At 37.4% G+C, this 72,089-nt stretch overlaps 1 protein-coding gene across 1 annotated transcript; it reads left to right on the top strand.

Annotated features, from left to right (window-relative positions):
* The first annotated feature begins 45,777 nt into the window (after positions 1–45,777).
* Positions 45,778–55,331, top strand: LOC139143151 (endoglucanase E-4-like). Its single transcript, XM_070713287.1, has 10 exons — positions 45,778–46,076; positions 47,205–47,381; positions 48,433–48,616; positions 48,915–49,083; positions 49,616–49,712; positions 50,144–50,303; positions 52,505–52,649; positions 53,492–53,657; positions 54,445–54,629; positions 55,105–55,331. The coding sequence occupies exons 4-10, from the start codon at positions 48,963–48,965 to the stop codon at positions 55,137–55,139; spliced, it is 909 nt and encodes a 302-aa protein (XP_070569388.1). The 5' UTR covers positions 45,778–46,076; positions 47,205–47,381; positions 48,433–48,616; positions 48,915–48,962; the 3' UTR covers positions 55,140–55,331.
* Positions 55,332–72,089: the final 16,758 nt, after the last annotated feature.

Below are 72,089 nucleotides of genomic sequence, written 5' to 3'. Positions count from 1 at the left end.
GCTTCGTTTGCAGTTTACTATGAGACCGACCGGTATCGTAGATTTAGCTCGCAAAATAATAAAATAGATAAAGCATGCAAAAAATAAAATTATACCTACTGTATCACTGACTATCTGAGACTCATCTTCTACTCCTGCTAACGAGCCCGACCGTGACAACATGTATTTTCGACCGTTTTTCGGTGAGTCGTCGATGGTTCCTGCTTGAATTTGAACTTTTGACCTCCAACGTATTCAATGCGTTGTACGCGCGATCGAGCAAACATCGTAGAACCGTCGACGGCTCACGGGAAAATGGTCGAAAATACGTGTTCTTATCTTCAAGAAAGTTAGCAGGGCACAGAATGAGTCTCAGATAGTCAATGATAAAGATGATACAAGTTTATTCATTCAAAGGCTAATATAGTTCATTATTTTGCAAGCTAAATCTACGACACCGGTCGTGTATCGTTGTAAACTGCCAACGAAGCTTATGCGTTGGCTCGCAGCGGGACTATGGCGATGACCTCAATGACCCGATCGCGTTCGATACACGCCACAAGTACCGCTGCGATATCACAGCTAGGTATGTTGTTGTAATCAGCCATTTCGGATCATATAATGAAACAATTTAATGTGCACAAGAATGCAGCCATAGTATTTTATCTTCGTATCACGTTTGAACAAAATCAGTCCATCGAGGGACAGTGACCTATGTTTATGTTTCAAAGACATAAAAAAATCACACCAAAATTGAAATCAAATGGCTGTCTCTTGACCATATGGATCATAGCACAAAATTAGTAGACATGCATATGGTAATGTATGCCATAGTACTTTATCTTTGTACCAAGTCTCAACAACATTGGTTAAGGAATATTTGCATATGATTAAGAGATATTGGAAAAAATTTACAATCTGGCAGCCATATTGGAACATGTCACGAAGTAAATTGACATGTATGCCATAGTGCTTGATCTTTGTGCCAAGTTTGGACAAAATGGGTGTAATGACCTTTGAATTATGCTTCAAAGACATGCAAAATTCCAACAAAATGGCAGTTCTGCAGCCATATTGGATCCTATCGCAAGGTTAATTGATACATGCATATGCATGCCATAGTACGTGCTTTGCCTTTGTGACAAGTTTGAACAAAATCGGTTCAAGGATGTTTGAGTTACGGTTCAAAGACATGAAAAAATCGCAAAAAAATGGCCACCTGTCAGCCATATTGGATCATTTCACAAAATAAATTGGTGTTCATATGAAGGGCATACTGTTTTGCTTTTGTGCCAAATTTGAACAGAATCGGTTCAAGAATGTCTGAGTTATGGTCCATAGACATGAAAAATCGCAACAAAATGGCCGCCTCACGCCCATATTGGATCGTATCGCAATATAATTTGACATGCATGTGTAGGCCATAGTGTTATGCCTTTGTGCCAAGTTTGAACAGAATCAGTTCGAGGATGTTTGAGTTATGGTTCAAAGACATGAAAAATCGCAAACAAAATGGCCGCCTCGCGGCCATATTGGATCGTATCGCAAACTAATTTGACATGCACATGTAGGCCATAGTGTTATGCCTTTGTGCCAAGTTTGAACAGAATCTGTTCAAGGATGTCTGAGTTATGGTCCAAAGACATGAAAAATTGCAACAAAATGGCCGCCTCGCGCCCATATTGGATTATATCGCAAAATTATTTGACATGGATATGAAAGCCATAGTGTTATGCCTTTGTGCCAAGTTTGAACATAATCTGCTCAAGGATGTCTGAGTTATGGTCCAAAGACATGAAAAATCGCAACAAAATGGCCGCCTTGCGGCCAAATTCGATCGTATCACAAAATAAATCGACGTGCATCTGTAGGTCATAGTGCTATGCCTTTGTGCCAAGTTTGAACGAAATTGGTTCAGCAGTGTCTGAGAAACTGTTGATGACGGACGGACGGACGGACGGACGGACGGCGGACGGAACCCAATCTATAAGTCCCCGCCGGACTTCGTCCGGGGGGACTAACAACTATGATTGAAAATACAAACCTGTCTCTGCCTAGATTTGTCTGAAGTGATGTAACTTCCTGTGGATCACTAACTGTGTCATTTTGTGAGGGACGTCTGACCCAAAGACATGGACCTGAAGTCACACTTCTCCTCATTCCATCTTGTAAATAGTCCATTATTTCAAACAATGTTGCCACGACATGTCTACAATAACCATCAACTCTGAAATATAATAGTGTTTACATTTTATTGTTATTAGGCTATAGACAAGTAACATTTTACAAAATATGAGGTGCTGGTATTCCAAAATTCTGGACGGTGCCTATCAAATAATCTTACTCAAACAACAATCAAAGAATGATGACAAAGACGTCAATCCTAACTGTTATGTTGATGGTAGTGCAAGAAAGAGAGAGCCAGAGAAAGTTGTGATGTAGTGATTTTTGTATGTGATATATATACCGGTATACTGAGAATATAGAAACTTGTAGTTGTCACTCTACAGGCTGTTTCATGCGATGAGCCGATGAGCAGTCATCAGGAATAATATATATATATATATATAATATATATATATATATATTTATATATATATATATATATATATATATATATATATATATATATATAAATGAGTAGTGTCACTACTTTCATGTGAGTGAACTGTCTTTACAAAAAGCTTTTTTTCATTTTTGGTACACTGACACCTTGCCCAAAACATTCCCCCCCCCCCCCCTCAGAAAGGGCTCGAAAATTTGACCTCCAAAATCAGTATATACGCTGCCACCCCAACCACCTTGGTAATTACATCCAGACCCTTGCTTAGAACACAGACCCTCGAGGGTCTATGCTTGGAATTGAAATTTAAACGAAGAAAAGCCTTGGTCATTGTTTGTGAAATTAATCCAATCAGCTACTTCGATCCAGGGAAAATACGTGATGATGATAAATAGACATTGTTATCATATCAGTACATTCGGCAACTGATGCGTCAAAGAAATCTTGGCCACACAACAGAGCAACAGTATATGTTTATGGTATACAATGTTATCAAATTTTCACGCTAAAATTGTCAAATAACAAACGGCAGGCGGAACTCCCGATATCAGGTCAGCATCAAGGTGAATGACCTCAAATGTAAACATTCACGGAAACTACCGGCATACAAGGACGGGATATGACTGTAGTAGTGATGACGGGCAAAACTCGAATAATCAATATGGTAACCGGAGAAGTCGGCCAGTTGCGAACTCGGCCAGCGCCGGTGCCGACCAACTCGGCCAGTGGGAAGAAGTCGGCCACTCGCAACAAAGCAATATGCATGATATGATTGCATACGCATTCTCTTCACAGTTGAATATGCCGAACAATTTTAACTTTTTACTACCATAGTTTTTGTTATTTTGTCGGTTAAATACTATTACGAACATTCAGAAAACAACTCGAAGTAGAAGAGCTCCCACGTCCACCCTGCGAACATGTACGATCTGCCTCAGTGTTTCTGCAGATCGCGCGCGTACCGTATTAAAGTTCAGGCAAACATTATGCCATTTCTTCAGTAAAATTCATGGCTTGATGACTCTTAACTAATTTGCTTCACCATCTCCTATGACTTTTTAACGAACTTCAAGTGTAACTATGACGAAGGCTGCAAAACTAAACTCGCTACCACGATCGCGATACACCGCCATCTTAATTTTACCCAATGTGTGTATATCATACGTGCGTTGAACTGTGATCTGTGAAGTTTGCAAACATTACGCTCATCTTATGAATGACATTTAGATCGCTTTCGCATATAACTTTAGTGAGACTTAAAAAAAGAAACACTATTATGGAGCATATATTCTAATTGGGTGCATACTGTACTGGCCGAGTTCGCCCACTGGCCGACTTCTCCAACTGGCCGAGTTCGTAACTGGCCGAGTTCTCCAACTGGCCGAGCTCGCAACTGGCCGACTTCTCTTGTATTCATCAATATACTCACCCTCCTCTACAACAGCAATATGCAGAGAATATTGAGCCTTGCGCTGCATTTGTAAAGATGATCCATAGTTTGTAATATGGCAAGTTTGTTGTTGGGTCTCGGTCTCTCGTACGTGGCTTAACTTTACTTTTCACCGCATAGAATTCACGATTGGGATATTCGATCGCTTCTAGGGAGACGACGTAACCGTCTTGAAAAAGGCAGTAACCATCCAACTTAAAATAGTCACGCAAAGTGGAATGATCATATAATGAACTAGTGATTAAATAATTATAAATGTCAAAAATGGAAATTGGTGCAACTTTGCTAAGTTTGCATCTCCCGATAATAAAGCTGGGTTCATTAACCGGGTAGTATCGTCGCCTTCGTCGGCTTCGATTTTCAACTTCGAGGAAATAATCTCATCGCGATCTTCAGTAAGCCCGTCTGGGTCTATTTCTAAACCGAGCTCTTCAGCTGCTTTGCACAAATCGAGCAGCTCTGCCCTCCGGGCAAAAGCTGTGTTAACACATCTGTCCTCAAAATTTCTGCAGCTGATGTACACTGGTGAAGCGAGTACCACTTCCAAGGCCCGCCATATTTTACGGTATATCGTCTGCTTGTTCTGTGGACAGCTGCTTAGCAACTGACGCACATTGCTTTGTTTGTACCGTGGTCACGTGTTTAAATTACGTCATACATTTATTCCGGAGTAGAACCATTACTCGCGTCAATCATTTACGTCCATGGTGAGAAGTATTCTTGACCGCGGACATCCGGGAACTTGCGGATTTTTACGTCATTTTTGCGTCACACTGCCGTGAGAACAAATATTGAAGTGTGGATTTTTCAACATTTACAACAGTATTCAAAGTTTCAACATTATGTCAATGATAAACACTAAGTTCTGTACTTTGTCACATAATTTCTGCATTGTTCACTGTCCTTTATAGACTGAAAGATTCAGTCGCGTGCGGGCGCTCCGGCGCATTGCGACCTACGACCCTTTTGTGGTAAAGGGACGTAGGTCGCTGTGCGCCGGAGCGCCCGCACGCGACGGAATCTTTCAGTCTATGTCCTGTACAGTCAAATCCCATTTCACCTCACTCGCGTGCGTGAGGTGAAAGTGACGTCACTCCGCGGTCAAGAATTGGCTGTATGATACGGCCGGCCGCGCCGTACGGCTGGCATCACGAAAGTTTATAATTTCAAAGGCGCGCCACTATTGGCGCGCACGCCCAAGAAATCCGCGACAAAACAGAACAATACGCGAGAATGTCGCGGAATCGCGGCCTGGTGAGAACGCTGAAGGTATCAATATATGTCTGTCTGTCCCTGTCTGTCTGTCTGTCTCTGTATCTGTCTCTGGTCAACCACCACTTAGTGGTGCGGCATAGCAAACCCATTGTGCATTTTGTGATAAAAGCACCAAACTTGGCTCAGATGTGTCTTAATATGTGCTGAACAAATTCAGATACCGAGCCACTGAAAATCTACCAAAGCGTTGCCATGGCAACCATTTTTTCAAAATGGCTGCCAGACAGGTATTTCTCACCTAGTAAATGTCAACTGCAGCAGAAGTTGTTGGGTAACTTTAGGTTGGATATTTTCAATAAGAAACTGTGAAAAGAGTTATTTGAAAATTCTTTTAAATTTTCTTCACCACCTGACTTGTTAAACGGGTAAATACAGACAAAAAACACAATTCTTATGCATAAAATGCACGGTATTAGATCCTATAAAAGGATGACGCTATGTCAGCAGTCAAGAAATATTAGGCCGTGGGCTAGAGGGGTCTACTTGCACCCCAGGATAACAAACCTGTCTGTGCAGAAGCCTTGGGATCCCTAGAATACGAAACAGAATTTTGACAGAAAAAATATAGGGATGCAATAACTGTTATGGTCGACTTTTGAACGGTACCGCAAAATAACCATTTTGCTACCCACGTGCATTTTTCTTGTAGTACTTGTAAGTCATCTGCTAAGTGTTTTTTTTCAACAGAACCTGACTTTTCGGATATCATTAGAAGGAAATGTATTCCTCTTTAAAACGACATATTTCAATATGCAATATATCTTCCATAACTTTTATAAAATATGACCAAAACTTACCCTGTACCCCAAACTTTATATTGCAAATTACTGTCACTGCTTATCTCAAATTCTACCAATTTTTACCTAAACATATACAAAGGGCAATTCTCTGTATAAAATCTGATTTATTTGCTATAAGGACCTGTCACAAATACGAAATAGACTTTTTGGCAATGCCTTGTGTGAAATCTGTTTTATTTGCTACAAGGCCATGTCACAAATATGAAATAGACTTTTAACTGAAACAATATTGGGACGCAACAGCTGTCACAGTCATGTTGTTGAAGGGTACCGCAAAATCACGATTTGAGACCCAAGAACATTTTTGTTAAACCTGTCTTTGTTTAAGTCATATGCCGAGCCTAACTTATACATAACCTGGTTGTGGGGTATCATTAGTAAAGCGATTTATTTTTCTTTAAGGTGACCTTTTGTACTATACAAATATCCTTTACAGTTTTCATGAAGTAGGACCAAGACTTACCTAATACCCCAAAAGAATACATTGCAAATTACGGCTTATCTTACGTTCTACCATTTGTTTTTGCTCCACACAATACAGAAGGCAATATAATGCTTATATGAAATCCGTTTTGTTTGTAACAGACATATGTCAAAATATGAAGTGAACTTAATATGATTTAGTCGCCACTGGGATCATATTTCTAGGGGTACACAGATACGGCAAATTTCCTGAAACATATAAATTTTTATCAAACACGTCTTTATGAAAGAAGTCAGCCAAAATCATAGTCACGGATGATCTCAAAATATTATCAGCATCGTATATTAAATTATTTTGTTTCAAGTTTGTTCTGTAAAATTTGACCTGAAAAATTCTCATATGGAACTCTAATTTAATATTTTTGGCAGAGCAAGTTTCGAAAACTAATTATGGTATGTGTTCTACTCGCTGTAATGGAGATGAAAAAAGAAAGGCATTATACTGAATTATACAACCAACTGAATGACAAGCAAGGTGCGGAATTGAGCCTTTAAAGGTTTTGTTTTCTAAACTGTATCAATGAGCACAGCTAATTCAACATTTTTAGCTGATCCAATAATCGTTTCTAAACATTATACATTACATCAAAATTACCTGGGCGTTCCTGAAGAAAAACTTGTATAGATATATCAGAAAGCTGGACTTTCTTCATTAACAAAATATTATGGAATAGATATACCTGATATTTAGCTGCTCTAATTATCGTTTCTAAATTCATAAATTAACGTAAGTATCTAAAGATATGTCATATAGCGTGGCTTTCTTCATTAACAAAAATAGGGATATGTCCAATATTTAGCTGCTCTAATGATAATTTCTAAACTTCATAAATAAGCAGAAATTAAGCTAGCCTTCTTAAAGGGATATAGTCGTCGGAACTGCGCCTGTGCGAGTTTCTTGTTTACAAACAATGTATTTCGTGCACGATATCTAGATGCACCTCATCATCATAGCTGCAACATTAAATTATACGATGATAGATTATGACAGACACGTTTTAACTGTCATCAATCACCATTGTGCCTTGGATACATTGTTGCCATGGGTCGTATGGTCCCATACGACCTTTGAGCGCAGTTCCGACGACAATATCCCTTTAAGTACTTTATGGCATTCTTCAGTAAAAATATTTAAGGATATATCTGATATTGAACCGATCTAATTATCGTTTCTAATCTTTACGAATTGATCAAAGGATGTTCTATAGTTTAAAAGCATGTATCTGATACTTGATCGATCTCATTATTGCTTATACACTCAGTATACTTTATAATGTAGTTCAGATTTAGCTGGGCTAACATGTTCAAAACTTTCAAAATTTGGTAATAGCTTTTCTGTAATTGTGTGTTACTGAATGTGCAAATGATTTATTGTGAATACTGAACTGCGTAAAATCTCTAAGGTTTATGTTTCAATCTTAATTGGAGTGTCACTGTTTGTATAGGAAGGTTCCCATTTGATCAGATAATTGGCCAGCCAACACTACCTTGCTTAGGTCTTGGGTGTATGTGTCAAATGGATAACAAGAAAATGATTTAATTGAATTATTTAGGATTGTCGTTTAAACTTGTTGTCTTAGCCTATGTAAACACCATGGAAAGGAATAAAATACTCGCCAGCTGACTAGCCATGCAAAAGCAAGCAGAGATCCGGGGAGTGCCAAGCACGGATATGACGGACAAAAGTGTAGGATTTTAGCTTTGCTTTCCCTACCTTTCATGTTTGTTAAAACAAAAGAAAGTGGAGTAATACAATTTAATTTATGGTGCCACGTTTTTGCATTTCAACAACAAATTATGTACGACCAAGAAATTAGTACCAAAATATACCATGTTCAAAATATTATAGGCATGAATCCATATATCTATTTATGCAATAGACCATTGACATTGAAATAACTCTAAAACAAATATCTAATTCATGAAATAGATATCAAATTACACAATATCAGTTTCATGTGAAATGAATTATGAAAAGTAATGTATAAAATATAGTAAATTAGCCGGAAAATAATATAAAAACATGATCGTGTTCTCCACGTGGTCAAATTTTAAACGGCCGCACTTATGTACTAATTGTAGTTACATGATAAATCTCTAACATTGACAATTATGGGGATTTTCAAGAGATTTCCGCCCAAAATGTTATTGTTTTTAACGTTAAACCTCGAAGGTTTGTTATACAGTAAATATCAGTGTGCTTTTTGGTGTGTAGGCCTACGCGTGAATGTAGATGAACAAGAGTGAGAGATTGGGTTAAATTCCCCGCACAATTTTCCATGTCAGGCCTTGTGATTTAACACCCTGCAAAACTTGTCAATGGCTAACTTATAAAAATTAGAAAAGATAATTAGTCAATGTCAAAATATTGCACATATTCAACATTTCTACTCAAGAACACTCCATCCATTGGAAGAACATGGAACACGCTGTTTTTACACTCGGACACATCATACCCTCCCCATCACAGCCATGGGCCAATCTAGGCCTAAAACCTGGTGAGTGTCGCACGTACCAGCTACAACTCTAAAAATGCTAAAAACTGGTGCATCAACGATTACAAATAAGAATAAAATAAAAAGAAACTCTGAACAGTACCTTCTGATAGTCTAACTACACAGAACAGTTGACAGCTGATCATCGTATAAAACATTCAATTTGACAATTTTGAATCTTCCACTTTTGCCTCGTTGCAACCATATTGTTAATAATTTTATTAAGAGAACCCGTTTTTCTGATAAAATGAAATTATAAAACAATAAAAAATGCAAATAGTAATCTTAATATGCATTTATAATGGTAACACATACACTATTCACCACAGAATCATCCGTAAGAGCAGCAATTACAGGATTTTACAGATATTGATGGTCGTCATATTTAAAAATGGCCGCCACATCAGAACGAGGCTCTACCTGTGAGGGATCGGTATCCAAATTGATTTTAAAACAAAAAAAATATGCAAATGGTAATCTTAAAAGGCATTTATGATGGAAATACGTCCTTATTCACCACAGAATCATCTGTACAGCAGCAACTATGGGATTTTAAAGTGACTGATGGTCGCCATATTTAAAAAATGGCCGCCACACCAGAACGAGGCTCAACCTGTGGTGGCTCGGTATCCAAACTGATTCATATTATGATAATCTACATTCCTACCAAATTTCATGCTTTTATCACAAAATGCACAATTGTTATGAAAATTTTGGTTATGCCGCACACACTACACTCACTATTACGGCATGACTTCTCAGTTTTCTTACACTCCTCTCAAGGCAAAAGAAATTGTTTGCGTTGTTTGTGCCATCCCAAGGGAGCATAAAAGATATATGATTACTTTGAGTAATGCACTGCACTAAATAATAACTTACCAATACTGCTAGAAAAGTATGGAAGGGTGCTTTATCATGATACTGGTTATATTTGCCGATTTTGCCAATCACAATTACTTAACTTAAATGACAAAGATGACACTGCTTTAAAAATTGCAAAGAGATTGCATAATACAAGAACCCCAATTCAAATGACAACTCCAGAATATCAGGTGGCATATAATATATACTATAACATGCCTCTTCACAGTTAATACTATATGAAATTTATGGTTACATGGGAAAAAAATTGAAATTATTGCAAATATGTGCAAGTCTGAAATGCTTGCAGAAGCTTTTACCAGTACTCCTGCTTTGCACAAAATGGCCACTTATATTTGTCACAATGCAGGAAGAAGCTATCGCAAAGACGTCTATGGGGAACAGAAAACATGAATTGTAAGTTATTTGATAAGGAAGAACTGCTGCACTGATCTGGTAAGTTTTGAGTGGATGGCTGTATTAGAGGAAGTCTTCGACAAGTTTCCAGAACTGATGCAGTTAATTGGCACTCAGGGAGTCTGTTTGAAAGAAGGGATTCAGTACCAAACCAGAGGCTGTACAGGATATTGTGCCAAAACTTGGCATGGTGTATGCTATCCTACACTGCAAGAGTCTAATCATCAACTGAGTAGGGTAAAGCATGTACTGTCTCCAGTTCTCCATGGTAACATATGTGACCAGAAGGTGAGTAAAATGTAATTCATTGATCTTTATAACTTTTGAGGGGAAGTAAACGAAGGATGATTTGTAAAATGTCAAGGAGTTGTCACATCACTATGGCAGGTGTGATTGTACAGTATTTTGAATTACTTATTTTCTATTGCCCTAATTTCTTTATAACATGTTTATATTCCAGGGGGACAGCACATGCAGGGAAAAATTGAATGTGTAAAGTATAATATGTTGTTCACTTTACGTTCCTGATAATTTGCTTTTAGGGTACTATCTGTGAGCTTTATAAATTCAAAACAATGCACAAATGCATGCATTTGGTGAATTATAGCTATGGTTTCACTGTTGTTACTACTAGCATTTTCTGGCAGTTCTGTCTTTTTTAAGCTGATTATGTTTTCATGTTTTTGCATAGAAAGATTGCGGGAAATGCAAGGAGGATGGTTGTGGACCCATAGTTAGGTGGATTACTAAACATGTGGTGCTTTGGTGCATGCAGACACTCTAAGGTTCTGTTTGGCCAATGGACACCAGTAATGGTGATGGCTTCTAAGGTTATTGCCAGAGCAGTTAAAGGCCTGTGCCGGTGTCAGATTGTCTCGCAGGGACATCTACTTATTAGGTTACAATTTCAATGGAAACAACAGGCTATGACACTCCATAATCCTCTTATAGAGTAAAACAAACTTGATCCCGGGATCTAGTCTATGGCCTTTAAAGCATAAAGGCCACTAAAGTATGCATCAATCTTAGGAAAATAATGGGATTTCATTTACATTGACAATTTGCTTTATTTCCATGCAAATTAATGGATATATTAACTTGAAGAAATTCCTGGGTGAACACTGTCTTTTAACATACACTCTAGATGTGTAGTGCACTTGTAACTGTAACTGCATTCCAATTATACCTTTCAGTTTGTATATATACCACTCATCATAGGTAAATGTGCTTAACATAAGATCCTTCAAATTAGACTCATGATATACCGTACTATGTACTGGTAGCTTCTTCCCCATCGAAGTTCTGTTTTATTGTTTTACCCCAGCTATGCTAAATGAGTAGGGGCTACAGTATTTGCTCAAAGGTAGTTTTTCTGGCTCAGAATAAACTGAAGTACCAACATATGAAACAGGCTTTATGTTCAGTTGTCACAAATTTGATCAGCCAGTGTGGCAAATTTGTCCTAATGTGCGTAGCCATTCACTGACTCAAGCAGCTATTTTGCCATCTGGCGAGCTATGGCCAGTAGATGGTAAAAATGCACGTTTCACATTGTTGAAGCTATCGTGCTATGGGGAGTTGTATGCCATTGTACATTATAGAACCCAAACGTGTAAGGCAAACGTGCATGACTAAACACTGTAAAAGTCTGCACGTTAGACATTTTAGACACGTTAGGTCCGTACACGTTGGGTTTGCACCATACACGATAGGTTTGCATGATTGGCATGATAGAAATTGGAGTCATGTGGAGAACCTAAAATGACATACACGTTAGACATTTTAGACACGTTAGGTCCGTACACGTTAGGTTTGCACGATACACGATAGGTTTGCACGATTGGCATGATAGAAATTGGAGTCATGTGGAGAACCTAAAATGACATACACGTTAGACATTTTAGACACGTTAGGTCCGTACACGTTAGGTTTGCACGATACACGATAGGTTTACACGATTGGCATGATAGATTTTGACTCATGTGGAGAACCTAAAATGACATGCACGTTAGACATTTTAGACACGTTAGGTCCGTACACGTTAGGTTTGCACGATACACGATAGGTTTGCACGATTGGCATGATAGATTTTGACTCATGATGAAAACCTAAAATGACATGCACGTTAGACATTTTAGACACGTTAGGTCCGTACACGTTAGGTTTGCACGATACACGATAGGTTTGCACGATTGGCATGATAGATTTTGACTCATGATGAAAACCTAAAATGACATGCACGTTAGACATTTTAGACACGTTAGGTCCGTACACGTTAGATTTGCACGATACACGATAGGTTTGCACGATTGGCATGATAGATTTTGACTCATGATGAAAACCTAAAATGACATGCACGTTAGACATTTTAGACACGTTAGGTCCGTACACGTTAGGTTTGCACGATACACGATAGGTTTGCACGATTGGCATGATAGATTTTGACTCATGATGAAAACCTAAAATGACATGCACGTTAGACATTTTAGACACGTTAGGTCCGTACACGTTAGGTCTGCACGATACAAGATAGGTTTGCACGATTGGCATGATAGAGTTAGACCTTACCGTGTTTGTAGGCCATCACGTGAATCTTGAGACATATCATATAACGTGCCGACCTAAGATTTACGGAGCTAACGTGTCTAAAATGTCTAACGTGTATGTCATTTTAGGTTGTCCACGAGTCAAAGTCTATCATGCCAATCGTGCAAACTTATCGTGTATCGTACATATACCTAACGAGTACGGATCTAACGTGTCTAAAATGTCTAACGTGTATGTCATTTTAGGGTCTCCAGATAAGTTGAATGGTACAGTTATGATATACACGTTAGACATTTAGACACGTTAGGTCCGTACACGTTAGGTTTGCACAATACACGATAGTTTGTACGATTGGCATGATAGATTTTGACTCATGATGAAAACCTAAAATGACATGCACGTTAGACATTTTAGACACGTTAGGTCCGTACACGTTAGTTTTGCACGATACACGATAGGTTTGCACGATTGGCATGATAGATTTTGACTCATGATGAAACCTAAAATGACATGCACGTTAGACATTTTAGACACGTTAGGTCCCTACACGTTAGGTCTGCACGATACACGATAGGTTTGCAGGATTGGCATGATAGATTTTGACTCATGATGAAAACCTAAAATGACATACACGTTAGACATTTTAGACACGTTAGGTCCGTACACGTTAGGTCTGCACGATACACGATAGGTTTGCACGATTGGCATGATAGAGTTAGACCTTACCGTGTTTGTAGGCCATCACGTGAATCTTGAGACATATCGTATAACGTGCCGACCTAAGATTTACGGAGCTAACGTGTCTAAAATGTCTAACGTGTATGTCATTTTAGGTTGTCCACGAGTCAAAGTCTATCATGCCAATCGTGCAAACTTATCGTGTATCGTACATATACCTAACGAGTACGTATCTAACGTGTCTAAAATGTCTAACGTGTATGTCATTTTAGGGTCTCCAGATAAGTTGAATGGTACAGTCATGATATACACGTTAGACATTTTAGACACGTTAGGTCCGTACACGTTAGGTTTGCACAATACACGATAGGTTTGCACGATTTGCATGATAGATTTTGACTCATGTTGAGAACCTAAAATGACATACACGTTAGACATTTTAGACACGTTAGGTCCGTACACGTTAGGCGTGCACGATACACGATAGGTTTGCACGATTGGCATGATAGATTTTGACATGATGAAATTTTCTAAAATGACATACACGTTAGATATTTTAGACACGTTAGGTCCGTACAGGTTAGGTCTGCACGATACAAGATAGGTTTGCACGATTGGCATGATAGAGTTAGAGACATATCGTATAACGTGCTGCCCTTACGGAGCTAACGTGTCTAAAATGTCTAACGTGTATGTCATTTTAGGTTGTCCACGAGTCAAAGTCTATCATGCCAATCGTGCAAACTTATCGTGTATCGTACATATACCTAACGAGTACGTATCTAACGTGTCTAAAATGTCTAACGTGTATGTCATTTTAGGGTCTCCAGATAAGTTGAATGGTACAGTCATGATATACAGTTAGACATTTTAGACACGTTAGGTCCGTACACGTTAGTTTGCACCATACACGATAGGTTTGCACGATTGGCATTATAGATTTTGACTCATGATGAAAACCTAAAATGACATACACGTTAGACATTTTAGACACGTTAGGTCCGTACACGTTAGCTAGACTCTCCACAGTCGCTGTGCCTAGTTTTGTGCGCGCCGCGATCGGCCTGCATTCGAAGGCTGTGCAGCTGTGAGCACGCGCTGCCAGACACAGCGACTGTCCGTTCTTGCAAGTATATGAATATTCATAAGGGTAGTGACGTCAAAAGAAACACATATCTAACTGGGCGGAGAGAATATATACTAGTAGCTGGTACACTTATATACGTTGTATGTTTTTATTTTTCATTTTTCATTTTATTTGGCTATGCTACTTTTCATTTTTTTTTGATTAACCGATGTGTGGAGTTCTATAAAGTACCCGGATCAGGCAGAAATCCGACCGGTCGCTTGCAAGAACGTCCAGACCCTGGGATTCGCGTCGCGTCTCTGAAGGGCGCGCGCGTGTTCCAACAGGGAAGAACGCGAATCGCAGGGTCTCTGCCAGACTAACGTTAGGCGTGCACGATACACGATAGGTTTGCACGATTGGCTTTTTTGGTCACGTTAGTTCCGACCTAACATGTCAAACATGCACTACTAAAATGTAAAAATGTCTAAAATGAAAAAATCCCGACTTCTGGCCATGGATGCATCTGGCAAGTGGCAACACAAAATGAGTCATTCTCCGAGGGATTTTATGGGATCTAGTCCACAAATTCATGTTACTTCAGTATTATAAATTCATTGCTCTATTTTTATCTTGATGCCAAAGGTTTTTGACCGGCTTAAAACCACTGGGAGTCTGTCTGTCCTACAATAGCAGCTTGAATCTCCTTCATGTTGTCAGTGGACATTTTGAAGCTAATCTGATTGACTGGGTTAAGAGAAAAGGAGGTATTCAGCTATATGACAAGTTTCTTATTTATCTGTGTGTCTCAGTCTGTTGTAACTAAACAGTCTGTCCATTGCCAAATATAAAGTGACTGTTCAATCAGATGAAACACTTACTTATGATTTGTCACTTACTTAATGATTTGTCACTTAATGATCTGCACAGCTATTACTATTAAATCAATATGATGACATCCATATATATCCAGACACACACTTCTACATTCCCAGGCCACATCAACATATATACTGACAAACCCATTCCCTACACCAGACATGCATTTACCGGTCTATATCATGTTATGAATTTTATAACTGAAGTGGACTTATTTGACATTTGAAAATGACTAAACTCTATGCGTTACGTCTCTTCCATAAACAAATTCTGGCTAAGAGGGTCTTTTACATGTAAAATCTATGGCACCTTAAGGCTTAAATGGGCAAAGTCTTTTTTGGACATATTTTGGTTGTTTTAGTCTCTTTTTAACACTTTCACTGCGTAATTAATTTTTATACATGCTTTCCTGTGCGTAGTTTTCTATGGATATATGGCCTTCTAAATATTGATTTACATGCATGAGCTGTATCTTTGTAATTATAAGAGTATCCGGGACAATTTTTTCAGTGAGTATTGCAATATGACAGAGCATCATAAAAATGAACATAAGGTCATGTGACACACCTAGAAGGTCACGTGATCATGGCGGCCATATTGGATTTTACAAAAAAATTCAAAAAATGTTGTATTTGTTGTTATTTCAATATATAAATGTATTTTTTTTCACTGTAACACTTTAAAAATTACTACGTACGTTTTATGAACTCAAATTCCGTAGGGGGAACACATACTCTAAAACATATTCCACATAAATGAGGTTAATATGCATATTTATTACAAGTTCATCTTCGAACAACAGGTATCATCTGACATTCAAAAGAGATCTATATTGTATATAAGCTTATATACTGGTAGCAAGTCCGATGTGTAATTGTCATTGATAGATTGATGTCGTAAAACATCCACAGGATACCCCATCAACGTTTGTGACGTCGTCACCGACCCATTGTCGCACTTTTCTCTCAGCATGCTCAGCTGGCCTACCTTCCTGTCTTGCTTGCAATCTCTGCCTTTGCTGAACGGTTCGGGAACATATTCAAGTTCGGTATTAGAGTTGTAATTTGGAATTTGACTTCCGCTATCTCCGTCGAGTTCAGTTTCACGATCACTGACAATTCCACAATCACCGTCTAGAAAAACATGCTCAAGGGCTTAGTCGGTGTTAAATTGTGCCCGCGTCGCCATTTTTAAATACCTTCTGACAGAAAAACAACAACTGATCACACGATCCTTACAAATCACGGCCGATAAATGACCGAGTATGGCGGCATTTGTTTACAAATTTGGCGCGCATGCTCATTTAGGTTTGACCTCTACCTCGTACGCTAAGCTAGGCTTGAGGAAATAGTCAACAAACATGATGTAGATCAGACAAAGCCAGCGTATATCGAACGCATATAAACGCGTACGTTCTTGGCGCGTTTACGCGCCTCCCGCAGTCTGGCCGTTGGCGCAGAATGCGCCCTCCCGCGGTGAAAGTGTTAATCTTATGTATTTTAATCTGCTTTCTGCAATATGCCCAATGTCTGTCAGCTCAATGCACACCCTCTACAGGGATGTAATGCATGATTACTTCCATTGTTCAATTTTTGGTATGCACCAAACATTTTACTACAGCAGAATTGAAATTGTAACAATGATGATTGAGCATATTTAAGTGAGCAGAACAATATAAATAACAGAATTAATGTCAAAAATGAGCGACTTTTACCCCTGAAGTTACATTTTAAAATAAAATCAGTTCGATATCTTCAATTTTTTGGATAGGTTTCACCTCTGTGGAGATAACATAACTGGAAACAAGGTACGGACAGGAGAGGACATACCATGTGCCATGCCTTCGATTCAATTGCAATCCTGCAGCCGATAGACTTCAGCCATCTGGAATGCCTACCTGGTGTGATATTAATTTTCATTATAGTATTCACACCTGTTGACAGGTAGAATCAATCTTTATGATACTGACCAATCTCACCAACTCACTGGTCCAGTTGTTACTGTGTGCATTACCACGCTGTTAAACATAATACATGTATATACAATGGGCTATACAATGTAAATTCTCTGCAATGACTCAAAATTTGGTTACGGCATGGCATTTTGGGTGGACAGTCACATATTCCTGGCCGTAATACACAGTAAATCACCTCTTCGAAACCATTCACCATACCCACATGCCATACCAACGTTTTCTTGTCATCTTGACTAGTGAAGAAATGGAAGCCGTCCAGTAGCAGGTTGAAGACTACGGTAGGCAACATCATCAGATACCAAAGTCTACAAGTACCCATGCAGACAGAAGTCAAAATTCGGACAAGGCATCGCAGACCGACAACCAACAGAATCAGGAGAACGTGGATGTATCCGAAAGACTAAAACGGTTAGAGAAGCAGCAGGACGAGTTAATGCATCTGTTTCGGTGCTTGCTTGACAGGTCGTCACAGGAAACTGCCACTCCGATCAGTCAGCAGAAAACAGTGCCCCTTCCATGCCCACCTATGTCTCTGACCGCACCGTCGTCCGTCCCTGAACCACGCCAGTTACAGTATCACCATCAAGTACCCGTTGTCACTCCATCGATGCGGACCTCCATGCAGACCCCACTTAATTGTTTCTCAGCTTTCTACGCTTGTAGCCATCCCTTTTGGAGAGGCGCTTCCTAAAGTTACCGTACGTTTGAATAAGGTTCAGGAGGCACTTTCGGGTGCGTCTTCGATAGGTAACTTTGTGAAGCACCTTGTGTACCTTGTGTACAAACCTGAAGAGTGGATTAACAGAACGGTAAGCGGAAATACTTGTTGAGGGCTGCAGAAGGAGGCATTGAGTCATATGCTATGCTATTAGTTCAATTTGAGGGAATCCATTGCTTGGGTGTGTGGTTGTTCGACTTGTTCTAGCACTCCATTTTTTGAAGGGATTTGTTGACAAGCCAATTACAGGTCCTTTTTCGGAATGTCTTTCTCAGAAGACTAAGGTTGTGCCTCTTCCCCTGTTGTTCAAGAATGAGCAATGCTTTGATCAGGTAGTGGACATCCTCGATATCTATGAAGAGGTCATCCACAATGTTTACCAGCAAGCTGGTCAGTCTATCAACTGTGTGAAGATTCATACAGGTGGAGATCAACTGACAAGAGAGAGATTCAGTGGAGCAAAGAAGCTTCATATTGGTTCAGATAATGCCAGGGACAAGAGCAGATTTGACCACTTATCACCATAACTAAATTTGAGTTTTTCCATTTGATGATGAACTATTTGATGATGTTCTTTCATCAACTGTATAAGGAGCTGTAATGACCAGATTGGGACCACAAAAACTGAAAAATGAGAATTTCACGAACAAATGTTGACAATGATATTCGCAAGGCAATATGCAGACAGAGACTTTGTTATCAGTTTCATTGACTCATACATAATTGAAGCTGTCATATGCAGTACTTTGACATGCCTGATATGTATAGCAGTCCTGCAAAATATCCACCTCCAGTTGCGGATGATGAGGTACAGTAGCCTTGAAAGAGTGGTTCAATACACACTTTACCAGAAATGTTGACAAGTTTGTTGCCCCTAAATTTCAAGACATCTTGAAGAGCCTGCAAAACGAACAAAATGTTCCAGATAAACACCTTGAATTTGGTTAAAACAATATGTTTGTAGAGCAAGTAGCTACTACTTTTCATGCCATTTATATGGGGTTTACACTTGTGAGTTTAATGCCATTTTGTTGCAAATTTTTCAAGTATTTGAACCATAACTCAAACATCCCTGAACTGATTTTGTTCAAACTTTACACAAGGATAGAGCACTATGACATACATATGCATGTCAATTTATTCCGCAATATGTTCCAATATGGCTGGCCAGTGGCCATTTTATTGCAAATTTTTTATGTCGTTGAATCATAATTCAACCATCCTTGAACTGATTTTGTTCAAACTTGGTACAAGAACATTGTACCGATATTATATCATTGCACATATGCATGCCAATTTAATTCTGGATATGGTTAAACATGGCCACCGGTTGGCCATTTTGTAGCTTTTTTTCTTGTCAATATAATTCAAACATCTTTATCCAGTGGTACTGTGTCATCAGCAATGACTTGTTTTATTTGTTTTTTTGATTGCTCAAAAGATTTGTGTGAAGTTTAAGGAATCTGATATGACTTTTGACTTTGATGGAATTTAGCGAACAACACTTCATTCAGAAGTATACAATAGTCTCAACAAATTTCAATTGATTGCATGTGACTTTTAGAGACAAATATTAAAAAAAAATTTACTTTTTCTTAACCTAATTACATTTTTGCTTGGAATACCCCTTTTATAGCAAGTGCTGCAGGTAATACTTGGAGAATCAGAGCATGATAAAATTGTTTTCACATTTTTTTTTACAGAACAGGGTAAAATGGTAAAACTGTCGCCAGCCAATGGAGAGCAAATCCAGCTTATGATTGAGCCAAGAGATATACCCAGAAACACCATAACAACCCTAGTGAACAAGATTTTGTCAAGAACTATGGTCATACTGTTCTAGCATTGGGTCTTCTATACAAAGACTTACTTGATCTAATCAAATTTCCAGACCATAAGCGATCGCGGTATCAGATTGTTGAAAGTTGCAATGCTCTTTTTCAAAGCAAACAATAATCTGTCAAAATATGCATATGAAATTGTCAAATTGCTTGTTCACCAGTTGTGTTCATTGCCAACATGTGTAACTAATGAAGAGTTCTATGGTCTATTTGTGAATACTAGTACCGGTGACTGGGTTCAGTTTCTTCGGCATGGGGGGGGGGGGCGGGGGCGGGGGATTATTTTTGCCGACGTCCAAAAGTGGCTGACCCCCCCCTATTCCAAATTTTGAAAACAGGGTGACCCCCCCTATTCCAAATTTCTAAAACAGGGTGACCCCCCCCCGGGCGCGACAAAGGTAAAACAAAAGATGGACATAAATTTTATATATTATATATATATATATATATATATATATATATATATATATATATATATATATATATATATATATATATATATTTTTTTATATTTTACATATATTTTATATTTTAAATAGTCATTCTATGTTTAGTGAAATTGTTGACATGTCAGTTGTAAGATAGGAATTTCAAAGTGTCAATCTTAAAGTTTAAATACAGTACATTTTGAATGAGCTGTATTTTGAATGAGCTGTGAATGTATTTCACACTTTCTCTGCTTAACCAGATGTCCTGAACTGTTGTACAGAAATGGATGTCAATCATTAATATCAAAGAGGAAAAAGCAGTGAATCAAAACTTTGATAGGTGTTAAGACTTGCCAACCATCCAATTAATCTACTGAGGAGTCATAGAGAGCTTTTTAGCCAAATCTGATGTGTACAGTGTCTGAGAGGACCTTTTGTTGTGTAACATTGAAACCATAAAAGCACAGCTAATAATGACAAAAACTGCCTTTTTTAACTGTTATTTTGTTCATAAAAAAGCATCTTTCTACAGAAAACCTATGAAACAAAGGAAAATAATTGCATCAATGAGAAGGAAAGATATCTTGTCATTTTTCTATCTCTAAAATAAGTCACTGTATCAAATATATATTGTGAAATATTTGTGCATGTTGCTTTCTCATACTGAATTCTCACAGAGAGAACAGAAAAGTATCAGGAATTTGTCATCCTTTTCATATGAAATGCAGATTTCATAATGGTACACTTTCACTTAGCAAACATCAAGATATCTCTGAAAGTATGGCGCCCGAAGGGCGCGCCAAAAAATATGAAACATCCTGATATCTCTGATATATATGCCTTGTATATTAAAGTCATGCACCTGAAGGGCATGCTGAAAGATGTATGATATATTAAAGTAATGAGCTTGAAGAGCACGCTGAAAAATATTGAACATACAGATATCTCTGATGTATGTATGCTTGATATGTTAAAGTTGGGCGTGCTGAAAAATATGACTGATTATTAAAGTTATGCGCCAGAAGGGCGCGCCGAAAAATACGACTGAATGATGAATTTTGTGGCTGACACTAGCATTTTAGGCAATGATGAGCCTGTGTCAAAATTCAAAAACACACTGACCCCCCCTATTGGGCATTTCAAAAACATGGTGACCCCCTATCACCAAAGTCAAAAACAGGGTGACCCCCCCCCCCCCCCCATGATCCATCCCCCCCCCCCCCCCCCCCCCCCCCGGCTGAAGAAACTGACCAGTCCCTGTAACAGGAAAGATGGACAGTCACATTGCAGCTGATGAATGCATGGAATGGATGGATGGATGGTTAATGCACTCAAAAAACATGTAAAACATTATGTTTTCTGATAAAACAGAAAAAGAACAAGAACACAGGCTCTTGCTGGCATCCAAGATGTAGCTAGTCAATTTGACAAAATATCAGATGAAATAAAACGCTGTCGCCACCACACAGTTGCTTCTTCACACAGTGATGAATAAACCATTATACAAGATCTCTGATCTTTGAGATCATTTGAGTTTGAAGACGGACAAGCACATGCTTCATTTCCTCACATCCATTGTTCATTGCTTGAAACTGAAAGTTACAGACACCAGGTCATGGATAGAGTACAAGCAATATTAATTTGCAATGGATCCGGGGAACTAATAGTGCTGTTTGACATGGCTTGATTGCAATATTTATGGTATATTCTGCAGGTTCACCACACACCATACCTAATTGGCTCCTATGCGTCAGACCAGTAATTCATTACCCACAAATATAGTATCATACATTTTTGGCAATTTTTAGCTGCCATATGGCCATACATGTATGTGCCAATGGAAGCTATTCTTATAGGTTGGAAAAATTGTCATCTACTTGATCATACTTATCATAGTACATGGAAAATGTTTTTTTGTAGTTCGTTAAAACTTTATGTGGATTTATTTTTCAACTTCGGAACAGAGCAGGTAAAGTCTTTCTTGGCAGACAATTTTTCTACAAATACCTTCTGGAGTGATGTATTCAATTGCTGGGAAAGAATAACTACAGGCCTAAATAACCCTACAGATTATTATAATCAAGTCGTCTTGTGTTTATATAAGCTTTGTATGATCAATGGGTTATTTTTATACACAACTTTGTTAATCGGGCTGATGATATTTTTTTCAGTTACAGAGCATTTAAGACCACTTATCATGTACCTATAGACGATGTAACTTATTATGGGTTAATTTCAGCGATACCTAGACATTGGAAAAGAACATTTAGGAGAATATTGAAATTTTGAAAATTTTTTACATTACAGTTTTTTACCGCTGTCATGTCAGGAACAGAGATTTGTAAAAATACATACAAATTACTTAGTCAAAAACACTTGAGTCAAAATGAGATCGAAGCTGTAAGAGAATTGTGTGAACTGAATGAAATAACGACAGATACATTCAATATTTTCTTTAAATTGCCATTTCAAGTGATCAACAATTTTTCCCTCAGAAATTTTCAATTTAAATTTCTACATAGAATTATCCCAACACAAAGATTTCTTTTTCTCAGAAATACCGGTATCTCTGATTCTAATCTTTGTTTGTTTTGTGAGAGAGAAATTGAAAGAATTGAACATTTGTTCTATGGATGTACAATTAGTTATCAATTTTGGAATGACATAATTCATTTATTGAGAACGCAAAGTGGAATTTTCCATGAGTTAGCTAAAGTTGATATTTTACTCGGTAACCCAGAGTTTAAAGCTATTGAAAATGTCCTAATTATATTTACTAAAAGATACCGGTATATTTTCCATTGTAAATGTCGCAAAAGTTTACCAAGACAAGTGGAATGGTTAAATAAGTTGAGATATGAGTATGAGGCCGAACACAAAAAGGCTACGTTGACAAATGCAATTAGTACATTCCAGAGGAGTTGGGGTTGTCTTGCTTCTATTTTGTAACTTTTCTTTGCTTTATTCTTTTCAATAAAGTTGCATGTTAAAAAAAAATCACATAACAAATTAAGCTGGTTCACTCAAGCAAAGAAGCTGCTAGACATTTTACTCTTTTCAATCAACCAATGACATTGTAACTTTTAACAATTTGTTAAAAGTTCCCTATCTAAAGTCATATGGAAAAGGGCTATCAAAGAAGCAGTTACCTGTTACTGAAAAACAAACATTTCTACAAGTTACATTATTTCCCAGTCTAAGATTTCTCCATTCAGAAGATTTTACATTAGATAAACTACATCCAGCTATAGCATTGGTTTTATCTGGCATGTGAGATATCAGACACATGAGTGTACTACGTTACTTTCATTTATTTCCTTGCCACCTGTCCAACATTAGAAGAAATCCGACCTATTAGATGCAGGTTTTCATGATTATACATTATTTAAAATGGGACAATGAGAAGCCCTGTAAGTTTAATGAAAATATTGTATCAACGGAGGGCAAAATGCAAGGCAACCAATATTTGCATCAGATACATGTAGTACTAATGTAAATGATGTAGTTGCAAATAAGTATATGACCTAATATCGAGCTCAGCCCATGGTGTCATGTCAGGGGTAAAGATTAGAAATTTTATTTGCACTGAGTCATGAATATTAAATAATAAAGGATAAAAGGTAATTAATTGTTACTTGCTACATAGTACATGTATATTCTCCATTGCGGGCCATCTGGGTACTTGCAAGTTCTTACATCATTTTTGCATCACAGTACGGTGAAGACAAATCATTTGAGTTCAGATTTTTTCACCACCAATGCAATATTCAAAGTTTCACATAACTTTTAGTTTTGCATTTCTCTGTATCATTCGCTCTTCTGTATCGTCGTCTGATCTCTCATTCATCTCGCTCATGAATGTGCATTGTAGCTACTGACGTCACTCTGCGGTCAAGAATATGTTTGTACGATCACTATGCCCAGTTTATCCTCTGATGAAAACACTTCACACACATACGTACACAATGTCAACCCTGCAGGTAGAGATTTTCTATTTAATATGTAAAACTGATGGACATAAATAGGTAACTTTTACCGTGATAAGTTAACCTATTGTGTTTAACAAGGGACTTATTGTGCCATCATTATCATTGCAATTGCAACTGCACTGCCTAAATCCCAATTTCAAAACTGAAACCAGTGTTCTGTCCAAACACTGGCAATTTTTGTCCTAGTTATTGACACAGAGGACACTTTTAAAAGTCAACCACAGCATTCTTTGTGTATGTTCTAGTTGATATGAACAGAGTTTTTCTCCTTTTTCTGATATTAACGATATTTTGTATCAGTGACGTGGTGTATTAGAATACTTACTGGTTAAAAAAAGACATATTTTGTCAATGACATGTTATAAAATAATATTTTGCACATTTGTATTCGTTTATTTATGAGCACTAAAAAAAACTGGGCTTGGCTGGGCCCATGTATCTAGTCAGGTACACTTCCGGTTACTGCATACTACTGGTATATTATGAACCTGCGCATGCGTAGTTAGTGCGCTGGTGGGACTATTGACTTGAACTCTATCAGACTACAGTGAGATCACTGTAAAGCAAAGGGAGGATAAGAGGTTTAACAGAGACTGTGAAACAGCAAAGACTGCAATGCATAAAGCCCTGAGACACTGCAGACTCTGACAGCCTGAAAAATTATAAAGAAGTCAATTTTCAAGTCATTAAAGAAAGAGAAATTAAAATCTTACTTCTATAATACTGGGCAAAATATTTGCAAACAAGTAAAACGGTTTAGGAGAGGTCCTAAGCATACTTCAAAATATTTTAGTGATGGAGTGGATGAATCATTTTAAGACCCTGAACAACCTTGGATGGCAGAAAACAACTTTTGACATTTCAGTGGAAAATTTCCTTGAAAAGTATGACTCCTCCCTGGGAGAACAAAACTGTAACTTAGAAGACATTCTCAATGGTACAATTACAAAGGAGGAAATAGTTTTTGCACTATAGATAAGTTGAAAACCAGTAAATATAGCCCTTGTTACAATTCAGCAATAGGAAGACTGAATCTGGTAATGTGGAATTCAATCTGGAGATACCTGGGGCACACCAAAACTGAAAGATCTGTCACTCAAGGATGCTCTCTACACCCCCACCTCTGGAGGGGGAGTGTAGAGAGCAACGTATCTTCCAGTCTAGGGCACACCAATGTTTGACAAAGACAGAGATACCAGTACATTGTACCATCAACGCACCTGCCAAATCTAAAAGTTTTTTCACTACAAGAGTAGTGTGCTTCATACCGTACATGTAAGCCTCTAAAAAACAAGATCTGATGATGAGTCTTTGTGTAACTATAAGATTCCACAGTACAAACAACATCAAAATTTTGAAAATAGGAAACACTGTTATCATAAATATTCCTAGGTAAAACTTGCACATTCCATGAAAGATAGTGCATACTGTTCTCTTATTTACAGACTGACTTGGACCTTGGCCAACGTCCTTTCTTCTTTAAATATAGAATCTGTCATTTCATCACATTTATAAAACATAGTGTCAATGACACTTGGCTCACATTTAATTTGATGTGGCAGGCCAGAGTGAGTGTACATACAACATTTAGGGAGCGTTCAGTTATTACAGCTGGGGGTGGGCCAGCAAAATCCAGAGGGTCACCTTTAATTTTAAAACTGCAAAGGGGTCATGTATTTTTCAAACAGCTCAGGGGGGTCACTTAATTTTCATAAGTCAGTCCCGTCAAAAAGCAGGTTCAGTGTTAAGAAATACTCTGGGAGATAAAAATGATTTCGCTGCATAATTTCATTCTCTGAAGTCATTTAACTGTACAGCTTTTGTTACTTTTGCGATCCACTTTTAGTGTTATGTAGTTTGCCCCGCTCTTCATTCAATACAACCATGTTCTGCAGATCACTCCAAAAACTTTCAGCAGTACTATTTTTGAGGGCCAATTGAGCCACTAGCTGTAGATAGCTACTTTTTTCAACAAAAACTGTGAATAGAAATGCAGCAACTATCAACTTTCGATGGATATTTTGTAGGCAAGAGAACAAAACTCAAAAGTATATGCGCATAAATCCAAGTGTTTGCTGATCAACAGGGTTGAACACTAAGAGTTACTTTCACTGTTTCACATTTCAGTATTTTCACTGGAAATAAAGATATCTGACTTCACAAGTTCAAATTTATGAAGTACTAGTATTATTTGCTTCAATTGACTGTATCAATTATGATCAATTCAAGAAATACAATGAAATTTAGGGTGTACTGGGATGGCCTAATCATTGAGGAAAAAAGTCTACGGTAATTATTGCATGAGAAAATTTTTCTCAAGTCAAAATGATACTTTTTTTAGCACACCATTCTCATTTTTGAGAACATAACCTGCTGACCCAGAGGAAACCCAGACTCTACATCTGATTTTAATCAGGTTACTTTAAACCTAGCTGCAGTACTACTATTGTGGCTCGAGGTTTTGCCTGGGTATTTGGGTCCTGGGTACTTAGGTCAGACGGCGAGCCATCCGACCCAAATACCCAAGCAAAACCTTGAGCTACAGTGCCCCGGAGGGCACGGGCGCCTCTATGGTTGCTACCTCCATTGCTTCTGACTTCAGATTTAATTTTTGATTCTCTCTTGGGAGTAATGTATAAAACCCCTCCTTCAAAGTCAAATGTACTGTAAAAGTTCTGGACTGTCGACAGTTCCTTGTGCCTTTTCTCTCTCTAATATTGGTGTAGTCTTTCATACATACGACGGTTGGTGGGAGGGAATCGAAAGCGAAGCGCCTAACCCTAAGGCGCGAGCCGCGAGTGCCGTAAGGTCAGCGGTCGGTATGCCAAGCTCGCGCCTTCGGCGCTTCGCTTGCGACCCCCCTCCCCACCCACGTATGTGCGAGATACTACACAAATAAGAGACAGAAAAGGCACAAGGGACTATCGACAGTCGAGTGCAGTCTCTGTAAAGGTTGATAGAGAAAATTTACTCACCTTCACAAAGTATAAGTTTGGAAACCGTGCGCCTGCCACAGTTCCAGTTACCCACTTGGTGCTGATGATCCGAAGGAAGGCTGATTATCACTGACCAGATTTCTAAAGGAGCATAAGGAGGTAGATCGCAGGAATTTCTCATTTGAAGACTTCAGATAACATTAAGTTCAAAACATCGAGGCACTTCTTCATACACGACGACGTTCTCCTTTCCCCAGTCGTCTGCACTTTGCCGTCATGTAACGTCACTGCTGAACCCCTTAGCTTGCCGTATTTTAGTAATGAACTTCTCTGTCAAGTAACGCTTACGGCGCACTTGTCTTCGTGACTGTAATCCTGTCCCGGGGCATAAACATGTTCGTCCATGATCGACAGCACAAGAAAACACTTGCTCTATACACATCTTTTGTAAGACTGGTCGAGAAGGTTTATTTGGAAAAAAAACACACACAAAAATCAAAAAGCCTATGGGCGAAGGCCAAAAATCTCCAGAGACAAAAACAATCCGTCCAGATTTACTGGATTAAGCTGGACACTGATGATTACATATGTGGGGTGGACTATTTGATTTCTGGGGAGAAGCTGATGGGAATCGGTATGGCGACAAATGTTTTGGTTTTTTTTTCTTTTTTCACCCGTGCTTGCAGCAAGATTACCTTGAAGTATTTTTTTATCAAGTAGCTGTATTCGTAGCAATTTCTCCAACAAAAACAAAAACCTTCGGTGAGTATTCTTGATTTTTCAGAATTAACCCTTTGAGCGCCAAAGTCTATTTTTGTCCCCTTTATAAAACAAACCCCAGTCAACTTTTTGCAGATTTTGGCCAAATTTTGAGAAAAAACTGTAGCAAATGAAATGTGATGTCCATTTGGTTCAAAATTATCAAAAAACTTACAGAAAAAGTCAGGGGTTTCATTAAGTTTTGAAGTAGGGTGCCAGAATGGAAAAGACCACAAAGCGGTCGTCGTTGGGGGAGGGTCCGGGAGGGGGTGTTCTCCCTCCCGGCCGAAGGCCGGGAACCCTGAAATATGAGCTAAAATTCACTTTTTACAGCTCGCAGTCACTTTAATTTCTAGTATTTTCAGGAGAATTGTCAGCAGTGTTCCAGGGCAATTTGTGTTCATATCATAAAAGCCATTTTCCTGGGAGATTAGGCCTAAATATGATAATTCATAATAAAAATGATAAAATGTTGTAATGTTGACGATATTTTAAACAAAGGAAACTGAAGTCTTTAGAGCCTCTATACTTTTAGGAGGTAAACTATGATAATTCACAATTATTAATGATATAAATTTGATATGTAGATGATATTATACTTTGTTACATCTGGACATGGCGATAGGGTATTCCCCCTCTAAATGTTGGCACCCCCAGTTTATTGTCAAGGGGACCACTCCCCCCGATGAAATGGTGCCAGTCACACCTTAGAGGTACAAGCAGAACACATGAACTGGTGAAATGCCCCCGAAATTTTCTGGTAAAGAAAATCCCCCTTGTTGATGTCATCCTGGATGAAACACTCATATTTTAAGCACAGTAAATGAGAAACTTTTCATTAATGAATAATGTTATGCTTAAAATTAAGAACTATGATGTTTGGTATGGAAATCTGTAGATGAAGAACTTTTATACCACTGGGGAGGTAAAAAGGATAATATAACAATAATGATAAAAAAATGACAATCATTACCATATTTCGCAAATAGAAACATGACCATCAAGGTGATTTGACTATATGGGTATGCAAGTAAGAACCTTAATATAGGATATGAAAATTTGTACGTTCAGAAACTCACATTTTGATTTAAGCTGACGACCGTTTTTGAAGTGAATTTAGAGGTCTGATCGTATTGAAACCACTCTGGGCGACGTTCTTATTGGCGTCGATAGACCAAAGAGCAGTACATATCATACGCCAGCTGGTTAAGTCTTAATATACCTTCACATCCAGGCTTCACATTTGAGCCTGCCGCAGTGGAACGCACGTCGGCTTACTAAAATTCGAACTGTAATCGGAAAGTTTTTTCGTGAAAAAAAATCAGGTCATTGCCTTCGAAAACAGTTTAAATCCACGTAATTATCCTTCCCTTGTTTCTTGGTCCACTTCAAAACAGAGGATCGTACAGCGAAGCCTGACCTTGCGATCGTTTCCGTCTTCATTTGTTCATCGACCATTTTGAGTCGAGCTAACGACGGCCGACAGGTGAAGTATGCCCGTTTTCATTGGCGTATATAAAGGTCACCGCATAGGAATCAGCAATTCAGGTAGCCAATAGAATCGTCCGTTGCAATTCCGATTTTTATTGCGGCAGTATACCCAAGACCGTGCTCTATCGTAGTACATAACAAGGCGGTCGTAGTAGTCGCTCGTCTTCTAAATTTTGTTTCACATAAAAGCCGTTGAAAAGTTTGATTACACAGCTTGTGAAACCTGTACGTATCATTTCAGAAGGTAAACAATGTTGTAGTTAGCTATGAAAGAGTTCAAATTTTCCGATAAAGTAGCCGGCGAAATCGTGAGAGTAACCGGTCAATTTCGCCGGCTGCCGGCTCTTAATGAAACCCCTGAAAGTCATAAAAATTGGTAAAATTTTGCAGTAAGATTTTTTGCTTGAGAAAATTACAGTGCTCAAAGGGTTAAGGGGTGGAACATTTCATATCCTTGAGTGAAAAAACAGTTTAAAATAAGTGTCTTCGAACATGGGTCTTCCCGGGCCCTTAAATGAATATATGGATGACAGTCAGTCCAGAGGCAGACTGAATATTAAAACTATGCACAAGTAGCCTATAGCATATTAACGTGTACATGGTCAGTAATTATAACCTGTCAAACCAGTGACATTTGAGTGAATTATTAGATTTGCCGTCTGTATAATGGTGACACTGACTGCCTTCTACTCCTACACCGATGTCCCATAACGTGTCATCCATACATTCTCAAGGAACTTTACCCAGGTAGCGTTAATTGATTGATTACTGCCCACATATTTCAGTAACAAGACGAATAGATGCAAGATTGCCACACAGCCACAGACAATTTTCTTTATTAGCACCTTCAAGTAGCCTTTGCCGTTGATTCGGTTTGAATTTTAAAGTCACGAAATTTCTAAGAATTTTCATAAATTGATTTCATCATATGACGATGAACATAGCACATATAAAACCGTTTGGCGTTATATCAGCAAGACCAATCATAATCTTGAGACAAAAACTAGTAGACCCAAGTATGCACCTCATTAGAACGCTACAAGGCATAATCCGGCAGTGCAGTGTTGTCATTAGAAGCCGGGTGACGGGTAAATAACCCGCCTGTTTTGCGTTTTTTTCCCGGCTACTTTTAACGTTTTCAGATTATTGTCATGTTATAGACGTATTAATTTCGGGATCACAATGCCAGCTGTTAGACAGCAGACGGGCGATTAGCAGTTTCGCGATCCCTTTCCCCACTTGGAACTGCACAAATATAAAACAGTTTCTAAATACCCTTTGTGGCTTTTTGAGCCCGATCTTTTACTTTTTAAATAGTGTGATTGGCTGATGGACGCGCCTATGGTGTTGCCTTTGTTACGAGCAGCGTGATTGGTTTGATTTGTATGAAGGTCATCTTAGTTCATGGAATTGTGGCGTCGGCCACTCGTACTCGGTACCTTGCCGATGGAATACAGCTGTTAGACGGCATCATATTCAATAAAAGTTGACCGAAGTTCATGATTTGTAAACTGAGGTTTGGACGGCTGCAAGAAAGGTTCTTTACTATTTTCATAAGTATTGGTCGTATTTTAATATAGATACACCACAGGAACGGATATGAAACTGTGATATCAGATGCGTACGAAAGATCTTATTGAAAAGGGAATTCTTTTTTTTTTTTACGTCAGTGATCAAGATTTCAAGCAACGAGAGGTTTGCGTTAGAGGCGAAAAGCTACCCCCACGTAAACCATTTGTGAATCTCCCTTAAAAGTGACCTGCTAACACTTTCTCTCCAAAACCCCTTTCACTGGCCAAATCGATGTCAATTTTGACCGTTACAGCAAAAGTGGGTTAGTTACACCTTTTCTTCTTCCTCCGCCGGATTTAAAGCCTTAAGAGAGGCAGAAACGCTACTGACGCCTTTTGTTCTGTTTAAGGTACAACCCTGGTGACTTTTGAACGGACTCTGGTAAGATCCAAAGGAGAAAATGCTGAAAATCGGTGATAATTTTTAAATATTTAAGGTGCAATTCTTGGCATTGAGGGCGCCCTTTTTGCCGCCCCGAAATGAGGCACTGACTGCTAAATCAATACGGGAGGGTAGAGAAAGTAAACTGAAAACTGTGTGATAAGTGAAGGATTCTTGATGTGAATATCATTCTAATGTTATAATTAGTCTATTTCCAGGTTGTATTTCTGATACATTAACCCACATAAAACGCTGGCAAGGTTGATAAACAGGGACAAGTCCGGCAAATTTCATAACTATATGTTGTGAGTTGCATATGCCGCTTCAACGGTTCAAATGTCGGCACTTTCGCTATCTAATCATGCTGCCAAAGGATACATTGCACGCTACACAAACATTCGCGATTGATAAATTATAAAGATCAGAGCGTCATTATTTCTTCTACTTTACTTCAAATCGGCTGTTACGTCTCTAAAACCATTGGCAGAAATAAAGCATATTTTAAGTAAATAGGTGGAAAGATGTTTCTCAACTGACAATCCACTCGATTTTTTCGCTTTTAAAACACAGCAAACTCAGCCTCTGTGCATTACAAATACTCCAAACTGCCCTCTCCTCACCACAAGGGGTTATCTCCTATACCCCTCGGCAGACTGGTAAAGAGAGAGCAAATCTACTCCATGGCCGTCGGCCGGACTTCTTGCAAATTGTCTCTCGGGAATATGGTGAAAATTTGGCCATATGATTTTTTTCCTTACTATCTGCTGTGAGAAAGAAACTTGTCAAACTGGTTGACTGCAAATAAATCAATTTCCAACATTTTTTCCGGAAAGAGCGATTTTTTTTGCAAGCCATGCTGAAAAATATAATCCATTATTTTCATCGAGTGCTTGATATTATCAGCATTAGAAGTTTGTATAATTAAGAGACCCGCGGATGAACATGCATGCTATGTTGCCACAAAGTTCTGAACATAAAATGTTCCTGTAAAGTTCCCATTTATTTATAACAACATACGTCTTACGTAAGTCAGGCTAGGTTATTTAAGGTGAGCGATGATAGACTATGAATAATCAGAGGAAATATAGAAATCATCTTGTACAGTACAAATCAGTATGAATTAACAATCGGTAGTTGAGTAGGCTAGTGAAGTACATAAAAGAGAAAATGGGCTTTTGGTAAGGCAGGTTATCATGTATATCTCCAACTTGTTTGTGAAAGGGTGTCGAACTTTGACCTGGCTGTACCGAGAGCTGGTATAACACCTGTTCAGGGGACTTGCATATGCATTTTTTTCTGCTGCTGTTGTCATTTCAATGAAGAAATGGCTCGCTGTGACGCGAAATGTATTCATGACTCACGTTCTTTTACATCATATTCAATAAAAGTTGACCGAAGTTCATGATTTGTAAAATGAGGTTTAGACGGCTGCAAGAAAGGTTCTTTACTAAAAATAAATATTATTTTCATAAATACTGTCCGTATTTTAATATAGATACACCATAGCAGGGATGTGAAACTGTGATATCATATATGTAGGAAACATTTTATTGAAAAAGGATTTTATTTTTTGCGTCAGTGGTCAGTATTTCAAGCAACGGGAGGTTTGCATTTGAGACGAAAAACTACCCCCACGTAAACCGTTCATGGATCTCCCTCAAAAGTTACCTGCTAACACTTTCTCTCCAAAACCCCTTTCACTGGTCAAATCGATGTCAATTTTGACCGTTATAGCGAAAGTGGGTTGGTTACACCTTTTCTTCTTCCACCGCCGGATTTAAGGCCTTAAGAGAGGCAGAAACGCTACCGATGCCTTTTGTACTGTTTAATGTACAACACTGGTGACTTTTATACGGGCTCTGGTAAGATCCAAAGGAGAAAATGCTGAAAATTGGTGATAATTTTTAAATATTTGGGGTGTAATTCTTGACATTGGGGGCGCCCTTTTAGCCGCGCCGAGATAGGCACTGACTGCTAAATCAATACGGGAGGGTACAGAAAGTAAACTGAAAACTGCGTATTAAATGAAGGATTCTTGGTGTGAATTTCATTCTAATGTTATAATAAGTCTATTGGTAGGCTGTATTTCTGATACATTCACGGATATAAAACGCCGGCAAGGTTGATAAACAGGGACAAGTCCGGAAAAGTTCATAAAACTATTGTGAGTTGTACATGCCAGTTCAAAGTTTCAAATGTCGGCACTTTCGCCATCTAATCATGCTGCCAAAGGTCACTGTAGATAGCACGCTACACAAACATATTCGCGATTGACAAATTATAAAGATCAGAGCGTCATTACTTCTTCTACTTTACTTCAAATTGGTTAACACGTCTCCGATTCGCAGAAATAAAGCATATTTTAAGTAAATAGGTGGAAAGATGTTTCTCAACTGACAATCCACTCGACTTTTTCGCTTTTATTAATAAAACACAGCAAATTCAGCCTCTGTGCATTACAAATGCTCCAAACTGCCCTCTCCTCACCACAAGGGGTTATCTCCTATACCCCTCGGCAGACTGGTAAAGAGGGCAAATCTACTCCATGGCCGTCGGCCGGACTTCTTGCAAATTGTCTCTCGGGAATATGGTGAAAATTTGGCCATATGATTTTTTCCCTACTATCTGCTGTGAGAAAGAAACTTGTCAAACTGGTTGACTGCAAATAAATCAATATCCAACATTTTTTCCGGAAAGAGCGATTTTTTTTGCAAGCCATGCTGAAATATATAATCCATTATTTTCATCGAGTGCTTGATATTATCAGCATTAGAAGTTTGTATAATTAAGAGACCCGCGGATGAACATGCATGCTATGTTGCCACAAAGTTCCGAACATAAAATGTTCCTGGAAAGTTCCTGTTTATTTATAACAACATACGTCTTACGTTAGTCAGGCTAGGTTATTTAAGGTGAGCGATGATAGACTATGAATAATCAGAGGAAATATAGAAATCATTTTGTACAGTACAAATCAGTATGAATTAACAATCGGTAGTTGAGTAGGCTAGTGAAGTACATAAAAGAGAAATGGGCAATCAAAGACAGCGCAAAACCTTGAAAGCAGCTCGTACTATACCTTAGAACATTGCGCCCCTCTAAGTTAGGCGCTTATATCTCCACACAAGTTCTATCAAGCACAACTTTCCCCTCCCTCTCCGTATTTTCCTTTACCCACTGTCAAAAATTTTCTCCCCGCCCACTGAAAAAATGAAATTTCTTCCCCGCCCACACTAAATACTGACTATCCGCCCGCTGTCAGATTAGTTTTGAAATTTGCCCGCCCGCTGTAAAATTGCGCATAAACACCTTTTTGCACGAACAGCTTAGTTCTCGGCACCTGGAAGCCCGTTTAAAAGGTATACTTGATTTCAAACATAACCTTTAGTTTATGTATGAAAAACTGCTGAATTTGTGAGAGAAAAGCACCGAAAAGATGTGATTTTGATCGACGATTCGGAGTTCACGAGACTGGCAAGTTAGTTCTGCCGCCGCGGTGGTTGCCAACGTCACGACGAGTATGATAGTCTTCGCAACAAATCAAGTTATTCCCAGAGTAATATCGACGCATTTTCTAGATTTAAAAAAATGAGCTATAACGGAATTTTTTTAGATCCAACTGGTTATTTGAATAGGTATTTTATTTTCATTGATTATTTTTACATACTAGAATCCACAGTCACAGGCATGTGTGTTGCCGATCGTTAATTACACACAGTCACGGGCAGTTGTGTTTCCGACCGTTTTACGCTGTTCTCTCTGACAGCCTCGTCTTCCTACTGATACGCTATACGTGTCTGCGTGTATACGCACTGTTGAAACTTAAGCGTATGTCAGGATATTTCGTTTTATTTGGTGTCATTTTTAGATAATAAGGTTCATCGGGGGAATATATTACCAAGGAACCACGTCAAAAGATCGATGTCGGATAAAAATCTAAATTCCTTAAAAAGGTTTACATCCGACAAAGACGATATTCTAGTTTGATTTGGTTGAGTATTCTTGTAAAATGATGATATAGTTACATATTTTTGCTCCCTACATTGCCGTAATTGCAACTGGAAAACTTCCTTTTTCTTCTAATTGTCTGAAATAGACATTTTTTTATTCATTTGGTGCCTGTAATTACATTACATTATGTGGTAATGATTGGGAAATGAGCAATGAAATGAGCAGACTGCAGGTGACTTAAGATCTATACTACAAATAAAACCATGTGTCATAAATAATACAAACAAAACAAAATCATGTTTGTTGTATGTGAGCCACGTCTAAGACACACAACAAAATTAATGTTTCAGTCTCAGCTAAATGTTCAATGAATTAGTCAAATGTCACCTCAGATGCCACCAGAGAACACCATTTCCACTCCAAAATTTCATTTTTCGTCTTGCGAGAAAGGGGTGTCGCAGTCCACCCGTCTACTTTCTCTAATTACCTGGCTACTTTTAAATATAAGGACAACACTGAATCTGTCGTTGTGCATTATTCCGGAAGCGATGTGTAATCGTTTGAACGTCAAAGCTACCGGCCTGTGGTATTCCAAATAAAGATTTCGACTCCACACCGTCTGACTGCTTTGTATATTACCGACAATTGAATCAAGTCCTTATCTCCTCTCCAACTTGTGTATACACCACTGTAATTGCTCCGAAAACATTGCCAACTTGCTAATCCGCTGTCCATATCAGCGGATTAATTGATTAAGTCAACACCACAGCCGTCACACACGTAGTAAAATAATGACCAGCAATCGTTATAAGTCAAGGCAACTACATCACCAGGTCAGAGAAAAAAATAATAAACCCAAACAAAATCAATAGTGCAATCTCGAACCAAGGTGCCCCGAATTGGTTAATATTAATAATTGGTTAATAAAATAGATAGAATAGGACAGTAGTATGAGAGAAAATAATCTGCTTAGCTCCTTATGTAAGACGTTCACTGGCGAGTAAAGGCGCCCTTCTCAATCCCTGGTTGTCGCATTAGCGAATGTGTCAACAGCCCATTAATAGTTTGCCATTCTTTTGTTTTCCATTGAATATTTTATCAAGGAAATAATATTTATATTTGATAAATCTGATAATTGAGTGGGGCTCCGTAACGAAAGTGCAGACATTCGGGGCTGATCTGAGAAATTTCGGATGTTCAAACGGCTTGAAGATTCATCATCTCTAAAGCGCTCCAAAGTATAAGATTAAATATTCCTTTTAACTGCACTCTATAGTTCTTTTACCGGTTCCATGATGAAGTGCGCGCTAGGGTATACACAGCGTAAGTTACTCATAAAACTTTTTAGCGATAGCATAGTTTTTCTCGAGGTTAAACCATCAGTATCTTCAGCCTTCTAGGCTGACGGGTAAACGCAGGGTATGTAAATACTCATAGAGCACTAGGGTACGTCACACCCTGACCTACATTTGAGTCGCCATTGGATGAAAAATGACCAGATGTTCATGTTTTAGCATGATTTGTTTTATTCTTGTATAAGAAACCGTTTTACAAGACAAAATCAGAATGCTTTTGTTGTTTTGAATGTGTACACAATGTTTGATACAGCCACAGCGATACATTTTGGCGATTGCGGAGAGCGCCCTCTAACAACGGACCTTCTGGTCTGAGCGTTCCTATCCCGTAACTAAAGGCAAGGGCTGCGGAAAGTTCGTAGAGTGCATTGCTGTTAGTGTTTGTAAGTCTAACCACAGTCCCCCCACCCACGGGACTGTGGTCCAACGTAGATATTCGCTCCTATTGACTAATCACAATGATACGTTCTGATTATGAGCAAATTTCCTGTGAAATGTTACTTACCAATTTTTGAAAAATAATGCTACCGACACTTTCCCTTGGTGCCGAAAAAATGGCATGCATAAAAACAACCGTGAGAAGGAACCAAGTAATATTAAGGTCATGCACTACTTTGACTGCATATGACGGGATTTTTACTTGTTTCTTGCACGCTATAAAGGAAGATGTAAGCGAGTCTCCGTTCTCCCTCCTCAATCCGACCACAGGACAAATAACTCTTCTATTTCCGAAAGCCAGTTTCACTTGCAAGCTGTTTATTGTACCAGCTTTCAACACCTCCTTTATATATGTTTTCACACATCACGTTGTCCTTTGTTGTTTGGACTACATACGTTTTCATTGTGAATAATTTTCTGGCCATTTTGCTTCAGTCTTTCAACCAGCTCCTGCAGTCGATCATGGTCACCCAGTCTTTGTGGAGTAACAGTTATTCGGACGTAGGAAACCTCAAGTTTTTCGAGGCTTATTGTGTGTTTCCGTAACCTTGCAAAATATTTACAATCGAAGATTAACACGCCTACACCCTCGAAGGTCCAGGGGAGACAACTCTGAAGTAGCGGAAAATAACATGATATGACTGTAGGAATAAGGAAAATCTAACTTTTCTAGATTCACACCGATACGAGAGTACAGTTAATACGCTCAAAACTAAACTTATCATATGAAACGACTTCAAAATAGAGATTTTAGGGCGACGACTGGCAGCTGAAAAATAATTGATTGAATAAAAACGGATCATTAACTTCAGTCACGGTTACTCTACCCATGGTTCCTCTATGCGTGGATAAATGTCGAAAAAAATTAGGAATGCTAGGAGTTCGAGACCCAAACAAGGCAAGCAGGACCAAACGCTGCAAACACAGCGCAACACTCTCACAATTTACGAGACATCAATGAATGACATAGCTGTTAACAGCTAGGGTCTTACAGAAATATTTGTAATAACAACAGTTCAGTTTATATTTTATTTTTGTCTTGGGGTTGATAGTTGATAAGATGTAAGTACATTTTGTTTTGCTTTGATCACTTCTACCAGTTACAGAAAATAGAGTTATCGACATAGTTTTGAAATCAACACGACTTCTGTAAGAAGGAGTGATGGTGGGTTATTGACAGGCAGTGTGGGATTTTTTTGCTCTGAAAATATCTTTACAGTTTAGTTTACTTTATGATAATGACAGATAAACAGTAGGATGGGAGTACGAAAGTAGTGACGGTAACCAATATTAGAACCATAACAAAAGCTATTGAAATTTGGTTGTTTTTTTTAACGTATTTATTGCATCCTTTTCAACGGCATCTAAAAGAAGCCACTTATAAATGCAATTTCAAAAGTTGACAGAAGAGAAAATAAAAAGAAGCCAAAGAAATGTGAAGAAGAAAAATCAACGTTCATTTTTGAGAGCAACATAGTGAACTGGAATCTCATCATCAAAGAGAAAAGAAGGACATTTCTACAATAGTGTACAGAATCCTAAAATACGTCTGTGTCAATCAAAAAGAAGTTAAACGCGTCCAACCCAACCCCACTTTCTTAATTTTATTTCTTGCACTTAAATCATCGTCACTATTCCTTAATAGCTATATGGAATGGAAATCCCAGTCTTTACCCAATTAAAATGGATGGAAGAGAACGCACTTGATAATTTTTGGGAAAGTAAGTTTCGCCACCGATGTCAAATAGAAAACTTACTTCCTATTGAGATAGCCTGAAATGTAATAGAGTGGGGTAACGATGTTTTATCTCCGATGGATTTGGAAAAGAAAAACTCAAAAGCGTACTGACACATCAGCATAAGATCAGCAAAATATCAACCGCGATTGAAATCAGAATGTAGGCGTACTTAATACACAGTGAATGCCATACAAGCCGATATTTTTTCGCTGGCAAAATGAGTACTGTGACGTCGCAGAGCAATATTTCTGATCGACGATGACATAAAAACCCGTTCTTAAAAAGGAAGAGAATCTGAAGTTCAGTATGGTAGAAATCGTTCACTTGAAGATTTTAGGTGTACATATATAATCATCAGTTTTCTATTACTGATAAATCAATTTTAGTCATAACTTGACACCAGTTTAAGAAATTTAATACCTCAATTGAAACTAGAGTTTGTGTAAAAGAGTACTTTTGTTTTGCATTTAGGCTGTCATTTCAAATGACGTTCAAAACGAGATTAAAATGAATAAACTAAAATGAAATGACTCTTATTCCTCCTGTAGGCCAAAGTACTTTATCGCAAAATAAAACACCTGTTTGGTGTATAGCGTGTCATAAATAATAAAAAAAAAATTCACAAAAAATTGACCGAGCCAGAGTGAAGGTATATTTGTTTGAAATGTTCAAAACTGGTGAAACAGTGGACAATATAGCGATTCTTCCATACATTGTCTTAATTTGCATAAATTAAGACTACTTTCCCGCCAAATGATTTTCATACAAAAGGTAAACTCTACTAACATCATCAATCTTTAGTTAACAAATTACCAAAGAAATCATGTCAATTTTTGCCAGAAACTGTTGGCAGAAAACGCTGCATAACATGTACACCCACTCAAAATGTAAGAAGGACATTACGTTTTTGACCTTTGACATTATGACTTTCTTTTTTCACCAACGAAGGTGTTCAACGTCTTATTCGTTCGGCGCAATAATTGTTACTACAGACTGTTGATTATAGTCTTGTCACTTTAGTAAAATGTGACACTTGTGTCCCTTTAAAATATGTTGAATATTTTTGTCCTGTGAAACATGATTATAGAACCGTCAAGCTACTAGGAGGCTTGCTATCTAAAAACTGACAAAATCTCCATTGATTATGTTGTGACAAATTAAATCGTGGTTCGGACTAACATTATTTCTCTATAAGTAACGATAATGATAGCCTTTGTACCAGTAAAGTAACCGGTTGTGTTGAAAAGAAAGTCGGCATTTGACATGATATGGGGTGTATAGCAAAACACTTGATTTCACAGAACAAGAATACAAGAAAATTACCTTAAATTTGCAGCTATGTAGGAGTTTTAACCTTGGACGTACTAGACTGACAAATGTAGACTGAACCAAAATTTGAATTTGATTTTGAAAAGATCGTTTTGTTAGGGTGATTAATTAGTCAATAAATCGGCTACAGAGTTTAAGGACAGTTATGTTATAGATGATTTACTGTGTTGAAAGTTTATGATCACAACGATGAAATTTGAAATTGGAAATATCCTACTAGGCTATGGCTGTCAATTTAAACTTACCAGTGTTAAAGTTAAGTTCCATTTTTCAGATGTACGTCTGTAGTATCAACTCTAATGCTAAGGTATTTTTGTTAGATCCGACAAGATGCCAATAAAGTCTGTGGGTTGGCAGGCAACGGTCCTGCGGCGATGACCCTAACCCGGCAGCCTGAGCGATCGATGCGCGTACACCACAGTGCTCCACCGCTAACTTACAAATGGTATTCATATCTGATAACCAGCAAGCAGTGATCAACGGGTGGTTGTGAAGCGCCCCCTACTGCCAATGCATGCTCTCTACACATGTAGTATGAATGCACACAGTACACACACTGGATGATTAATTGAAGTTATTGAATTGTCTGTAATTTTTGAATACAATGAGTTCTACAAATATACCAGTACTTATTAAGTCCACTCACACAGCTGTGTTTCCCCATCCTGAAGACCTTGACATTGACAGGGATACCTATGTAGTCACGTGTCACTTTTAACCAATGACAGATACTACACATGCTGACACTGATACCATGGTGACGTATGAGTGAGCTCATCACCTTCAAGCTTTACCCAGTGAAGCAGTGATAATAATTTTAATCTATGTGATATGCAAAATAAAATGAAAGTTATTCATATACTATACAACCACAGTCCCTCAGTGGTTAAGAAATGATGTGAGATACTCGTCTGTACATAGGAATCATTCAAACTGTCATTTCCTTATTTTTATAGATATACTTGTTCACCATGTTTGGCAACTTAACTGAGAACTTGGGACGGTCATTCCCTTAGTAATATTCCAGCGTTTTCAGATGACAAAGTCCAGCAAAATGTTCAAATTTTGACTTGTTATACGTGACAATGGCAACTCAGAGAATACTTCAGTGAACATGGGTGGAGGCATTTTTCAACTGGTGGAGTCATATCAATTGAAATACTGGAGGAGGCTCATATGAAAATAGGACATTGGACGAAAGAAGAAGAATTTACTACTCAGAGGCACTTCAGTGTCTTATGCACAAAGTCAACTATAACTTTATAAATACATTTTATCTGGTGTCTTTCACAACAAATCAAAATAACAATTAGGGCTGATTTACATTTTATATTTCTGTATAGTGATGATCAATTCATAACCACTGAAATATCAAATTTGTCCTAATGTTTCCAGATTACATGTACCTACAACGACCACAAGGTGTTACACCATGCATGTCATTTGTGATCACGTGACAAAATCATTATTAGAGAAATATCATATTTATTCCCTTTTCCGCGGGGAACCTAATAATGACATATTGGAATGAAGGTAACGGTATATTTGTGAAGATCAAAGCGACGTCAGTAATCTGAGGACCCACTTCATGAATAGTATCCGTAGATAAAACGCAGATAAATTGATAGATAAATTGATTGCTTGCTGTTCAATATAAGGTTTCAAATCGGGTGATACAAGAACGGGGATTAAATGATAACATGTCTAGACCTGTGGCTGGTTGTAAAACTTTTGCGTGGCGATTATTCCTTTCATGTGAACACGTACGTTGCACAATGTGTCCAGTGGCTATTACAATGTCGCAAATCAACCTTTCCATACATTTCTGTATTTGTACTTCAAAATCACTGCATCTACTATTAGCCGAATCACACAACTGTGTTTTTTTGTCTACGATTTTGAAGCAGTATGTACCTCCTAGACAGGGTTCTTGATTAAAAATGATTCAATTCTTTGCCTGTCTACCGTTTGTGGGTTTATTCAGAAAACCTTTGAGAAAATGAATCTTTCATGGAGTTAGCAATGGTGTACATTTTGAAAAATTGCCCTTTCAGCTTGTCCAAGCTGAAACTTGCTCGTTCATCTCTCCAATTTTATTCATGGCTGTTTGAGGGGAATAGCTAAAAGTTTTAAATTACTTTACATTACTTTCACTAGAATGTAGCGACGATCAAATTATTTCTGTTGTGGTCGACAAACGTACGTAAAATAACTAATAAACATACGGATTGTCATTTTAAAGACTTGTAATACAATCGACAATGTCATTCTTCCGACGACGAATTCTTACCTTCAATTTATAAGAATATTTGTATGATGGATAAGGGACAGGGTACATGTGCCGGCTGCATTTATGCGTCCACCTCGAATGTAATTCTTTGTTTTGGCTGAATTTCTATCACTCGATTTCAACTTAATAGGAGAAGCTGCCAAGAAATGTTTCCGCTGTACTGTTACATCACACGTGAGGGTAGAATGCGGCGCCTCGCCTCAGATATATCTGACGTACTTGGCTTCTATGCCGCTTTTTATCACTCACTCTCAAGCTTATGGAGTAAATGAGGGTCTCACCGACTTGTTTTCGTCGAAATTTGCAATGAGCTTACGACTAGTATCTTAACAAGCGTTCTCTTTGCATCTTACCTCTTCAACTATCGCGTCTGGCACCAGTTCAACCTATTTTTAAGGGTTGGGAATTATATTATCTGATTTACGTATATTAGCTCTTTAAATTGGTTTATGGTGAAGGCGTATAATGATTCTGTAGGGCGCATTTATCACGGGAAAATTTGGTTATTCAACAAATGTAATTAATAGGTTAATCATAGATCGGCTTTCCGGATATTAAATCTCTACGGGGTTCTTTTCAAAACACACTTGTCGGAATTTCTATCAACTTTTTAAGCCCTCTTCAAAGACCTCAATGACATTTAAACGGACTGCACACATACAATATCTCCTTAGACCCATGAATATCCGCAGTCGTTTGATCTCGATAGTGAAACAGTCATAAAACTGTACTGTATGATTTTACATATTGCGTTTAGTGTGACTGTACAATTTCAGAAATTTGAACGATCGTACTATTCTAGGACTTACATCGAAGAAAACGTTCTGTGGAAAAGAATTCCGACGCAGATACCAAATTAATGTCAACGGTCGTGACTCTGTGGAATTGCATTGCCTTGGTGTTCTGAACACAGTCCCTCCAACCATTGGAGAGACTGTGTTCTGACAACGACAAATTTGAAATCATCAAGCGCCACGTACGTACAAACATTATCTGTGCCGCGCAGACATCAATTGACGTCATCGTTTCCTTAAACCCCGTGACATGTGACATCATGTTAAATATATTGATGACAGATAAAAAATAGACACGAATTAATTCTGAAGACATCCAATTTCAAAACTTTACATTTGATTTCTAACGAGGGTATCGGCGAGTAATAAGTAAAGACAACACATAATATGAATTTTAGAATCTGCGTACTGTAAATTCTCATTCCAGTAGAAGCATTCTTCGACGTACAGCACTGATAATTCAAGTTTCTGAAATTGTACACGGGATTGGCTGAGGGTCTGTGTGCCCATTCTCTTAGTTAGTTAGGTTCTTGTTATCGGCAAATGTTCGAAGAGAAGTTTTCTTACAATGATAATAGGTTCCTATTAACCGATAGTGGTTACTGTTTAATCGTGTCATATACAAACAACATACATTTATTCACTTAACTGTTTTCTTGAGAAACTGCTTTAAAAATTGATCAAGATGTACAACTTTGCGATTTCCAACTACATGTAGAGATCGTACTGCTTAGACCCTTCTCATTATCTGATTTCAATCAGTTTATACCGATGTGATTCAATTATCGTATATGCTAATGAGACTAACAAAATGTTTAACGGATATTTCTACTTTGCGTTTGCTCTCGGAAATGTAAGTTTGACACCGCCAACATTAAACGTCACCTGCTTGCCTATGTTTGAATAGAGAAGGGTATTTTTGTGTCAATGGCAACGCTGAAAGCAATCTCTGTCTCTTTCTGTTTGTTTGTCTATCTGTATACCTCTCTCTCTCTCTCTCTCTCTCTCTTCTCTCTCTCTCTCTCTCTCTCTCCTCTCTCTCTCTCTCCTCTCTCTCCTCTCTCTCCTCTCTCCTCTCTCTCTCTCTCTCTCTCTCTCTCTCTCTCTCTCTCTCTCTCTCTCTCTCTCCACACAGTCTTTATGTGATTTCGTGAACTTACCGATGGAAAATTCATGAGTAATAAACCTACTCAATGCAGATCAAAACATCTGTCGATCGGCGGCAGTACATTTAGGACAATATTTCAACTAGGACAAAGAGGAATTGTCCTCGTCTGTGATGATTTCAATGACAAAAATTAACTCACACGGAAGATACAATCATCTCGACAGTCACTCACAGAACAAGATACAATTAAATCCCATTGAATTCTTAGTATCTTCCAAGAATCATTAGACTTTGAATGATTCATTCTAACTAATTTAATACAGAAAATATGATATATAAGACACATAGATAACACAATGTATTATAAGTAAAGCTTTGCCGATAACTTCTATATTTTTATATCGTCAATGCATCAATGTGGGTACAAGAATCAGAGTCTGGTAGATAATTTGAAAGTTGTAGCTATTTCTTAGTGTTTGCATTGATCCACTATGACAGTCCAGCACGATAGAGTCAGGCTTTTACGGAATAAGCATAGTTTTCCTTCCTATTTCATTCAGAGTTTTTGCTCTGATAGTGCATGGTTTTGTATATTATTAAAATATAATTTTGACAAAAACGGTCCGAGACCTTAAAGTTTTAATTTTTATTTAAACATGTGAGTATCTCCGTCTATAGATAAAAGAAAATCAACATACTACTTGTTTTGCACAGTTGTACACTCAAAGCGAATGCTGCGAAAAGTTTTGAGAGACTGTAGATTTTGAATAAAATCATAATTGAATGCTCTTCACCAAGACACGAACTGTCTCTAATAAGAATGACCATAAAATATCGGAAATTATTTCGTGGTCAATTTTCAAATAATGGTTTATTAATATTATGTCTTTACTCATTTTTTAAAGGAAGAACATATCATGGGGTTTTATGGGTATGGGTAATGAGATGCGTAACAGGTACTACTGTGCAAAGAATGAAATTTTACAGATTTATTGGACTTGGTGTATAGCGGTGACAACTCGGGCGGCGAACTAATTACCTTAATAGGGTTCTTCGGAATAATGGTAAAAAGCTGGACTTCCGAATCGTCAAGTATCAATCATGAAGAAACCGAATAAACAAGTGCCAATAATTGACATCCCTGCGATAGTTGAATGCTATATAAGGACAGAGCATTCACAGAAATTTTGTACGTTAAGACAGGTTGACAGTCTTAACAGGCATTTCAGAAAAGTCGGTGATTGTCAGATGAACGTACTTTTGGCATCTATCAAAATGAACGCATTGCTCACTACTGTCTTTCTTGTATTGGTGTTTGGAATCTGGTCTGACGTCACTGCCAGCCCCTTGATGGATAGAGGAGTCGACGACGAAGTAGCGACGTACATCGGTGAGTACGACCCTCCACCGATGCCGGCACCGCCAAGTGTGGAAGAGGACGACGACGATGAATACGATGAACGTTCAACCAGGGAAGTTCACAAAAACAGTATGTGTAATTATTTCATTTTGGTCTATGTATTGGGAAAGCCAACATATAGTGGGAAAAGACATACTCACGTTTTCAATCGAACATCTCTGTGAGTCGGTTACTAGTTTAGTATTACTCAGAGTATCCGTATATTGCGTGTAGAACTGATCTATTTTTCAATAGGGTTTTCAGGCAGCTGTAGTTACATGATAAAGATAGTTTGCATAAATATGCAATATATGCAATATTTAACGAAGCACTTCGTAACAAACAATAATTTTCATATCACTTCATTTATATTTCCAAGGCGTGTTGGTCGTACTGAGATTAAGTTATGCTGACGAAAGTTTCATGGGCGCGACATATTCATCACTAGTCCAAACAAGGCTGCAAAATGTACGAGAAATTTAAACAAAATTTCAAATAATATTTCGTGACTATAAAATCATTGATGAATAGATTGACCACTATCTACCTTAATTTCTCGAGCTCTTGACTGTTAAAGAAAATTCCATGCCAAGGAAAAGGGCAAAAGGTAGTCAGTTTCATAATTCATTAACGTTTAAAGTCCCACTAGCTCTGTCGTTTTGAATTAATTTTTTATTATCGGAAACACCATGATCCAATCGTCTGAAAATAGTTTTGATTCCCTCCATTAAGCCGTATTGTCTTCGGAAATGTAACTGTTTCAATCCGTAGTGATGGGTTTTGTAGATTAAATTCAGGCGCTCACGCATATATTTGCGATGGCCATATTTGGGTTGCAGCTCGAAAAACATGTACTTATGAAAATTTAAGGTGTGTCGTTCGTCGCCAATGTCTGAAAAGCACTTTTACATAAGTTGCATTTGATTTCAAATCATCTAATCGAAAAAAATGGGCAAGAAGATACAGATATGCGGCCTTCAAGCTAGCCAATCCGGAGTTCGGAATCGAATTTATAAATCGGGATTCGATTTATAGTGAACACAAATGGGAGTAATTGAATGAATATGAATTGAAACATCATTCTTGGAGCTAAATTGTACGATACTTGATGTGTACATGTATCAACATTGATGCAGAAACTCAAAATAGACATCCGACGGATAAAACCCTGAATGAAATTTATCTGTGTCATTTCGTTTAATTTCCGTTTTATTACAGTTCGCCAAGTCACATCAACATACGACTACATCGAAGTTATTGAAAAGTCAATACTGTTTTACGAATCACAAAGGTCCGGCCCGTTACCCGCTGACAATCGCATATGTTTCCGAGGTAATTCGGCAGTTGACGACGTTGGTTTTAATGGCGAAGATTTATCAGGGGGATACTACGATGGTAGGTAACGATTTGTTAATAGCTAGACTACAGTGTCGTTTCTTATTAGGGTAAGAAAATTAAACTTAGCTGAATGTTTAATATGGCTGTATCACTTTGATTATCAGTGTAATATCAAGAAAACGTCAATAACCAAACATTCTCGATACAACACAGGTAAAGGTAATAGTACAGACAATGTTCTCAACGGTTGAAGACGTTGGTAAAGTATAAACTAGTATGCGCCTCGAAAGTAAAAGACTTAAGCTTTTGCTCAAACTTTCCTCGAGGAATTTTTCAACCATTGTCTTTCGAAATCAAGAGTAATAATCGGAATCACATTTCAAAGTTTGGTACTACAGAAACAAATAAGATTTACCGTTATTTGAAATTCAAAATGCCGCCATACTGTGTTAATTCTATAGAGAAAAATAAAATTTTCGCATTTCGAAAAATGAAGCCGATAAAAAGTTGTTTTTTTCACCAAGAGCTTTAAAATGAACCCCTACGAGTGGTATAATTTTAAACGAATTATGAAAGTTTGCAAGTCCGAATATCTGTCCTCGAGGTGCGTTCTACCTTAAGGTAGAATGCGCCTAGGGGACAGATATTTGGAATCTCAAACTTTTACAATTATTTCCTGGTCTACCACTTGTGGAGGATCATTTTCTGAAGCTATAGAAGAAAGAAAGACTTTCACCGTCTTAGTAGTCTGAATATCGAAAATTTTACTTTTCTCCATGGAGTTCACACAGGGATGGCGGCCATTTTGAATTTCAAATATCGGTAAATCTTAGGTAATTTGTTTCTCTAGTACCAAAATTTGCACGATGACCCCCGATTTTTATTCGTGATTTTGAAATAGTATACTTGAAAGATACCTTGAGGAAAGTTTGATCAAGAGTAAATCTTACACTTTCAAAGTTCATACTACCTTTAAACGGACTAAATATTTTATTGACATAACATTTTGAATGTATATGTACTCAGACGAGTTAGCAGAAACGATAGTGTAGTGTTTTAATTTATCTTCAGTCATACTTACCCTTGGCCCTTCATTTTCATTGGACAGCTGGTGATCACGTGAAGTTTGGATTTCCAATGGCCTTCACTACAACAGTACTTTCATGGGGTCTGATACAATTCAAAGACGCCTATGAAGCTGCTGGACAATTGAGCAACATGTATGAAACCATTAAATGGGCAACTGATTACTTCATCAAGGCCCATGTCTCACCACAGGATTTTATTCACAGGTATGTGTTCCTACTAAGTGAATTCGATACACGTTAAATATGTCTATTAACTTTGTTCTTCTGTCTGTCTTCCTGGGTGTTCATGCTTGTCTGTCTGTCTGTCTGTCTGTCTGTCTGTCTGTCTGTCTGTCTCTCTTTCTTTATCAATGCACATCTACTGTATGTACGTACGCTTACGGTAATTAAGTGGGCATTTATGTATCCTTCTATCAAACAACATTTTAAACTTTTCCGAGTATGTCAACCACCTCCTTTGAAGTTCCTGTTGCTGACAGTCCCGTCTTCTGGTATTATCCAGGTTGGATCAGGACACATTGATCACAAATACTGGGGAGCACCGGAAACGATGGACATGGAACGTCCTCCATATCTGGTCGATGGTGTGTCGATGAACGGTTCTGACGTTGTCGGGGAAACTGCTGCTGCCTTGGCCGCCGCTTCCATCGCATTTGATGGCGTTTCAGAGTGTACGATCATTTTCATGTCTTATTTATAATCAAAATATTCGCCACGAAATTAATCAACCTTCTTGATCAAGATTGTCATAGTGATTAAATTGAACCATAAAACATTCCTGCTTAAGGACGTGTACATTTATGCCTCTTTACATTTCCTTTTCCAAAAATTTCAAGAAGTCAGTTGAGGCATTTCTTAATATTGGCTCGGAATATGAAAGTTATTCGAAGCAAAATGGCCGCCTCGTTACCACATGACAAGCGAAGTACAAGCCTTATATAAATCTCCCGGACTGCATTCGCCGCAACAAGCAAACTTCGGCCAATATCGAACAATCGAATCTTACTTTACTGTTTCTAACTTATGTTGACTGATAGTGAAATCGATAAAGGGTAATTAGAAAACAGTATTTAAAGCGAGTTTCTCTGGAGATTTGACAAGGAAGAAAAGTGTACTAAGATCATCATCTTATCACAGAGCATGAATCAGGGGGCACACACATTTTAACACCGATCTAATGTTCTGTATCATCATTTGTTATAGACGGAGACTATTCAACAACCCTTTTGGACGCCGCAAAGGAACTATTTGATTTCGCCTACAACTACCAAGGAAACTATGACGCGGACGGATACTACGTGTAAGTATGTTTGATGTTAATCAAATAACAAAGGATAATTCACGTCAAAACTGCATGAAGCCAGGCTTTTATTGGTTTGTTCGTTAAGCCATTCATTTGAAAGCGAAATTATTAACTGAAATGTAAATGGATCGAAAAGAAGGGAAGTGTTTGTTTCAACAACAGTTGTGTGAAAAAATGTCATTTACGAAGACTCAACCTTCAAGCGTTCAATCTACATTCTCTTTTCTGCAAATGACAAAGGCTTTTCACATTCGTTTTTACAGTCCCGTTAGCTATATTTTCTGCATTTTTTTGCTATACGATGATTTCTATCGATAGCAACTTATGTAAAATGCTGATCGAAATGTGACCACAGGTGTGTATGTATGTAACATAAAATATATTCATTTATTGCTATTAGAAGGGTGTAACCATTTTGTGATTTATAGATCATCAACCTATGGCGATGAGTTGTGTTGGTCAGCTGCCTGGCTTTACGCAGCATCCCATGAAAGTCCTTACCTGACTAAAGCTGAAGAGCTCTATGAACTTCATTGCAAATCACGTGGCTGGGCTTTCGCATGGGGAAATAAAAATGCAGGCGCTCAGGTATGGATGACTGACAAGCTTTCGTTTGTATGGTGGAGCTGTCTTTGAATACCTCCACGGTTGAGAAAATTCACTAACACTCCACTATGCTGTATACATGTTTCATGGGATGTTAGTTTGGAAAGGAGAGCAAAATAGAATTATGTCACTTGATGATTTTAGATGCATAGGGTGCAGAATGTGTAATTTCAACAATTTGATGTCTAACCTAGCCATATTTCCACCTCTCTGTGCGGCTGTACCAGTCATCACAAACCGCTTCTCTGTTTGGTTGTGACTGTGCTTGTCATGATAAACAGAGAATGAATATTCAGTAACACAAAGCAAAGTAAAAGACAATTGCTGCAGAACACGTTATGTATCTGGTGCATTTCAGAATCACCCAAAGGATGTGTCAGAGAGAGAGAGAGAGAGAGAGAGAGAGAGAGAGAGAGAGAGAGAGAGAGAGAGAGAGAGAGAGAGAGAGAGAGAGAGAGAGAGAGAGAGAGAGGATCTTATATAAGTATAAATAAGAGCAATCAAGATATTTAACAGAGACCGTTATTGTTCGTCTTCAACACCAGGCAATTCAACATTAATTTCCATATTCCTTTTCGTGCTTTGTTTTGATCCTGATTGTCTCGCCCTTCAATACCAACAGAACCGTGTATACTTCAAATATTCTCAGAGTTAAAGAAACTGTTTGCGTCAACCTCAAAGTCCTCCTGCTTCTCATTTTAAACGAAAGCTGGAATAATGATTCAATGGAATTTAAAATGCTGAACATCAAATATTTTTTTTTTTAAATTGAATGGTGATATCGTACCATGCATGTACGCGATTCAATGGTGTAACCATGGCACACTTGATGCAACTTTACGTCATTTTACCGAAAATCCCGCCAACAAAACGCAATGATTTTTTCACTTGTCATACGTATGTTTTGATCATCCAAGACCCTCGAAGACCCTGCTCCTATATTGAACTGTTCAAACTTTCTGGTTCTAACGTATAGTTTTGATGTATCGTGCAGGATAATCTCTCATTTTTAGCTCACGTGTGTAAACACATGGGCTAATGTCATAGCGATGTCTGTCTGTCTGTCCGTGTGTGTGTGTGTGTGTGTGTGTGTGTGTGTGTGTGTGTGTGTCTGTCTGTCTGTTTACACGATAACTCAAAAACGCCTGAACGGATTCAAGTCAGATTTGGTACACAGGTACCATATGCTACTTGCAAGAACTGATTAGATTTTGGTTAGTGTGGCTTGCATATTAATGAAGTTATGCAATATCGTTTTTTTCCGTACAATGGTTTCCCTATGGAGACGGTATTGACAGTGTAGACATATATCAAGAAATACTGCACAAAATTTCATGAAACTTTTCAAAGATGACAATCTAAGAACATTATGATGATACTGTGAGTGTCATGTCAATTATCTTCTCATTTGCATATTTAATGAACTTTTGTTATTAGTGACATAACTCTGAAATTCCTGCACCAAACTTGATGATACTTGCAACAAATATTGATCTGATATATATCTTATTATACTTAGAAGCATTAGGCAGTGTCAAGTTAATAAATAGCTCATTTGCATATTTTATGAAGGTTTGTAATTAGTCATATAACTCCGATATAACTTCATCAAATGTGATGAAATCTGCTGCATATACTGATCTGACTGATTTCTAGCTGTAGTGTAAAGCGTTTAGTAGTGTGAAATTAATTAAGGGTTCATTTACATATTTAATGAACTTTGTAATTAGGTATATAACTCTGAAATTACGGCACCCAAGTCAGTGAAATTGGGTACAGATATTGTTTTGATAAATATCTAATTGTGCTATGAATCATTGAACAGTGTCAAGTTAATTTAGGGTTTATTTGCATATTTAATGAACTTTGTAATTAGTGACATTACTCTTAAATTACAGCATTAAATTAAATAAAACGTGCTACAAATGTTGATCTGATGGATATCTAATTGTCCCATAAAGCATTAAGCAGTGTCAAGTTAATTAACAGCTCATTTGCATATTAAATAAAGTTTTGTCATTAGTAATTAAACTCTGAGAGTACTGTGCGAAGTTTAAAAAACCTACTACATATAGTGATAACATATATCTCATTGTTCTGTGAAGCGTACTACTATTAATGAACCTGGTTTAAAACACGTGTTCATATCTGGTTTGTCTATTAAATCGAACCTCTTCCTTCAGATGCTTCTGTACCAACTGACCGGCAAATACGATTATGAGAAAAAAGTCAATAATTTTGTGACCAAATGGATGCCTGGAGAAAGCCTTCCTTACACGCCTTTGGGTCTGGTCTTTCGTGATATATGGGGTCCTCTTCGTTACACCGGTAAGCTTAATCTCGAATGCACCAGAACATGTAAAATCTTTTCAGGAGCATGTTCGCCATCTTTTCAGTTTTTTGTCAAGGTTACTTTCTATGAAAGTCTATATATAATATTACACTAGGGCCATAAGCTTGCACAGCTATGTAATTTGAATGACAGTTCACTGTTCGTAGTAGAGGGGTTTTGGATAAAGAAAATTTTAAGATATTCCTCTTCGTCACAGATGTTCGTAGCCAGCGTGCGGCAAGTTGAGCTGAGACCGACTGTAGCGCTGCATGCGTTTCAGTGAGCTACTTGCGGCCGCCTTCGGCCGCTGCTCGAGCTAGTACTTTCGCTATAGCAAATATTTTGGCAGTAAAAGGTCGAGTCAGGCATTTTTACCAGAAAAAATATAACTTCTGCTAGATCAAAGAAAAATACTTTGTATTCAATTTACAAGTGGGTTAGAAGGACATTCTGAAGGATTACGGCTCCAAATGTTCCACTTCTCAAACTGAAGTGATGGGAACTGTAACAGAAGAGGAATGTTTTGTCATATTAAACTCATTCCACCTGCATTTTTGCACTGGGAAAACTGATATTCCTGCAATCTTAGAGCCATTTTGAAATTTTGTCCCCTTGATTATTTTTGTTGGCTGCAAAGGGAGCAATGGTGTCCTCGGTACCAAGTGTGTAATACTGCTATTGACACTGTCGTCTTTCTCGCACATAGAATAATGCTGTATGTGGAGTATATTATTTCCTAAACCTTAATCTTGTACTAACTTTAAAAAAATGAGATCAAAAAGCTGTTATGTGTTACCTGAAATTATATCTGATCACTTTGACTATTGTCACGTGACAGCTGGAACAACAATGATTGCCCTCATCGCTGCCGACTCTGGTTTGCACACCGAATCTTATCTGGAATGGGCCAAAGGTCAAATTCACTACATGCTGGGAGATTGCGGTAGGAGCTACGTCGTTGGGTTTGGACACAACCCTCCGTTACGACCACACCACAGAGCAAGGTATGTACCTTTAAACACGATAATTAGCCCGACTTCAACCTTTAGAAACATTCATTTTGGCGACGTGAAATGAAAAACTCACTTTCATTTTCAGTACAGCAATGAGGCAAATAGACACAAGAAAAACTTTCGAAACTCTAGTGAGTTGGATGTCTTCTTGTCACAAGTCAAGAAATTAAAACAGTCTACTTGGGACCAAGATTCACGTCAGAAAATGTTCCAAGTATTTCCGTGTTTAACGCATTTAAGAAAGTTTCATTGTATCTTCCCTAACGTGTGTTTAATAACTGTTAAACTTAAAGGGACATTAGCTGTAACTTTTGACTAATGTTTCACTACTCTGTTTCAATGTATCAACAACAGAATTTTACTATAATTCGATCATCATGACCAATGCCCGGCGTTTTGCTTGCCAACACAGCCTGTGTATGTGAAACGACCATTGTTATTGTTGATAAATGTATTCTAGTCCGGACCTGAATACAAAATTTAAATAATAACAATGCAGATTATACTCATATAGGGTATATTTATGAGCTAAATATCAGGAATTTCTCCATGTGATTCAAACCAGGAACTGCGGATGACACACAGAACAAACAAAATAAAAAAAATGACCAAACTTAAAGGTAATGGATCTTTAAGCTTATCAACACTGTGCTGTTGTTTTTGACGACTGAACAGGTCTGACAATTGTAAGAAATAGACACTTTGATAATAGTCGTTAATTCAACGTTTCATTACATTCATGACCGACATATTTAAAGGAGTCAGTTTTCACCTGCAGTTCATGTAACTCAACTTTGACTGGAAGTCCAGCTTTGAGATCACCAGATGCCAACCCACATAAACTGATCGGAGCTCTCGTCGGAGGTCCTAACATCGACGATGAGTACGATGACAATAGACAAGATTATGTATCTAACGAAGTAGCATGCGATTACAACGCCGCCTTCCAGACATCCGTTGCAGGTAAGCAGGCAGTCTATTGTTTATGTACATCTACGAAGATACGAGGATTGTTTTGTGTTCGCAAACTTTATTTAAGACATTCGCCAGCAGTTTTCAAAAGCACTGCTCATCGAAGAACTGTCCAAATAATATAAACATAAATTACTACTGTTTTCTTAGATCTATATTCTCATTTGTGTAAATGGGTGAAGTTCTAAGAAAAAATAATTCTGTCTGATGTTTTAGGATGCATGAACTTAGATAAAAGGAATTACACTGTGCTTGCAGTAATTGTGTTATTAATTATAACTTTCTGCTTTTAGCATATATATATATATATATATATATATATATATATATATATATATATATATATATATATATATATATATAATAAAATATATATCACAGCTTGCTTAAGATGCACACACTGTGGTGTGTTCTTAAGGATTGCGTTCTTGTATATAATTTTGCTTCAGTTTCGTTTTATTTTCAGCTCTACTTCATTTTGAATTGCAAGGCCGTAAATGAAGAAGAAGGACAATGTCAATCACGACGACGAACCAATCTAAATCGGATGATGATCGGCCTTCCTAGATAGTTAGTCCTTACTGTAACACAAATGATATAAAGGATGGTATCTGTAAAATTTAATATTTTGAAAGACTTTTGCCTTAAAATAATCGATCTTCTAAGTGATAATAAATTTATTACAAGCAATTGAAACGTGAAGTCATGGTATTTATTAAAGCAGACAGATTATATCATACCCACTCGTTTCAGTTCATTGTAAAGACCACCTCCCCGTCACGTGACAGCTTCATTTTAAGTTCTACTCGTCGGTAGAATCTAACGCTAATGCGCTCGCTGCTTTTACACAATAATCTAAAATCTTTTTCGGTGACATTTTCAGCCCTGTCACTCCAAATCCATTGGTCAATGTCAAATGTCAACACTGCAAAATCCAAAGCTTCGGTCTGTACTATATATGACGTCATCGATATCGAACAAGTGTAATTATTTCCTTAGTTTAAAATAAGAACAAGTGTTAAGATGCAGAGTTGCTTGAGTTGTCGGCAAATGAGAAATCCTAATGATTTGATTGAATGTTTGCATCTACTTCAAAACAGTGGCGGTGCTGCTGAGTATTGATCCAATCCACATGGAAAGGAAAAACGGAAATTGACTTCTTGGCGTTCAATGCTGCCATGGATGCCACGGAATACACCTTTACCATTGTACATCTTATGTAATTTTCAAAGCAGCGCTGTTACATCGGTCAACGTCAACCTGCCATGATATTCAGTGTGCCTTAATAAATATCACAGAGGATAAACCAGGGAATTGTCTGAAATGCTCTGTTTAATAAGCTAAGAAAGTGTTCATTCAGTAAAGCATTGCTGGTTGATCTACAATTTTGTAAACCAGAGAAACTAACATTTACTGAAAACTCCTTTCATGTAATGAAATATTAAACAACCATAGAAAACATATACAAACAGTGTCTACGCAGATAAAAACACATCATGAATACAAGTGCGGTGTTTAGGGATTATTTTGCTGATTAATATATATGCATCTATCTTGTGACCCACAGGTTGGACTAACAGTTGTCTCCAACAGCACACAAACTCACATGTTAAGGCGATCTTCCCACACACAAATTTAAAACATCTGTCCCGATTTTAATCAACACAATTAATGTCACATACTGTCTATAAGGCACACTTTCAAGGATTCTTGCAAGTAAATTTCAATAATGATTGGTTATCGTGAGTGCTTGCTTCCCAAATTCCATTTCAATAACTCCACCAACTATCTCCTGAATAGGTTTACTGCTTCTAAAACTTGCCTTTACCAACTGTAAAAATGGCAGCGCATAAACTAATACTAGAAAAGGCTTTGAATGATTTGCTTATTGTCAATATCAATGATGATAATACGTTAATTTATGCCTTAATATTGTTCATCTTTGATCGAAAATGTTAATAATAATACAGGCATCGCGGGTAAAAGTTATTCATTGTTCACAGTGACGAAGATAAATACTGCCAGGAAAACTAAAAAAAAAACTCGGGAAGAATATTGTATTACCACGAAGACGGGTCCCAACAGTGAAATTAAAATACCTGGGTAAAAAGGTTTTAGAAGGAAATACCGTGTAAACTGCACATCTTTGAAATTTTGGATAGGGATATATGTATTTATGATTTGAGGAAAAAAGTCAGTCGATAAATGAGAGATGAGATGATCAGGGGCACAGACAAGATCATTTGCCTGTCAGGCATATCATGGTCAGCTGTATGAACAGCCAAAATTATGTAGAATTAATTCAAGAGACACTAAATGGGTCAGGGACAGCCGGATACACATCGGACAAATTACCTGCGTGTACTCTGACGGAAGTCAGAAGTAAGGAAAACATCAGGGTTGAAGTCGATTCCACTGTCAAAACATTTGAAATTCTCACCAAGCATGGTAATTTCCACAGTGAGAATGTAATCATAGTCAATATTCACTGGTGAGAATCAACCAGACTCGCCGTTCATTGGTGAGAATCAGCTAGACTTGTTGTTCACTGGTGAGAATTAACCAGACTGATTGTCACCAGTGAATAACAAGTCTGGCTGATTCTCACTAATGAATGGCGAGTCTGGTTGATTCTCACCAGTGACTGATGAATATGATATATTCTCACTTTGAAAATTGCCGCTCTCACTGTGCTTGGTGAGAATTCTCGGTCTCAGCGGTGAGATTCTCACTGCTCATCAGTGAGAATTAAAGAATTATCACTGATAACGGTGTGAATAACAAGAGATTCTCACCAACTGCGAGAAAGCGTAACCGTGACTTTCTCTCTCAAGTCTCGCAATTTTTTCCTATAGTGAACTCTGTGTTAAATTGACTAAACTTGTTTACAGATTTGCACGAAAACTTTTTGTACCAGCTGTTCCTTAAAATGTTTATGTCATCCTGTGGGTAGCTAAATATCTTCTGAAGTATCTCAGTAAACTAAGCCACTTGCAATTAAATGTTGACAGAACCGCAGAACGTGTAAAATCGACCGTTTTTCATTTCACAATATTGTCCTCCATACCAGCACCGCTGGTGGCGCTGTTCCAAACCTACGAATCCATTTAGGGTCCGATAAGACTTATCTCAGTTAGGAGATAATCTAAATAATCTAAATTCACTTTTAAAGTCAGCCATCGCATCTTTTAGGATCTTTAGTGCTTTACACTTATCGTAACTGATAATATTTCCTCGTAAACAATCAGTGCTAAGAAAACGTGATAATTTGTTTGAGTAATCAAGACTTGCTTATCTTTTTTTTCGGTTTATGAGCAAAAAATATGTCAAACGCAACTCTTATTTACCTATGCTGCAATTGTTTTCAATTATGCCACTTAATTTCCTGAAGGGCTTTGTAAAGGTCGAGAATTCATCAACCAATGCAGCAGACATCCAGATTCAGAGAAGAAGGAAAACTGATTATCGAATAGTTATCTAATAGTTGGCCAAGCGAAAGTAGTGTGCTGGCTAGTAGACCGCACTTGTTATGCCGGTGACCAGCTCAGTTGAAATATTGTCATGAGATATTGAAAATAGTCACTGCATGAAAACCCAATAATTCAGATAAATTCACATTAATGAGTTGCCTGTATTATAGTATAATACCCGTGAATTCACATGAATCCACATGAATACAGGCTTGCTGAATACAAAAAATGGATTCTTGACTGTATTCATCTGTATATGCACTCTTCAGCTAAAATACAGGCAATAATCCACGTTAATACAGTAAGTATTATAGGGTTTTTATGCAGTGAGTATCATCGCCATTTATTCATCAAAAGAAATACCTCTGTACCACTGCAAAATATGATATTCTAATTAATATACAAAATACATTCAGACAGTCCAACATCAGCAAATTATCTCGAGTCACAAGGTAAGCTATCAGAAGACGTTCTGTATATACAGGAAAAAACGGCGTAAAGTACTATTTTGAAATATTTTCAACCCCTTTGGAGTAAAATGTGTCTAATCGAAAGAGTTTTTCTACTTAAAACTATTTTTCCTTTGAAAACCACCACCAGTCAATGTTGGTGACAGAGATATAGGCTAAAATCAGAAGTACCGTAGAGTACGGCGACTCTATACCTACACGGTATTCTCTTCTTTCGCCTCTCACAACAAGAGAATGCCGCATAAGACTGGACGTCGAGGTACTCTACATCTGATTTTAATCATAATGAGGTAGGCTATGAATTCTTTGAAGTCTGATCAAAGTCGAAAGGAGGAGCGGCTCCGAAAGTCTTGTAAAAATGCAAATCTATGTTCATATATTTCGTACACAGTTTCCGTATATTTAGCGTATACTGCTTTCATAGAGATAACATTTATTTATCTCGTATTGATTGAGAGCAATGTATGGAGGAAGCAGTATATGGGGTGCTTCACTCTCATCACACGGCAAACCGAGTTTATTTCCTACGTCCGTCATTCCTGCTATGACAAAGTACAGACTGCTGAATCTTTTTTCCGACAATATATTTCGGTATCAACTCCAAATTTTTGGCTTAACGGTTATCAAACTCCAAATTTTCAATCTTTAAAGGGTAGGAAAGTGTAACGTTTGTTGAATGTTGTATTCATTGTTTTGGTTTTTAATTGCAATCACAATTCCTTGTCCAACCCTTCAAAGCCTACTGACTGTTATACACAGTATGAGTATTTGGCGTGTCAACTCTGCCAGTACCTGTGTGCAATGCATTGTTGACATTGAAGATAGCGCAAGAACTTGCCATAGACACACAAAACAAAAAAAGTGAAAAAATCATCAAACGTTACAGCTACTGGCCCTTTAAGCCTCACTCTTCAAAGTTTGTCGTCAAAGCTATAGTTATATATACTATGGTAAATAGTGTACTTTTTGGTCTGTTTGTTTGATTTGTTATTTCTTATTCATTTTCGACTTTTGTGACTGTGTGTTTGTGTGTCTCTGTATATCTCTCTCTCTGTGAGTAAGTGTCTTTGTGTGAGAGTGAGTGTATACGTATGTGAGATGCAAATACATGCCTACCAATGAATAAATTAAGTTACATAAATCTGAGAAATACGAGCACAAGACTACAATCGATTGCATCGTCACTGTCTTATTTACAAATTCAAAAGTAATCAATATAGGACTCGAACCCGAGTCTTCTGCATCCGAATGTAAATTGGAAAGCGTGAATTGTTGAAATTCATTTTGACTGGTGATCCCTTGTAAGGCTAAGCCTGGTCACTTTAAAAGTAATCTATTTTGTTGTTATATTGATATTTTCGTCTCCCTCCCCCCTCTCTCTCTCGCTCTCTCTCTCTCTCTCTCTCTCTCTCTCTCTCTCTCTCTCTCTCTCTCTCTCTCTCTCTCTCTCTCTCTCTCTCCTCTCTCTCTCCTCGCATGTGCCGGCATTCTGGAACCAGTTTGCTTTCGCTTGGGTAAATAACTACGATAAGAACACTCATTATTAACATTTCGACGGCGTTACTTGCAAACCTAGAAGAACGTCACACGTATCAAGGCTCGACGTAAACATTGGTATCGGCAGTCATCTGCATGTGGACAAACACTGAGGTCGCTTTCACGGTTCGCCACGGACGTGAAACACTGTCCTTTATATTGAGTGTTCGCTTTGGAATCGAAAAATGCCGCCTGCAGGGGCGGGGCTACACAGCCACCTGTTGATACTTTTACTGCTATACTGAGTACTGAAAGACCAATGAAATTGTCTGTGACTCCACGTAGCACAAACGTGTAATAGGATTGATTCTAGTGGTCCCTTGACGTGATAATTTCATTTCTGCAAACATTAATTGCTCACATTTTTCGGGTAATAGAATAATAAAAACGTTACCAACTTTATTTCTGAAAGTTTGCCAGTCATCGTCCTTTCACCTGACGCGTCGACAGTGATTTCCACATCAACTCACTTTTTTACTACAATATTAGTCACTGGTATGAACATTAAATTTGTGTGTATAATGGACGGTCCTTAAAAATTGTTTTCTTGCCGCTGATTTTTTTCTAGTAAGTTCCTTTTAAGACGTAAACGGCCGATATATGTTGTAATCTGAGAAAGCTAATACTTTTGCCTTACAGTAAATCTTTTATCAATCAATCAATCAATCATCATCAATCATCAATCAATCAATCAATCAATCAATCAATCAATCAATCAATCAATCAATCAATCAATCAATCAATCAATCAGTCAATCAATCAATCAATCTTTATTAACCCATGACTGGGCAATTGACATTGCAGCAGTGACAAACACAATACATCAATCATAAAACATGACAATCTAATAAAAACACAAAAAGGTTTAAATACCAAACAACACATCCGATAAGTAAAATCACACAGATCATTAAAAGGAAATATATTTAAAAACTAGTTCAATCTATTCAGTTGTCCAATAGCTCTGTTGATAAAAAAGTTTTTAGTTCTATTGGTTTTAAAAGCCGGTACTCTGAAACGGCAGCCGGATGGTACTAGTAGCAAGTCAAACCCGTTTTGTAGAAGGTACTGAAACTTGGAATGTATGATGGAGTTTCCTTAAAAAGGTTACGTAAAACATGTTTCTCGTACAAGTCAGTGGGGCCTACTTGTTGTTCTCCGATAATTGTGCTGCAGACTTTAACTATCTTACTAATTCTGTTCCTGTTCTGAACATTTAAATTGCCATACCAGCAGACCATTGACAATTTTAAGACGATTTCAAAATTCATAATCTCTTAAAGTCGGACAATCTGTTTTCCAACCAATGTTTGCAAGATACACCAGTGTGCGGTGTAGGTTGTCTTTGCATTACGTCAAATGCAATAAATGGACTATTAGGATAGCAATCTCTATAGGTGTGCTTTGTTGTCAGTGCTTACGTTTGTTATCGGAAGCAATGTTCAAAGACCAAATCAATAAAAGTGTGCTTCATTCGTCTGCTACTGCTACATTGAGTACTAAAAGACCAATGATCGCTGTTATTGCTCATTTTTACGATAACATTAATAACCAGTTTTTGGAATTTTGTTTGCTTCTACTTTCGAACTCAAATTGATCAAATAGTTTTTAAACGTCCCTGACAGCCACAAAGACAATTTCAAGAGCGTCTAGACAGTTCGAAATAAAGGACGTCTTTACGTAGTTTACGACGTCACGACGTTTGGATATTCTGAGATAAAATTGTCCATTTTTTATGTTGTGCGAACTCAAATGATACACCAAAGGAGGAATGCATGATCGATGTAGGGATTTTGAGAAAAGAGAAGTACTTGTTTTTCACTTGGTCATTCATTCTCTCTCTCTCTCTCTCTCTCTCTCTCTCTCTCTCTCTCTCTCTCTCTCTCTCTCTCTCTCTCTCTCTCTCTCTCTCTCTCTCTCTCTCTCTCTCTGCATTGAATGTTGAACTAAAGCTCTAATACTTCACTTAAACAAGTCACAAATGTACAATCATTTGATAAACTTAAGACTAATTACTCTATCAGCTTCAAAATGAGCCCCAACAGGTGAAGGACCAAGAAAGGTTTCAGATTCAGAGTATCTGTCCCCGCAACGCATGGTGGGAAAACATAAAAAAATTAAAGCTAATGTCACCATATGCTATGCTGTATTGCCTATTTCAAAGAATGACCCTTCGTTGAACGTGTTTGACACTCACTCACCGGTAGTGCAGTAAACATCTGTTAATGAAATTTGCATATCTATTGTTTTACCAATTATGACTGATTTGATCCGAATAGAAATAATTTTTGAATTTGAGAGAACTTTTCCCCTCTCTCTTTTGGCGCCTTCACAACTTGACAACAGTAAAACCATTTTTTCCATTATTTGAATAAAGTGTAGTGGTTGTTTCGTTTCTTTGCAGTTCTATCAACCTAAAACCTCTAGTTAAGTCTACCCATCGAAATTAATTTGATATTAGATGACAAAATTGTTAAATTTTCAAATAAATGGATGTACATTAGAAATATAAACATTCAGTTGTTACATCAACATGGAATAGTAGTATCATTGACCCTTGACCCTTGAATAGAGATACATATGATTATTTTCCGATATATTTTTTTATATAAAGGTGTTATATGGCTAATATATTTCATAAAATATACAGCAAAGTGTGAAACAACTCGGTTTAGTTTACCACAAGAAACTTGTGTTAACTCAGTGGAATTGTGTTTGTAACGATTTACTAGCCATTGAACGTCTCGGATCATCACACCCGCCACTACAAATTATGGTTTTCCCTTACATGTGTCTCGAGTACACTTTTTGTGGAAACCGATCTGGAAGGCCTGTACGGGGTGAATTTTGAGGTAAAGACAAACGATCAGCAAAATGTCACTTTTAAAAAACGCAAGGTCTGATATATATTCTACAAAGCAAGACACAAACTCTGGATAACTTTTAATGTCATGTCTGCAACTAGAAGTTTGATAAAGAAATATCGTCTTTCATGATTTCCCTTGAAAAATTGATGAAATTTGACTTTTTTACGTCAAAATCCAGCCGCTGGTGGCGCCTTTAATGCCCGGCGCATAAATTAGAATGCAGGCAGTGGCCGTTGGAAAACACACGGGGTAGAAACATTCAGCATAGGTTACGATATTCGAATTCTTACGGTTGCATTTAAGTGCGAGAAGCATTATTTTACAAAAAGGATATCGTTAATAGACTTTATCGAATTTATTGTATTTAATAGACGACAAATAATATTGGAGTGATCAAAAGAAAGATCGTGAGAATTGTTAATAAACCCGATAGGGCTAGTCAGTATCAATCCTACAAAGCTAAACTTACTTGATATTGGGGATCTTTATTTTGTCTTGTGGACAAAAAGATGGGTTGCTTATCATTGTATTACTACCGTAATTTTTGAGTTTCATCTCTGACAAGACGACAACGAGGACGACGAGGACGACGACGACGACGATGAATGATGATACCGAAGACGAGGCTCAAATCATGCGTGCATCTTCATTGTAGTCACCTTGGTGACGATAAAAAAAAACGATAATGACAATAATGAAGATGCAGCAGTCATTATTTATTTATGCTACTGCAGCTATTTTTGTCGCCGCGGTCATTATCATTTTGAAATTTAACACACTGATGAAAGCAATGAACTTGACTAACTTTTAAAAAATAGCGATTCGAATAAGAAAGGATATTTCTTGACAGACTACGCTGACTGTTTCCGTGCCTTCTTCGCACCGTTCTTCTTTTCCTTCCACCTGTATTAAATGACATCATAATTTACGACATTGCACACACACAGACAGGGACGCCGTCATTATTTACGGCCTGTTTCATCGGAAATTATGAAATTTCGAGTAACCCCCTGCCAACCTTGATGAATTTAGGTAACCCCCTCTCTAACACAGAAATTTTTACTGACCACCACCCCACTTACAAAAGTTAAATATCAAGACATGTATTTGTAAAATTTACAAAAATAGAGCAACAGTAAAGACCTTTCATATCCTGGTGTACCCTGGTAGATTATCATCGGTTATCTCATGATGGTTGAAAAAGATGAAACCAACGAAATGAAATTCAAAGTCACAATAAAATGTTGATATAAAAGCTCGCCCTACAACCAGTATCCAGCCCTACAGTATTGTTTGATTTGGATGGTTGTCATGACAAGGTTTCCACTGAGATATCTGAATGGGCAGAATTTGAAAGTACAGTGGGAAGAACATGTGAGAGGCCGATGGGAAGTGTCACAGGAGGTTGTACACTCTCTTGTGTGAAAAACTTTGAGAAATTGATGTGTGCAATGGTGCAGTCTGGGGCAATATTTGTAAGTTTACTTAGGAAAACTGTTTAAAACACATACCCCAAGGGGGAGAGCACAAGAGGGGGTGTCTCCCTCTTGCATCGAAAATTCTGAGAAATTAATGTGTGTGAAATGGTGCAATCTTAGAGGGGTTTCAATTTATTTTGCACCAAAATTGAGTAGACCTCCTTCTTTCTCTCCACATTTTGAGCAACCCCCCTTGTACAGTTTTCAATTTTTTGAGTGACCCCCCTCACATTCCTGCAATCGCAGGCCGTAAATAATGATAGCTCCCTAACAATAAATCAAGTACACAATACATTACACTTTAGGCTGAACCACTATGTTGTTTAATACTGCCATAGACACATAACAATCAATAAGTACACAATACATTACACTTTAGGCTGAACCATTAGGTTGTTTAATACTGCCATAGACACATAACAATCAATCAAGTACACAATACATTACACTTTATGCTGAACCATTAGGTTGTTTAATACTGCCATAGACACATAACAATCAATCAGTACACAATACATTACACTTTAGGCTGAACCATTAGGTTGTTTAATACTGCCATAGACACATAACAATCAATCAAGTACACAATACATTACACTTTATGCTGAACCACTAGGTTGTTTAATACTGCCATAGACACATAACAATCAATCAAGTACACAATACATTACACTTTAGGCTGAACCATTAGGTTGTTTAATACTGCCATAGACACATAACAATCAATCAAGTACACAATACATTACACTTTATGCTGAACCACTAGGTTGTTTAATACTGCCATAGACACATAACAATCAATCAAGTACACAATACATTACACTTTAGGCTGAACCATTAGGTTGTTTAATACTGCCATAGACACATAACAATCAATCAAGTACACAATACATTACACTTTATGCTGAACCACTAGGTTGTTTAATACTGCCATAGACACATAACAATCAATCAAGTACACAATACATTACACTTTATGCTGAACCACTAGGTTGTTTAATACTGCCATAGACACATAACAATCAATCAAGTACACAATACATTACACTTTATGCTGAACCACTAGGTTGTTTAATACTGCCATAGACACCTGATAATAAATCAAGTACACAATACACTACAGCTAATGTGTGTAATACAGTGTGTAATACTGAAAAAAGTACTGATATTTCATTATCTGCTTCAACAGAACAAACATCTTCAAGATGCACAGTGAGGGTACCAAGAATTCTCCATGATCCGTACACTCTAAGATCACTCACTGAACTGAAGCAAATTTCTTCTGTACACAGAACAGCTGTGTCCATATTACAAAATTCTAACAACATAGTTTTGATAATCATAGTTTTCTGATTTCCCACTGTGAATAATGAAAAGATCAACCCCTTTTCCACGGAGGAGATAGCAATTTTTTAATTTTGTCAACATAGATTTTTGACAGCCATACACAATATTTTTTAAGGAATCTAAGGGAATAAGTTGCATCTGTGTTGGCAAAAGAAAGGGTATTGATTTTTTTAATGTTCAAAACACAGGAAGTTTACATGTCTGAGAGGTGTGATGATGAGACCATCGCAGTTGCTGATAACTTTATCTTGATAAGTTTACAATTGTTAGCTCCAACAAACATCTACTTCTTATGAAATTTACTCCTGAATTTTAAACATAATCATAATCAATAATTTTGGAACACATTTTTAACAAATAATCCTAAAATTAAATTTTAAGTTTCAAATTGTTCAGAAACTGATAAAATTGAATGAGCCTTAAGCACACAATGTGTGAGTGCACAAATCAAGGGGAATTGTGGGTAGCCTCACTTACTGTGAGACGTATAGACTTACAAAAGGTATTCTGTGTAAAATTTCTGTAGCAAACATACTGCAGAAGTTTGTTGTCACACTTTGTTAACTTGTTGACTCTAGATGGATAGAAAACACGGTTTTTCTGACAATCTGGATAGAAGGCATGAAAAGTACTTTTAAAACCAATGATTTACTGTGACATGGTCTCTTCAAAATATCAAAAAAAAAAAAATAAATGAATAAATAAATAAATAAATAAATATATAAAATAAAATTCCTTTATATCATCTTGAAACAATCTATTAGATTCATTAATCTACTCCCATATTCTATTTGAAGATACTGCTGTGGTGTCTTGTCATAAATTGAAGTTGATGAATCTCTCTCACTTTTAACTGAGGGCAGAATAAAAAGGTACACAATTGACAATTGACAAGCTGTACCAACCTGGTATTCGTTGCATTTGAAGTAAACAGTAACACATGGAAAACGAATTTACAGCAAAATTCAAGAAAGCTGTCGTCTTCACTTTAACAATTTCACTGTTGTACCAGAAGTATTTCATCGCCAATATAGCCGATACAAGAAGAACTTTTTTAACTGTAAAGTTTAGTTTCATATCAGTTATTAGCAAATTTTTGTCATCAAGAATTATAAGTCAAAAGTCTCATCACACAGTCATTCTATAGGACAAATAAAGTACAGCACAACAAGACTATGAACAAAGTACAGGTACTCATAACACTGCCAAAGTTGTAAAATAAAGATAGATATATTAGGTTTGGCAAGTGGGCAGTGAATACTCAAAATACAAGTACAAGAAAGTGGCAGCCAGGACAGTGTCTACTAGTTTGGTTTGCTCTGATAAAATACACAGTGAATTGGTTTGTAATGACTCTGATAAAATACACCGTGATAGGCACTTGTTATTTGAAATAATTGCTGGCATAATTGACAAACACAAAACAGGAAATCCACCATCACAATCATGATTGTCCTTGTACTTCCAATTCTTGATAAAAAAAACTGTTACAAGATCCACTAATTCCTAGGCCTGTCTATTGACATATTTTGAAATTATACAAATGATAAAAAAATGTATACAAAGGAATGGTCAAGTCTCTAAGAAGATGACTGGAGGCTATGGCATGTAAAGAAATGATAAACGAAGCATTACAATATTATGGTATTTTGCTGTCGGTGATATTCTCTATCACAGAAAGATCATCTTGCATGAAATGGTACATCTAATGCTGAATGGTACATCTATTACTCCATATGCTCAAAATGATATATTGTCACTGCTGCTGACTTTTGCCTGTTAATATATTTTCAGAAAATAATATTTCATTGATTCAATGTTCAAATTTGACATACTTATCATTTTCATATGAAATTATTGTACCAAAATTACAAGTCAAAAATGATTTTTATACTAATTGCACAATGACGTTCAGGAAGTGTGGAACTTGGCAAAAATTATCGAGAACTCTCATTAATGACACTTTTTATCACTGGTCAGCAAACAGACTGATGTAAACTCCATCTTTTACTTTCAAATACTGATGTCCTTCAGTCTAAGAATAGGACTCTCCTTTCCAGCTGTGACGGCAATCCAACATCTCATTAATTCTGTCCTGGAAAAATGAACATGAAGTACTATATATATTGTTATCTGCAAAGTCAGAGATCATTATCCCTACAATTTGATGAAATTTAGAAAAACTAGCCTAATACTTTGGTCTGATTCAGCTTTGAAGACTCAAAGCATACTGCAGGACATTACATTTCATCCTTGCATCAAGTGTGTTTCTTTGATTCTGTTACTAGGCTGTGCACATAAAGATAAGTTTTCAAGACAATACACTGGGTCCATACAGTCTAAGTCACCAAAAATTCAAGCACTTTCAAGTTCTTTTTCAGCATTTTTCAATGACTTGAATTTCAAACATCATTTTCCAGAGATCATTTTAATATTTTTTTATCAAAAATTTTACCAAGACCATGTCTGATTATCTTGTTTATGAAACTTTTGGGCAGATTATCAATTTTCAAGGACTTTCCAGCAGACTTTGAATTTTGACTTTCCAGAATGTATGGACTTCACATCCAGATTTGCCGCTAACAAGTACATGAAAACAAAACCATCAACACCATGGTTGATGACATTGGTACTTCAATGAAGACATATTCAAACTTGCCACTGAACTCAGAGATTACTATTTTGGAGTATTACCAGTTCCATGGATACACTGTGCCTTAATTCATTATTTGGTTTGGAGTTGGTGGAAACCCATAAAATACCGAATCTTTCACTCAACGATGAAATCAATCAGTCCAAATGGTTAAAGTTGTTCAGCTCTACAAACAGGCAGACTGCTAACTAGAGATATCTCATAATTAACACTGATTTGTACCGTCAGATTTCTGAATAAAACAAATTCATTGTGTCAGTTTGACTCCCAGTATACCCATACAGAATCACCTACTTTTCAAGTGAATATTAAAACATGCTTCCTTGTAGAGTCTGTTCTCATTTTAAGTTTTGAATAATGATGACTGAGTGAGGATACAGCAATTCTTATCATTCTCAAATTTTGGACAGCCAGCCAGCCACACCAGAATAGCTCACAGGAAAATAGGGCAACTGGTCACATTTGGTACGCAAAACAAGTATTGAAGTTTCCAATGGACATTACAAACAAATTTGCATATTCACTGTTCAGTAGAGGATGACCTCATAAGAGAATTCTGCATTTCATAACCCTCATCATTAAAAGTAAAACTCACTTTCCATTTATGAATCTTTGACAAGGTGTCTATCAACATTGTCAGATACAATGTGAATGCTTTGACTCTAAGGCTTCAAATGCAATGCCACCTTGACCACAAACTCTTTTTGTAATTAACTTATCCTGCCAGGCCTGTCATATCCTCATCTATCAAACTGTGGAGTATAGTCACCTACTTGGCATAATATGTACAGTAAATAAAGTCAATAAAACTCATACATGCAGTATCTCTGTTTCCTGGCCTTCAAATGTTCAAGTCCTTGTCAAAATGCAGCATATGGAATTTGTTATATCTCACTGGTTTTAACCAATTTGACCTGATAGTGACATATGAACTTGGCAAAGAGAAGAATTAAACTTAAAGAGTCACACTATAACATACAGTGATGCTCCTGAATAAATGGCTTTATGTAGAATAGCATGATAGAATTTTGCTTCTGGTGTTATGATGTTATGGGGAATTGCCGCCAACCATCAATGTACAAGAAACTGTTTCTTCAGTGTTTGGAAGATAATGTAATTTTGTTATCCATGAAAACATCTCAAGCTATTTAGTGGTGTACACTGTAGCATATTGACACTTGTCCTTACATTAAAAGAACTGATTTACTCCACTCTTGTCAATCAAGTCTGCAATTGTTTCTTGGAAACTTTCTCATCCTCTTCACTTTAACTTTCAGCAGTGAATTTGAATACAGAGTAACTGAATCTCTCCAGCTCCTTCACTCTAACTTTCAGATGTAAATTTGAATACAGAGTTACCGAATCTCTTCATCTGTTTACATCTGATTGGTTCATTAATAATAATGCCATAGAGGGACAATTGAATAATATGGACAATTCATAAAAAGCTAAAAGCCCTTGGTAAATTAGGAACTTTATTGTAGAAACTCTTTTTTCTAAACGATTCTTCAACTCATAATTCCATAATTCTTTGACACAAGAAATAGCAACTGAAGAGGTAGAGGATTGATACACTAACAACAGCTTATCATGTTAATGACATTTGGTTTTAATAACAATTCTCTTTGTGTTATTTAAACAATCAACCTGTGACTGAGGTGTGACTATAGCAAGTAACATATAACATATCTAGTGAGAATGACAGCTTACTCTTGATTTGAATTCATCCAACATTCACATCTGTCTTCTTAGTCCATTTCTACACAAGTCAGGATCATCCAGAGAGATGTCCTGCCTATCTGGCAGAGACACAAAACTGACTTTGGCAAAACTGGATTCAACACTTTACCTTCAGATTCAATTTGAATGACATTGGGTTTGTAATGATCTGGCCAATCTCTTCCTCACAGCATTTTGGGCTTGCATCATCATCACTAATTATTCCACCAATACAGGCTCTTTTACAAAGTGACTTCAATTTCCTCCATAAATAGGGCTATAATGGCTACTGAATAAGATAAGAGAAATGTAACAACATTTCAGAATTAAGATATATGCACATGTCAATATAGATGAAATCAAGATAGGTTACACTTTTTCAAGATCACTGGACATCTCATCATATGTTGATAACACATGTTACACCTCCAGCTGGTTTTGGTAGATTATCTGCTGGTTCCAGAATGTAAGTTTAAAACACAAGAATTCCATAGAAAATATTGTCACTTTAAGTTCAAAGATTATTGGTGCACCACAGAGGAGCATTTTGTCATTTTACAAGCAACAGTGTCTGAGGAAGCACGTTCCATTTTAATTTATCAGAGCATATTTTAAATTCAGAATTCCAACTGCTTCCTTCGGGAAGACGTTTTAAGTGTCCAGTTTGCGAGAAAAACCGGCTCAAGAATTCCTTATTCCTACCGCTGTGCGGTTTTTAAATGATGTATCTGACACGGTAGTTGTGTGTTTGTCACTATTTTTTGTAGTTTTAGTCTTGTTTTTTGTTGTTTTATTGTGATATTTGTGTGTTTCCGCCAATCTGAATTGCCGTTCAGGGATGAATAAAGTTGAATTGAATGAATTGAATTAAGTAGCTGTTGTTTTGCCATGTAGCTTCTATTAGAACTGTGGTTATTTTTAGCTTTTCAAATACACAGTGTTGACTTTTAAAATGGCTTGAACATCAGGTTGGTGATTGATGTCACACTGTGTGATTGTTTTCATTTTCACTTTGTTCACTTTTATACACTGTGTGTGGTGCCAAGTCCTTCACATCAAATGGATGTTTTATAGGACGTCTAAAAATGAACTATAGATTTTGAAAATTTTTAGCTAGAAATATCAGGTAATATCTGAAAAAGCCATTGACAAACATATGTAGCAGAACCTTTTCATGCCTCATAGATTGTAATACTGCCTTGTGAAGGCCTGGCTTGAGACTGGTGTGGACAAACATTGTAATCAGTCAGTAATCTACCTGCAACCTTTTAAAAAGATAAAGTTATGGATCGCTGTGCTGTGTAATGATCATTTTTTATAAAGCTGAGTTAATAATTGTGTGAATATATGTATGCATGCGTGTGTGAGTGTGTGTGTGTGTGTGTGTGTTTGTGTCAGAGGGAAAAGGAAAGATGAGGCAACGAAGTGTGGAAGGGCAAAAAAGAGTGACAAGACAAGAACATTTCTTGCATTATAAATCAGTCAGGGTTCTTGCATCTCTATTGCATTCTTATTACATGCTTGGTATACGGAATGTCGCGCGCTCCATAGGATTCAATGGTAACTTGTTGATGATGTCTCGGGCCGCATAGTCATCACTGGACTGAAAGTGAAATGTAACTATTTCAACTTGACAACTTTTGGATGTAAATATGTTGAAAATTCATGTTTTGCATAGAAAATATGTTTTTTTTGAAAATTTTGCATATAAAATTTTATAAACCGCATAACAGTAGTTTAATATATATCAATGCAACACATTTGATGATGAAAATTATTCCATTTAAACAGAGATTTTTTGAAGACGGAAATAAAGCATTTGATTATCATTTACCAATAGACCCAAATATTTGGAGTGAAAACTGTGTAAGAGAGGTATGTAATAAAACATTATAGCTCAAACATGAGACT

This window comes from Ptychodera flava, chromosome 11, assembly GCF_041260155.1.
Source record: "Ptychodera flava strain L36383 chromosome 11, AS_Pfla_20210202, whole genome shotgun sequence".
Classification (NCBI taxonomy): domain Eukaryota; kingdom Metazoa; phylum Hemichordata; class Enteropneusta; family Ptychoderidae; genus Ptychodera; species Ptychodera flava.
Note: the sequence above shows the minus strand (reverse complement) of the source record. Positions and strands in the feature narration are given on the sequence as shown.

Bases quoted from the DNA above. Each gene is read 5' to 3' on its own strand.
- LOC139143151 (XM_070713287.1), top strand. From the start codon at position 48,963: ATGGACATGGAACGTCCTCCATATCTGGTCGATGGTGTGTCGATGAAC. The intron at 50,304-52,504 runs GTATGGATGACT...CTCTTCCTTCAG, and splicing joins ATAAAAATGCAGGCGCTCAG to ATGCTTCTGTACCAACTGAC. The intron at 54,630-55,104 runs GTAAGCAGGCAG...TTTTATTTTCAG, and splicing joins CTTCCAGACATCCGTTGCAG to CTCTACTTCATTTTGAATTG.